Raw genomic sequence first — 72,089 nt, 5'->3', positions numbered from 1 at the left:
TACAAATAGGAAAAAGCGTTTCGATATCGACACAAATGATAATTGGAGCATCGCGTAAGGAGGTAGATGAGTCTCAACTAAATAATCACTTGGATACCATTGGCGGGCATTCCGGATTCGACTCACGAGGAGACACGAAAGTTTAACCCATACGTGAGACTTTATTACTACGCTATGATTTAGCTCTAGGTTGTTTCCACATTGAGCTTAAAACTTAACATAAGATATCTCTTTGACCTTTATAAAAGGTCATAAATTGCATTGACACCATATAACATTTTACTAATAATTTTTCTTGTCCTTTATCTTGGGGAAAAGACATCGGTACTCGCCTTGGACTCGCCTTAGTATTTAGGTACGATCAGCTACACTAACATACTTTTTCCTTACTTCTTAATCTTCTATAAAAAAAATTATTTCGCTTCATCGGTTTTGTTTATCATTGATAAAATATTTTGTAACTACTTCATTCAACTTAATAGACATTTCCTAACAATTTAAGCCATATTCTCGCTAAAACTCTTTTGACAACTTGCTTTAACTTAACGCTTTTATTCAAAACTCAATTTAACCAATATTGTTTTTAATCATGCTATTACAATCTCATTTCAAATCAATTTCAATGGATAGATGTGCTTTTGAGGTCACATAAACCATTTTAAACATTGCTTACCATTTTGACTCGTTTTCGAAAATCTAGAAACATTTTCTTTTATAATCATGTTTAAAATCTTTGCTACAAAACATAGACCTATGACATTGAAGTTCATTTTATGTGTAAAAGCTTCATTGAATCTTCAAAACACTTTTGTTTGACATTTTTAACAGTTTTCTCATTTCGACATTGTAATTTACTTTAATGTGTTTCTCGAAACCCAACGTGATGTTTATGCAAATTTCTACTTCAAACATATTTATAAGACATCTCTAATGCTTGTATTTCAAAACACACATTATTTGTGTACTTTGCTTCAATATAGTTTTATAATCTATGAAGTTTTTAAAAATTATAGCATTTGAAAACTTAGTGTTCACTTTTAAATTCCCAGTAATGCACTTTCGACAACGTGAAATTATTGTTTTAAATATACCGAGTTTTACCTCATCTATTTTAACCATTGTTGGACTCAAGCCTAAAAGGGTCAAGACTGTCAGATATTCAATTACCAGTTGTAGTGCTTCTTCTTTTTACAATTGGAGTTTAACTTAATAGATAACTTGTGAATTTTTAGCAATCCTTAGCAAACACTTTAAAACTCGCATATGTTCATTTAACCATCAGTATACATCAAATATTGAAGTTTGAAATATATCTCAACCTGGTTTTAAATCTACCTATAGGTATTGTTCTTTGAATTTTAACAATAGCAATAATTGCTGTAATCTTCCTTTTCTTTCCCCCGAACTTTATTTCTCGCTCTCCTTCTGATTTTAGATCTCGCACGCCATAATGTTAACATAATACATTGTCTAACTTTGTTTTTGTCTATTTTGCTTCTTCTGGTATCATATTCATATATATAAAGACTAGAAGTCTACCCTTTCGTTTTGAGCGATTAATACGTGTATATTCATGAGGCATACCTTTGATTTAGTCAGCTTTGACATATTCAAATACGTCATTTATCATATACTTTTTATTTATATTTTGAAATCTACTCTTAAACAAGTAATCCTTATTTACATTTGCTCTTTCTTTTTAAAGTCGGAAACTTGATTTAAAATGCAATTTTCATTGAATTTTTCATTATAATTAATGCACAAGATGAATACTCTTATGCTTATCATTTTTCTATATTCGGAAATTATGTGTGAAGGATATGTTTCCTTATGATTTTCTTTTCTTTCAATATATCAAAAGTTTTGAATTTTATGATTATCTATTCTCTAAATGATTGTTTTCGTAGAACCACTAAACTAAGAATGCACTATTTCCAAAGATCAACATTTTTACATATTTCTTAAAATAGCATTCTACTTTGTACTTTTCAGTGAGTTCCTAAACTCTCAAACTTGTTTTCATAAGTATTCGGACTCCTCGTAAACTTGAATTTGTCCTGACTTAGACAATTGGATAATTTCTCAAAAGTTTAATATGAATATTTCTATATAAATTCCCTTAATGACGACTTAAACATTTAACTTTAATTAAACTTTATATTACTTTACTACTTCGTTTGATCGCCACACATGTATTTTCATTATCTTAGAATTATTACATATTTTGATAATAGTGAGATTAATTATCATTTCTAAACATACATTTTGATATCAGTGAGATTTTTATCACTTCTAAGCACTTAAAATGCTATCTACACAATGTGATTTAAAATATAATAAACTTTCACCGCCTTCATTAGAAACAATGACTCTCTAATTATATATATTCTTCGAATATAGTTTTATTATTGTAATAGTAAACGTGGTAGTAATTACAGCCTCGGAGATCCTCAATCATTTCGTAATTTATTTTGTAGACGACACTTAAATAGCCTTTACATTTGAGATGTACTAAAACTTCGTTGCCTACCCTTAGAACGTATTTTTAGGAACTTAACCTCGATCGCTTCCCTTTCAATCGTGATACCCCTTCTTATTTCGGAATATATCTTTTCCAGATATAATAGCCAACCCGAAAGTGACCAAATTGTTCCTAATCCTTTCTTTATTAGATGGCGAATTTACACTTAGTGCTAATTTAGAATGCAACTTAAAGATCAATGCGGATTTAACGCTCAGTGCAGTTGGTGCATCATCGGAACTTATACCACTCTCTTAATTCAGATAATATCTAACTAGATGATGTTTTTCAACTAGGTCACCATGGTTGGATCATGATTTCCATGATCCTAATTTCTCGCAATCTAGACTGTAGAACTCGAATTAGGGAAACATTAATTTGATTATAGCTAAAATGTTGGGCTCTTCCCTTGAGAAATTAACCGAAAATAATCAAAGAGCTCTTCAAGTCACCACCTCTCCAATTATACAATTGTATTTGGCTGAGTTCTAATAGAATGCGTCACGAATTGAATTTCGGGACGAAATTCTTTCAACCGGGGGAGACTATGACAACCGTCAAAATTCGAGTCGGTTCTAGATTTGACTAGACTTAGTTGCAAATATAGGCACTACACACACTAGACTTAGTAACCGGAAGCTAAGTGATAACCTACTAGAAACCTGGAAGCAATTAGAATCAATGGATAGTGTACTTAGATTTCACATTGATATGTGAATTCTACATCTATTGAACTGTAGTGACTATACATATTTGGGTCACTCTTTGACTCGAACAACCATTCATGCACAACATGCCATGGCCTGGTAGTATAGATTAGGTCAAAATCTTGCATAAACTAGGATCCAACTAAGATCTAGGATTAATATACTTGACACTTACGATTCTAGTAAGTTGCTTAACTACAATAGGAAATGCCAATGCGATAATTTGAATGAAACTTTGAAGCTTTGTTATAATTGAAAAAGGGTATAAAACCCTCAAAATAAATTAAAATATTCTAATTATACTTCATTATGATGATGAATATCAAACAATATTCGAAAAACCCTAAAAGAGCTAAAAATCCAAATTTATAAATCATAAAGCTTAAAAACTTTATAAAATTTGGCTATAAACTTTCTAATATCAAATCTTTATTAATAAAATTATGGATTATAATCAATGAAATAGAAATTAAATTATCATGCAATAATCATAATTTATTAGTTAAAAACAAGATTTTAAAATAAATCAAGAATTGCTTAATAAATACTTTTATAAAAATTAGGGTTTTTATAAAAATATTGGAGGGAATTTTATAAAATTTGAAATTAGGAGAGAGGAGGCCTAATACATGATAGAGCCAGCCATTCTCCCCTCCCCATGCACTCTCTCTTCCCAAAACTCAATCATTAAGTCTTATCTTTCACACTACCTCTTCTTTCTTCACTCTCTCACACTCCACCCTCCTAACACATGAACTCTCTTCCTCTCTCTCTCTCTCTCTCTTTAACTCACGAAATTTCCCCCATTCCTCTTCCAAATTTCGAAATTTAGAAGACCTTGAAGTCTTCTTACTTCCCTCAAGAACAAAACCAAGGTAAACAACAACATCTTGTCTCATAGTTCATGATTTTTACTTCCTCTTCTTCTTAGTTTTCTCTTCTTTTTGGATTCTATGCCTTTCCATGGCTAGAAATCCTTATTTTTCCCTTGTGGTTTGTAGATTCTCACCATAACACAATGCATGTGTTTGAAATGGTGAAAATCCGGGATCAAACCCATGCAAGGAGTGAAAATGATGCACATATGTTCATGTGACTTCAAAACCAAGTATTACATCTTCTTCTCCATTTCTTTTGTGTTCTTACATGATCAAAAGCATTTAAACCATTTCTAGTACATCTTGGATGCTCATTCACTCCATGCAAGTGCTAGAAATCGGACCTTAACAAAGGCATGCATGATGTTCTTGTCAAAATATCCTAAGAATGCACTCAAAGCAAACATGCAATCTGCCAGATTACTTTGTTCAACTTTGAACGACCATAACTCGGTCATTAATTAACCAAATCATGAAATTATTTTTGTATTCGATAGTTCCATGAGTTAACTTTCAAACCCAACTGGACTCAATGTAAAATATAAAATATCCGATTTTTGGAAATTTTTACAAAATGGTTGCACAAACAGTTCTTTTCTATGAGCACCATTTTTGCCTTGCATGATCAATGGCCTTAAACCCAACCATAAATCTGAGGAAAAATAATTTAGAAACTTAACATATCCAGTGAATGATGGCTGAAATTTCGTGGCTTAAACCCCACTGAATGGACTACACAAATTCATGAACTTCAGCCACATTTACATCTCATGCACCATTGCATGCAACATTTCTTAACTTGTTTGGGTTCAATACCCCTATTTCCCTTCTAAATAAATTTTTAAATATTTTCCTTTTGAAAGCCCTCACATGCATGTGATAATCTGTAAAATACCAAAAGCTTTTATTATTTCTTTGATTTATTAAAATTATTGCTAGAAACCAAGGGCATAAATCACATAAAATACTTCCTTAGGTCAATAAATCCGGAACAACTTCATGGATGACCCTTATGATAGAGAATGACCCCTCACTAAACTTCATCAATTTTTGTTGCTGTTTGGTATGATTTCCGATTTTCTTTTTGTTAGGATATAATAAACCACAAAACCACTTTAGAGAGTATGAAAATTTTATCTAACAATTTTCGCATACCTTACCTGTGATGGGTGACTCAGAAAATAATTTCAACATTTCTCATCATGCCTTGCCATGTTTCCCGATTTTTGGTAATTATAATGGTTTTAAAATGGGAAAAATAGTTCTATTTATCTAAAATTCATGGAAATTTACCAGAACATAATGTGGTATAGTAGGAGGTTACATAAATATTTTGAGGATTTCTCTCTACTGTAAACTAGTTTTCCCTTAATTTCTAAAGTTAATTACACTTAAATACACATAAATACCCAAAACCGGATTATACAATATGAAAACCACTTTTGATATTTTTTTCAGGTTATTTATACTGTAAATGATGTTAAAAAATTTATGGTAATTTATTTTAACAGTTTAATATTATTCCTTCTATTAATGATTATTTAAAGGAATAAAAAAAGGAAAAATAGAAATACCCACTGAAAAATATCTTTTATATTTTTCCCAGTCTAGTTATGTATAATATCAGTTAAATAAAAATTTTTGGGTAATTTTTGAAACTGTTTTCTATTTATTTCATTTTTTATTGGAATAAATGCTCAAAAATCATAAAATGTAATTAAAGAGCTTGGAAATCCATTTTTATATCTTTCCCAGCTTAGTACTGTGTAATATCAGATAAATAAAAAGTTTGAGAACTTTTATCCTTTGAATGCTATTTTTTGTGAATTTATGTTGTTATAAAGACTTAAAAATTTGGAAAATTTATATTCCAGAGTTGTAATTAATCGCACGACTTGTAGAATTTCGTTATTTTCAGAAAAAGTGTAACCAATTAATATAAAATCATATACTAGTACATAAATTGGCATTTCACTATATGTAGAATTTAGTATATTAGCATTAGATTTCGACATGGAAACTCACTAGTGTGTGTTTGATGTCGTAGGATCCCTGTTGTAAGACGTTGGTGCATTCCGAAGTACTAGTTGTATCTACTCGAAACATTGTGAGTATTCACGTACTCCCCTATTTTCGGTTTTTATGTTTTGGGGTGGAAAAGCATGTCCTAAACTACTTATGTTCGTTATATTTAATTGATTCATATAAACTTGATTACTATATTTTGCATATTGTGAGTATTCACCACTCCCCTATTTTTGGTTTTTATGTTTTGGGGTGGAAAAGCATGTCCTAAACTATTTATATCCGTTGTATTTATTTAATTGACTCGTATAAACTTGGTTGCTATATTTTGCATATTGTGAGTATTCATGTACTCCCCTATTTTCGGTTTTTATGTTTTGGGGTGGAAAAGCATGTCCTAAACTACTTATGTTCGTTATATTTAATTGATTCGTATAAACTTGATTACTATATTTTGCATATTGTGAGTATTCACCACTCCCCTATTTTCGGTTTTTAAATGTTTTGGGGTGGAAAAGCATGTCCTAAACTATTTTTATGTTCGTTGTATTTATTTTGACTTGTATGAAACTTGGTTGCTGTATTTCGTATGTATGTGTATGTTACTTTAATTCATGAGGACTGTATCGCGGTTAAGTCCCTCGAATCTCTAGACACAACTCATTAACTCTTTTGAGCCTATGGTTATTATGGACAATGCTATCAGGAGGTAGACAACTCCTCACTCGCACGATTCGCTTGAGTGCATTTTACCATTTTCTACACTATGTTTGCGATACACATAGTAGTCAATAGGGCACGATTCGGTCATTAGGCTTGGGTTGTGAACTCATGAATGGAAACTTGATGCACGTATGAATCTTTATGCACATACGAAACTTGTATTCCCATGTTAGCAACGACACTTCTATACTTATTTTAGCAATGAAACTTGAATACTTATTTTAGCAACGAAACTCGTTACTCATTATAGCAATAAACTTGTTTATTAATTATAGCAATGAACTTTGTTTCTCATTACAACAACGAACTTTTATTACTGAAAACTTATATACATGCTTTAGCAATGAAATTGTTTGCTCATTATAGCAACGAAACTGATTGCTCATTTTAGCAATGAAACTTGTATACTCGTTTGAGTAATGAACTTTATCTTCCATGAGAATATGAATGTTGTATCTTATTCGGGCAACATACTTTATCTCTCATGATGACAAAGAACTTTGTGTTTACAAACTTATTTACTCATTTTAACAATATACTTTTGTTATTGGAAACTCTTATCAAAACTTTGATTTCGATTCATGAAACCTATATTATTTTCAAACTTGTGAGTACTCACCAACTATTTTCATAGTTGACGCTCGTTTTACATGCTTTTTCAGGAATCATCAAGTAAGTGGCACTTAGGGACACTTCACTTTTAGGAGCATTCACATGTGTTGTATTTCTATTTTCATTGTAATTTCTTGTAAAAGTTGTTCAAACCCATTGTAAATTTGTAATGATTTTTAATACTATGGTTGGTGTTGTCTTTTAACTTTTGCTATGAAACCCTTTATACTGCCACGCCCCGTGTTTCCGCTTTAGCGGGGTGTGACATTTTATATTTCACAAATGTAATTCCACATCATTACTGTTAAAAGTATGAACTTTAGATCCATAAGACGTCCTTGATAACACTCCCCGTAGATACGAGAGTGAAGGACTAATAACATTAAACTTAGAACTTTACCACTTCCCCTAGTTACGAGAGTGGTGGAATAGTAACATTAAACTTAGAACTTTAGACAAGTCCCTGATAACACTCCCCCTAGTTACGAGAGTGAAGGACTAAACAAACAGAATTTCCCGTTTTTATTATCTTTTAATTCATTAATCTTAAGATTGGAGACACGTCCTTGTAACACTCTCTCTAGTTACGAGAGTGTAGGACTACCCCCGTAACCAGAATCTCCTGGAGGGAGAACGTGACTTGAGTGTATAGATCTATACGGGATTGACAACCCCGCACCTGGCTGCTAGCTACAGTCAAACCGAAAGGTTCAAGGGTGACAAAAGTCATAAAAAGATACTGGCCCATGTTTCGAGCCTTATCTACTCTGTAGTATGGTTATGGAACTCGCAATTTAGATTATGAATACTTTTCTACTTACCTATTAGTTTTATATATGTGTTAAACTAATGTACTTTTCAAGGATAAACAAGTTTTCAGGAAACATCACACGAACACATAAAGTATGGTAGACATTTGTATATTACTTTCAGAAACCGATAACCAACTACAAACTTTTAGGAAAATAAGGGTTTTTCCTGGGATAACTGAACTGATCTTAACTAAATCGTGTAACTAATGGATAACTAAACTTTACTTTTAGGAAAATAAGGGTTTTTCCTGGGATAACAAACTGTACATAACCGGATCGTATAACAAACGGATAACTAAACTATATTTATATGAAAATATGGTATTTTCGTGGATAACAAACTTTTTCGGAAAACCAAAGGAAACTTGTACATTTTCAGAAAACAAACCTCTTATGAACTCACCAGCTTTATGCTGATTTTCAAACTGCTTGTATTCTCAGGTCCACATTAGACAGGTACCCGAGATCTTTTGGAGAAGACGGAGCGCTTATCAAAGTCGTCTTAACTTTTGTTCATATTATATATATGTATAACACATGTAACTCTTTGTTTTCAGACAATGTAAATGAATCTATGTAATGTAAAGTTTTGTGTTTACTATGTACATAGGTTGTGATATTCATGACGTCCTCTGCCCCAGAATGTTTCCGCCTTTGGTTTCGGGGTGTGACAAATTGGTATCAGAGCCCTTGTTTATAGTGAACTAGTATACCAAACCTTACATGGTATAAGACTATAAACACTAAGGGGCCTAAGTGCTCTGAACTAAAAGTATACCTTAAAATATAAGTATTTTCAAAAGTATACAAGTATACCTAACCGTCGTAATCCATAACTACAAGTAAAACAAAACATAAGTAAAGGGGTGTTGTACGTTGCGGTTAAACCTGGGCAGTTATGTAGTCGTGTCTAGGATCAAGATAGCCTGGCCAACTATGTTCATTCGAGACACGGCCAGCATGTGCCTGGGAGTGACTGCGGTATGCGGCATGCCTAACACTTACCCAACACCCAAACAACGAGTCGTCGTCGCAGCGAATCATGAAATACTATGGGAGTATTTCTCGAGTCAAATCCGTTATAGAAATTCTCATTCCAGCGTTGCTCCTCAATCATTCCTTAGCGATATTTTATCTGCTTTGATAACTCTTTCCTGCTTTATCGCTTAATATAATTCTATATCTGTCTTAATGAGATATCCTCTGTTCCATATCTCTTGATTCACTTCAGAGGACTTATGATGCTCTCTTTCCTGATCTTTTTAGATCAAGATGCCTCCAAGGAAGAGACCCAGTTCAAAGAACAACAACAACCATCCGCCACCACCTCCTCCCCAATTTGATCCCGTAATGTTCCAGGCAGCTGTTGCTTCCGCAGTGGCAGCCGCCATGTCTCAAATGAGCCCCAGTGGTTTAAGAGGTGGTCCCCAGCCCCAAAACCAAGAAGGTAGCCAGGGACACCGGAAGGAGTGTTCCTATAAGGACTTTATTAACGCGAAACCCACATCTTTCGATGGCACTGGAGGTGTCATTGCCCTAACCCGATGGTTCGAGAAATCGAATCTATTTTCGAAATCTGTGCCTGCTCTGAATCGGATAAGGTGAAGTTCGCTGACTGCACGTTCACCGATAAAGCCCTGACTTGGTGGAACGGCCGAGTCAAATCCCTAACCCTACCTGTAGCCAATGCCATGGGTTGGGAGGCCATGAAGGACCTTCTGCTTGCAGAGTACTGCCCTTAGGGCGAAATGCAGAAGCTAGAACACGAACTCTGGAACCTGAAGATGAAGGGTTCCGATATCGCCGCTTACACTTCAAGATTCGATGACTTGGCACTACTTTGTCGGGGAATGGTCACCCCGGAGAGTAAAAAGATTGAGAGGTTCATCTGGGGGTTGACCGAGCCAACTAAGGGAAATGTCTTGGCTGCGAGGCCAGATACCTATGAGAGCGCCAAATGCCTAGCGTAAAACCTGATCGTCCATAGCGATGATCTAGAGGAAGCAGCCACCACTCCTGAGCCGATAGAGAGGAGTGGTGAGAAAAGAAAATATTGGAATAAGAAGCAGAGTCAGTTTTCTCAGGAGTCCTCGAAGAAGCAGTAACCGGTGGCAATTCGCGCTGCTACTGTCCCTGTTGCAACTATCATCACCTCACTTCCAACCCATGTCGAGAGGTATTTTGTAACAGCTGTGGCAAAAAGGGTCACACTGCGAAAAATTGTAAGACACCAACCCAATCAACCCATCAAGCTTCCGGAGCGGGAATCAGTCCGGCCTGCTACGGTTGCGGCGAAGTCGGGCATTTCAAGCGAAACTGCCCCAAGACAACAACAACTGGCAACACTGGAAGAGTCCTAGCTATAGGACATGATGAGACAGCCGTCGATCCCACCGTTGCCACATGTATATTCTTCCTCGAAAACCCTTATACTTGCAATCCTTTTCGATTATATTGTTGAAAGAGAATCTGTTATCTATTCAATCAAACATCATCTTAACCTTAGTCCTCCATTAGTAACCGAAATGTCTACTGTCGAGATGTCTATGTAACAGTCCGGATTTCCAGGTATCTTTATGCTTTCAATTTTGATGTTTTGTGAGGGGACTCGGTGAGTTGGAGCTAAGACTCACCGAGTAGGATCACGATTCTGGACGCGGGTTCGCGCCTGGACTTGGTGAGTCCAAGGTATGGACTCGGTGAGTCCGCGCTGTTTAATGAAACCCTAATTTCTCGGGTTTGGGACCTATTTAAAGGGCCTTATGGCCGTCATTTGTGCTCACCAGTCCCTTGAGTGAAACCCTAGCGAGTGTGAGCATTTGGAGCAAAGTAGGAAGCCATTATTGATCTTGGAGGTGTCATCTTGCAAGGGAAAGGGAGAATCAGCTAAGGGGAAGCAAGAGGAGCCACTTCCTGAGGGTTTGGGGTCCAGAACATCACATTTGAGGTACTATCTTCGAGCTATTCTCTGCTATGTTGATGTTATATTGATTTAGGGCTTATTGAGCCCTTTTGTGGCTAGATCTAGTGCTTCCTTGGTCCCTTAAGCGATTTAGATTATAGATCTGGACCCTTGGAGGTCCAGAGTGTCCCTTTGCCCAAGCTTTTTGTGAATCAATGGGGGTTTTGGATTGGAATCCCTATACCTAAGGTCAAAATACCATTTATGAGCCATGGGGTGTGTTATGAACACCAAGATAAGGATTTTACATGATGAATCAGTTTAGGAAGGCCAGATCTATGAATTGTTGGAGCGGATCTGACCTTAGAAGAAAGTTTGAGTGGTTGCATGGCATGGACTCGCCGAGTCCGACGAACAGACTCGGCGAGTAGCTTGAAGATTTCCCTTAGATCGCTCAGTGAGTGGTCCTGCCGAGTTATAGGTTGACTCAGTGAGTCAGGGCGAGTTAGAGAGGGTTGACAGGTGGATTGAGTCGAAATGGGACTCGCCGAGTTGTTCTTGAGACTCGGCGAGTTGAGTCGGGGTGGCCCCGCGATTCTTCCAGGTGGAACTCGTCGAGTCAGGGGAGTACTCAACGTGTCAAAAAGGGAATCCTAGAGAGTTGGTGAAAACGTCTAGACTCGCCGAGTCACCCTAGTGCACTCGCCGAGTCCGGTCAAAGTTGACCGTTGACCGTTGACCGTTGACTAGTGTGGACTTGAAAAGGGTAGTCAACCTTAGTGGTAAAAGTGTTAATAAGAGACGTATGATGTTATAGGGGGATTGTAGCTCGGAGGATTGAGCACGAGTGATTCCGGGATTTGCTAGCTATCGATATCTACGAGGTGAGTCTTCTCACTATACTGTACCCGGAAGGGTTTTGACTGTGTGACCGGATGGTCGGATATGGTATGAGACATATGTGCTATATGTGATAAGTTAATTGTTATATGTGCTATGTATGATATGCTTGATATGGGCCGGAAGGCGTTGTAATGTGGACCGTAAGGTTGGCGTGGGTAGGACCGGAAGGTTTACCCAACAGGGACGGAAGTCCCCTAAGACACATGGACCGGAAGGTCAGGGCCTGGAAAGGCGTATGTGCGTAGGTTGTAATTTGGGGAACTCACTAAGCATTTATGCTTATAGTTGTTGTGTATGTGTTTCAAGTACTAGCGAGGACCGTGGGAAGGCGCCGGCGTGATCTGTACACACTGATGGAGGATTTATGATCTTGGGATTTTATATGATTTGTATTATGACATGATGCATTGGATCTTTATGCCTTATTTTGGATGGAAATACTTTTTAAGAAATGAAAAAATTGTTTTAAAATTTCCGTTGTTACTAGTTGGTATCAGAGCCTTGGTTTGAGGGATTCGGGTACACCTTCGGGCGTAACTGAACTCAAACCGAGGATTTGAGGAAAACTTTTAAAAACAAAGGCATAAAACTTTTATAAAGGATTTTGTGGTAAACAAGAATGAAGCAGTGTGTACGATCAGCCAGCGCCCGAACGGTAAAGATCCCTAAAATACCCTTACAATGTTGTGTTATGAGATATGATATGATATGATATGATATGCATGCTAGAAGACTAGGTATTCATAATAGGACTAGAGTGGCCTGATTTGTGATGCCTTAGTCTAGGGAAATCTGTTGCTATGAGATGCTTTGAGAGTGAGCGGGTAGTTAGTGCATGACAAGAGTAGAGTACTCAGGATCCGGGGTTTGGGGAGGAGGACTTGGGATGAATGCTGATGCGGTGTAGTCAGTAGTATTGGGCCCGTACTACCGAAGACACCGGGTCAGTGGGCGACCCAAGTAAGAATCCCTGGGTATCGGAGACCGAGTAGGGTTGCGTTATCGAGTGCGATTATGCTCGATAGAGTCTCTGATAGTTCTATGTTGTATTTCAGAGGCATCATGGTTGGACCACGCCACAGACCTAGTACGAGCAGTGTGAGTGACGAGGAGATTCGTCAGATGATTCATGAGGAGGTGGCTGCAGCGATCCCGACTGAGATTCTGGAGATGTTTGGGTCTATTAAGACCACTTTGATGGAGACCTTTGATGAGCGGTACACCGCGTTGACTGAGGCTGCAGCCGCTGCAGCTACCGCAGCTGTGGCCGCTGCTAGACCACAGGGAGGTGACTCGTTGCTATTTCGGGAGTTCAGCAACACGAAGCCACCTGAGTTTGATGGGACGCAGGATCCGATCACTGCGATGAGATGGATTGCTGATATCGAGGGATGCTTCTACACTTGTTCATGTCCGGAGCATCTGAGGGTACGATTCGCCTTGAACCAGCTCCGCCTGGGAGCAAAGGATTGGTGGAAGTTTGTGACAACGAACTTCACTCTGGCAGAGGTTTCAGCTGTGACATGGGAGAGGTTTACCTCTTTGTTCAGAGACGAGTACGTTCCCCCGGTGGAGAGGGAACGGTTGGTTCAGGAGTTCTTGACCCTCAAGCAGGGTAATGATTCTGTCACAGTGATCATGCAGAAGTTTCATGAGAAGGCGATGTTCTGCCTCGAGCTTCAGGTATTTGGGTGTGTTGAGGAGGGATATCCGGGAGTTCGTATCGAACTTGTCATATCATACCTTTGCTGAGCTTCAGGCGAATGCCAGGAAGCGCGAGATTGAGTTGGAGACCCAGGCCAGGGAGGAGGCCGAGTCTCAACGAGTGGATCGGCGGCTGGCTCAGTCTTAGCCGGCAGCCAAGCGGACTAAGTCCGCCGATTCGAGGAAGGGAGGTCCGAAGGGCCGCACTTGCGGAAAGTGCGGCAAGGGTCACGAGGGGACATGTCGATCAGGTGCTTGCTACAAGTGTGGCAAGGAGGCACACATTGCTAGGGATAGCCCCAAGGGGTTTATGGTTTGCTTCCATTGCAACCAGACCGGCCATCGGAAGGCTGAGTGCCCTCAGTTTCACCAGGGATCTGCACCTGCTTCCAGGGCTACTGAGACTCGACCAGTGAAGGCCGAGGCCCCGAGGGCTCGTTGGAGAGCTTTCCAGTTAACTGCGGAGGAGGTCCGCACGGCGCCTGATGTTGTGGCTGGTATGTATTCTTTCGTGTAATTATTACTCTTTATGGGATGTTATGCTTATTTCATGTTTATGCGTAGGTACTTTTCTTGTGAATTATGTACCTGCTTTAGTATTATTTGACTCGGGTGCGAGTCGGTCTTTCGTATCTTTGGCCTTTAGTTAGCATATTAGTGTTAGTCGTGAGGCGTTGAGTCGGCCTCTGAGAGTTTCTATAGCTGACGAGAGAGTGATTTGTGCCACGGAGGTTCTCCGGGGATGTGTGTTAGAGATTTTCGGGGTTGAGTTTCCGATTGATCTGGTTCCTATTGCGATGGGTGATGTCTATGTCATTGTGGGCATGGACTGGTTGAGCAGATTCGGCGCAGTTATCGACTACGAGCGTCAACTGGTGACTATACGAGACCCTAGTGGGGGAGTTCTTTCGGTGTACGGCGAGGGTACACGTTCGGGATCAGCCTTTTGTTCGGCCGCTAGGGCGAGGCAGTGTCTATAGCAGGGCTGTAAGGGTTTTGTGGCGTATGTGATGGATACGCGGGTGGCTCCTGAGAGGCCGAGTTCAGTCGAGGAGGTTCCGATGGTGCGTGAGTTTCCAAATGTTTTTCCCGAGGAGTTGCCGGGTGTGCCTCCAATGAGGCAAGTGGAGTTCAGTATTGACTTGGTTCCAGGGGCCACGCCTATCGCTAAGGTGCCTTATCGTCTTGCACCTCCAGAGATGCAAGAGTTATCCTCGCAGCTTCAGGAGCTGCTGGGGAAGGGGTTTATTCGGCTGAGCAGCTCGCCGTGGGGAGCGCCTATCCTGTTCGTCAAGAAGAAGGATGGTTCACACCGGATGTGCATTGATTACCGGGAATTGAACAAGCTGACGGTCAAAAACCGTTACCCATTACCGAGGATCGACGATTTGTTCGATCAGTTGCAGGGAGCATCTTGGTTCTCCAAGATCGATTTGAGGTCTGGATACCATCAGGTGAGAGTGCAGGATGAGGACGTCCAGAAGACAGCGTTCAGGACGCGTTATGGGCATTATGTAACAACCCGAAATTCATATCCCTAAATGTAACCCTTCTCGCGACCCGTTCCGATCATCCAATCGTCGTTTCCGATTTCGTTTCCGTTTCCGACCTTTTATTAAGTCGTTAATGTGAATTTTATTTTATGACTTAATAAGTGTATTAATACCCTTAGAACTCATTCTAACATCTCATATTAATGATCGGAACATTTCTAGAATCAGCCATATCGGGTTACGGCAAATTGGCCGGGTGCGACCAAAAGCCCCGTCTAACGCTGGTATCGGGTAGAATTCTACCGTGTCCCGAACTTGGACACTATTTAAAGTGATCCAAGTCTCCATTTTGAAGCTTTTGCTCCATTTTACAACTTTCACTCCAACCTCTCTCCTCAAACTAGATTTAAGGGTCAAAATCTCAAGTTTATGGCTTCAAATCACCAAGGTACCTTCCCTAATTTGTTATGCAACATCTTTATCCTTCAAATTTGAGTTCAAACCATGGAATAGAACCATTACCATGAGTTTACGGCCCTAGAACAGTTCTAGGCCGTAAACTCATATAAAGGGGGTTTTTGGAGCAACAAAACCCTTCCAAACCTCAATTGGACCTTGAATATGGCTAAAGGACTTTAGGAAATGGAATTAGAATGCCTCAAACCAAGAATTAAAGCTTTGTATATGAGTTTACGGCCGTGGAAGGTGCCTAGGCCGTAAACACATATTTAAGGGGGTTTTAAGCCAATTAACCCTTCCATGACACAAACAAGACTTAGATATGATTTTTGTAATATTGGAAATGGACCTAGATCACTTCAAACATAAATTTTGTGAGGTTTGTATGAGTTTACGGCCAAGGCATATGCTTGGGCCGTAAACTCCTCAAACATGGGTATAAATTCACTTCTAAGGTGTTAGAAAGCCATCCAACACCACCAAAAGCCTTGGAATAAATCATAGAACCAACCAAAAATAGTTTAAGGGCTTTAAACACATGAAAACCCCAAATTTGAGAGTTTACGGCCAAAGAACATGCCCCATGGCTGTAAACTCCTAAAAGGATGTCAAATGGTGCCCAAAATTCATTTCTAGGCTTGTAGGATTTTTTTAGAATCACATGTGATTAATTTTGGGACCTTAAAAATACTTATTCAAGAGGATTTGAGAGTTTACAGCCATAGAACCCATGCTTAGGCCGTAAACTCCCTTAAGTGTTGCAATTGGTGATTTTAATCCATTCCAAGCATTAGGTAAAATTATTCCAAGCATTTCCAAGTGTTAATATCCATTTGTGACCCCCTTAAACACCATAAACCACCCCACCATGCGTTTACAGCCGTAAACTCATGGGGAATGGGTGTTTAGGCCGTAAACATCATTAGGGAGTTTACTCTTGGGGAGTAAACTCAAATCCCAAGTCCCTCGCCTCAATTTCCTTCCGTAGATGTCACCCGGGTCACTCCAAACACCCGTTTTGAGGTGTTTTCGTTCGTTGGAGTGTATCTTCATATCTAATTAGAGATTGTAAATCTAATTAGATATATTTGTATGCCATTTCATTTTACATAGGAACCTCACGTGTTATCAGGCCTCGATTCGACGTTTAGCATCCGAAATCGACACATATCCGCGTCCGGTGAGTTCATACCCCTACCCTTTTTCAATGGTTTTTCAATGTTTTCAGGGGGGAATACAAGTAAAAGTACAAGAATATCTTGTACTCAATCACATGATTTCAGTTAAATGGTTTCATAATTGTACATTTTAAGAATTGAAAACCTTTTTAACAAACTGTTTTAACTTACAGAGTTGTTTGTTTTTAACCCGATTTTCAATTCTTATTATACACTATTATATTGTGTACTTTGCATTTGATTGTTCACACTTAAACTGATAGAATACATAAACCATTGTAATGTCTGTAATAAAACACTAAGGTTCGAGTGTAAAATACAGACTCCATTAGAAAACATAAAACATCTATACGTCCTTAACAATACACCTAGGCTCGAGTGTGATAGATAAATACCATCATAATACACAAATTACGGTAATGTCCTTAATAATACACCTAGGATCGAGTGTAAAGGATCGTAATCATTAAATAACACATAGGTTCGAGTGTAATGTCCTTAATAATACACCTAGGATCGAGTGTAAAAGGACAGTCATCATTAAATAACACCTAGGCTCGAGTGTAATGTCCTTAATATAACACCTAGGCTCGAGTGTAAAGGACAGGTACGTAGAACATAGCCAGTCGTAAATACTACTTTCCTAGTCGAAAAGTAAAGAGTAATCTTAATGATTGGAGACATGTCCTTGTAACACTTCCATGGCACGAGATAGTGGAGGACTAACCCTGTAACCAGAATCTCCGTTCGTAGGAGAGCGTGGCTTGAGTGTATAGATCTATACGGGACTGACAATCCCACACCTGGCTGCTTGCTAGAGCCGAAACGAATGGTTCAAGGGTGAAAAAAGTCATAAAAAGGATAATGGCCATGGTCCGAGTCATATCCAGTCTAAGTATGGTTAAGGACTCGCAATCTAGATTATTAACGTTTTAGACTCAATTGCTAGCTTTATGTGCGTAGTAAAGCTAATGTATATTCAAGAATGACAGGCACACACACACAGTCAGGGAAACATGGGGTTTTCCTGGGGAGAACATTGAACATAATCAGAACCGGTAAAGATACACACACATAGTCAGGGAAACATGGGGTTTTGCTGGGAAAGACACCGAACATGATCAGAATTGGTAATAATTCACACAAACACACACACGGTTAGGAGAACATGGGGTTCTTCCTGAGTAAAAGTAGTAAGTAACTAGAAAAGTGTAACAAGTCAAACAACTGAACTACATTTCACAAGAACAATCATGTTTTCATTGTACATCGTTTACTTTTCCTTCGGATTTGGAAACTAACTTTACATAAGAAAATATGGGATTTACTTGGATAACTACTTTTTCAGGAAACCAAAGGAACTCGTACACTTTCTGAAAAAGTAACCGCTTATGAACTCACCAGCTTTATGCTGATTTTCAAACCGCTTGTATTCTCAGGTCCGTGTTAGACAGGTACCCGAAGATCCTTTTGTGCAAAGACGGAGTTCTCAGAAGACTCGTTCGTGCTGTTCATATATACTATGTATCACTTGTATAACTTATGCTTTTGAAACAAATGTAAAACTTTCATATATGTAATGTAATGGTTGATTTACTTTACTTCCTATGTACATTGGATTTGATACTCAACGTGGAGTCAACCCCGGAAATATTTCCGCCTTCGGTTTTCGGGGTGTGACACATTATGAGTTTGTGGTGATGCCTTTTGGGCTCACCAATGCCCCGACTGGGTTCATGGATCTCATGAACCGAGTATGTAGGCCAATGTTGGATCGGTCGGTGATTGTATTTATCGATGACATTCTGATATATTCGAGATCTAGGGAGCAGCATGAGGAGCATTTGAGGGAGGTTCTTGGGGTCCTGAAATCGGAGAAGCTTTATGCAAAGTTCTCCAAGTGTGATTTCTAGTTGCGGGAGGTCCAGTTCTTAGGACATCTTGTTAACCAAGAAGGGATACTGGTTGATCCGGCCAAGGTTGAGGTGGTGATGAGTTGGGAGGCGCCGAAGTCACCCTCTGAGATAAGGAGTTTCCTTGGGTTGGCAGGGTATTATCGGAGATTTATCAAGGATTTCTCCAAGATCGCAGTGCAACTCACCAGGTTGACCCGGAAGGGTGTTGCTTTTTCATGGGGTCCCGAGCAGCAGGCCTCCTTTGAGACACTTTGCCAAAGGTTGTGCGAAGCCCCGGTATTAGCTCTCCCAGAAGGGATGGAGGATTTTGTAGTATATTGTGATGCATCGATTTTGGGGTTGGGAGCGGTGCTGATGCAGAGGGGGCATGTGATAGCATATGCATCGAGGCAGCTGAAGCCTCATGAGATGAGATATCCCACTCATGATCTAGAGTTGGGGGCAGTAGTGTTCGCCCTCAAGATTTGGCGTCACTACTTGTATGGGGTTTGGTGTACGATATACACGGACCATAAGAGTTTGAGGTACTTGATGGATCAGCCCAACCTAAGTATGCGGCAGAGAAGGTGGTTGGATGTGGTCAAGGATTATGATTGTGAGATCCTGTACCACCCAGGCAAGGCTAATGTGGTAGCCGATGCGTTGAGCCGCAGGGCGGAGAGCACTCCGCTGCGGGATGTATGTTTGAGATTGACCGTGATGACTCCGGTATTGGATGCCATTCGTGGGGCACAGGCCGAGGCTGTGCAACCTGAGATGCAGAAGAGGGAACGGGTTGTTGGTTCGGTATCAGGATTCGTTACGGATGGTAGAGGGCTGATGACTTTTCAGGGTAAGATTTGGGTACCGTTTGTGGGCGGTACGCGTACTATTTTGATGGAGGAAGCGCATCGATCGAAGTTCCCGATTCATCCCGGGGCTACGAAGATGTATTTGGATTTGAGAAAGGAGTATTGGTGGCCCTGTATGAAGAGGGACGTCGCATGGTTTGTTGAGAGGTGCTTGACCTGCCGTAGGGTTAAGGCCGAGCACCAGAGGCCGCATGGCAAGTTGCAGCCATTAGAGGTTCCCGAGTGGAAATGGGAACAGATCACTATGGATTTCATCACCAAATTGCCGAGGACTGCCAGAGGAGTTGATGGAATTTGGGTGATTGTGGACAGGTTGACGAAGAGCGCTCACTTCCTTGCCATCAGTGAGAGTTCTTCAACGGAGAAATTGGCGGAGGTGTATATGAGGGAAGTGGTATCTCGGCATGGGGTGCCGATCTTGATTGTTTCAGACCGTGATGTGCGTTTCACTTCCTGATTCTGGAAGAAGTTTCATGAGGAGTTGGGTACTAGACTGCATTTTAGTACCGCATATCACCCCCAGACAGACGGTCAGAGTGAGCGGACGATTCAGACGCTTGAGGACATGCTCCGAGCATGTGTGTAGGATTTTGGGGGTAGCTGGGATACGTATTTACCCTTGGCAGAGTTTTCCTACAACAACAGCCATCATTCGAGCATTGGTATGCCACCCTTTGAGCTGTTGTATGGGAGGAGGTGTCGGACCCCCATTTGCTGGGGAGAGGTTGGGCAGAGAGTGATGGGCAGTACAGAGATCGTGCTTCAGATGACAGAGCAGATTCAGCAGGTCAGACAGAGGTTGTTGACCGCCCAGAGCCGACAGAAGAGTTATGCGGACAGACGCCGATCCGAGCTTGAGTTTCAGGTCGGCGATCTCGTTCTCCTGAAGGTCTCTCCTTGGAAAGGAGTGATTCGGTTCAGGTAGAGGGGCAAGTTAGGGCCCCGATATATTGGTCCATTCCGTGTGATCGCGAGGGTAGGCTGGGTAGCCTATCGTTTGGATTTGCCAGCAGAGTTGGGGCAGATTCACGACACTTTTCATGTGTCGCAGCTGAGGAAGTGTATAGCCGATGAGTCGGCAGTGGTTCCATTAGAGGATATTCAGGTAGATGCGAGCCTAAATTATGCCGAGAGGCCGGTGGCCATCAGAGATCGGAAGATCAAGGTTCTGAGGAACAAGGCGGTACCCTTGGTGTTGGTTCATGGCAACATCGGAAGGGATCAGAGATGACCTGGGAGCCGGAGCGTGAGATGCGTGAGCAGCATCCGGAGCTATTTTTAGAGCGAGACTTCACAGGCGAAGTCTAGTTCTAGTGGGGAAGAGTTGTAACAGCCCGGATTTCCAGGTATCTTTTATGCTTTCAATTTTGATGTTTTGTGAGGGGACTCGGCGAGTTGGAGCTCAGACTCGCCGAGTAGGATCGCGATTCTGGACACGGGTTCGCGCCTGGACTCGGCGAGTCCAAGGTATGGACTCGGCGAGTCCGCGCTGTTTAATGAAACCCTAATTTCTCAGGTTTGGGACCTATTTAAAGGGCCTTATGGCCGTCATTTGTGCTCACCAGTCCCTTGAGTGAAACCCTAGCGAGTGTGAGCATTTGGAGCAAAGTAGGAAGCCATTATTGATCTTGGAGGTGTCATCTTGCAAGGGAAAGGGAGAATCAGCTAAGGGGAAGCAAGAGGAGCCACTTCCTGAGGGTTTGGGGTCCAGAACATCACATTTGAGGTACTATCTTCGAGCTATTCTCTGCTATGTTGATGTTATATTGATTTAGGGCTTATTGAGCCCTTTTGTGGCTAGATCTAGTGCTTCCTTGGTCCCTTAAGCGATTTAGATTATAGATCTGGACCCTTGGAGGTCCAGAGTGTCCCTTTGCCCAAGCTTTTTGTGAATCCATGGGGGTTTTTGGATTGGAATCCTTATGCCTAAGGTCAAAATACCATTTATGAGCCATGGGGTGTGTTATGAACACCAAGATAAGGACTTTACGTGATGAATCAGTTTAGGAAGGCCAGATCTATGAATTGTTGGAGCGGATCTGACCTTAGAAGCAAGTTTGAGTGGTTGCATGGCATGGACTCGCCGAGTCCGACGAACAGACTCAACGACTAGCTAGAAGATTTCCCTTAGATCGCTCAGTGAGTGGTCCTGTCGAGTTATAGGTTGACTCAGTGAGTCAGGGCGAGTTAGAGAGGGTTGACAGGTGGATTGAGTCAAACTGGGACTCGCTGAGTTGTTCTTGAGACTCGGCGAGTTGAGTCGGGGGTGGCCCCACGATTCTTCCAGGTGGAACTCGCCGAGTCAGGGGAGTACTTGACGTGTCAAAAAGGGAATCCTAGAGAGTTGGTGAAAACGTCTAGACTCGCCGAGTCGCCCTAGTGCACTCGCCGAGTCCGGTCAAAGTTGACCGTTGACCGTTGACCAGAGTTGACTAGTGTGGACTTGAAAAGGGTAGTCAACCTTAGTGGTAAAAGTATTAATAAGAGACGTATGATGCTATAGGGGGGTTGTAGCTCGGAGGATCGAGCACGAGTGATTTTGGGATTTGCTAGCTATCGATATCTACGAGGTGAGTCTTCTCACTATATTGTACCCGGAATGGTTTTGACTGTGTGACCGGAAGGTCGGATATGGTATGAGACATATGTGCTATATGTGATAAGTTAATTGTTATATGTGCTATGTATGATATGCTTGATATGGGCCGGAAGGCATGATGTTATGGGCCGGAAGGCGTTGTAATGTGGACCGTAAGGTTGGCTTGGGTAGGACCAGAAGGTTTACCCAGCAGGGACGGAAGTCCCCTGAGACACATGGACCGGAAGGTCAGGGCCTAGAACGGCGTATGTGCGTAGGCTGTATTTTGGGGAACTCACTAAGCATTTATGCTTACAGTTGTTGTGTATGTGTTTCAGGTACTAGCGAGGACCGTGGGAAGGCGCCGGCGTGATCTGTACACACTAATGGAGGATTTATGATCTTGGGATTTTATATGATTTGTATTATGACATGATACATTGGATCTTTATGCCTTATTTTGGATGGAAATACATTTTAAGAAATGAAAATTTTGTTTTAAAATTTTCGTTGTTACAGTCTAACATCGAGAAAGAGGACGTTAGCGATATATTCATAGATTGAACCCTTACCCTCGGTGATCATCCTTTTCCCATCGATCTTATGCCGGTTTTTCAATTAAGAGCTTTGAAGTATTCATTGGCATGGATTGATTGAGTCTCAATCGTGCTGATATCCTTTGTTCCGAAAAATCTATCCATCTCAACCTTTCCCCTTGTCAAACTCTTATAATCTACGACGATAAACTTAGTTTCAGCCGTTGCATCATTTTGTACATCAAAGCTCAAAAGGCTTCTCCGAAAGGAGTGCCATAAATTCCTAGTCTATGTGACCATCGAGAATCAGGAAGTTGCATCCCCGAAGTCTACAATTTTCCTGATGTCTTTCTGAAGAGCTCCAGGAAATTTCTCCCGAACGCCAAGTAGAGTTTCGCATCGATCTAATTCTTGTAGCAAACCCTGTAACCAAATCTCCGTATCGATAGGCTACAGCAGAAATGCAGGAGTTACCCAATCAACATTGAGTTCACGAGAATGATGTTTTCAAAACAGCATTCAGGACTCGATATGGTCACCATGAAGATGGAGTGATGCCCTTCGGCCTAACCATTTTCCTTGGTCACGTAGTAAGCAAAGAAGGTATGTTACGTTCTGAAAAGCGTAACTTGAAGTACATAGAAGTTTTCAAAATCCTCATTAGGATCGATTTTGTAGCCTACAAACTCCGACTACCCTCAGAACTTAGCGGCATCCATCCGGTAATCCACGTCTTTGTCTTTAAGAAGTGCCTATTCGACGACACCCTAGTAACCCACTTGATGAGACCGAAATTAACGAAAGTCTGAACCCCATAGAAGAACCAATCGAAATCATAGATCAAGAGATTAAAACATACGAAACAACGCCGTATCCCGATAAGTGAAGGATCTGAATTCACATGAAAGTGCGAAAATCCGATGAATCAGAAGTATCCATATCTCTTTCCAAATCCTCGATATATATCTAAAGTTTGAATTTCGGGACGAAATTCCCTCTAACGGTGGGATAATGTGACAACCCGAAGTTTGCTCCATCGCCGTAACCCGTTTCTGCCCATAAAATTCATCTTTTTCGAATTGTTTCCGTTGAAGTTTTTAAATTAAGTCATTATTTTTGAGACTTCCATTTTAACTTAATTGGTATTCAAAAACGTTAGAAACTCATGAAAACGTCCCAAACTATTATTTAGAAAATTTTTAGTTTCGACCATATCGGGTTACGGCAACTTAATCGGGTGTGGCCAAAAGCCTCGCTTAACATCAGTATCGGGTAGATTTCCTCCAGGCCACAAACTCAAGCCTTATATAAAGGATGATTGGACCTTCATTTAAATTTTTTGCCCATCTCATAACTTTCTCTCACTACTCTCTCTCTCTCAAATCCGTTTTTGATCCAAAATCATCCAATTCAAGCCTCAAATCATTAAGGTAACTATCCTAACTCATAGATTAGCATCTTTAGCCTTCAAATTCGTGTTTAAACCCCCAAATGCACCAAATACATGTGTTTACGGTTGGTAACACCTCCCAAAACCGTGAATACCTCTAAAGAGGGTTTTGAAGCCCCAAAACTCCTCCAAATCACTTTCAGTGCTTAGTTAAGACCTTTGGACTTGCAGGAATGGACTTAGAGCACCAAAATCTTACCATTTATGGGGAAAACTTGAGTTTACGGCCCAAGAGCATGCTTGGACCATAAACCCTCATTCATGGACCATAAACATCATTTAAGGTGTTACTTTGCCCCTAAACACTTCTAACAAGCTTCCATGAAAGTATAGAGCCTTATAATCCTTCAAGAAATGCACCAAAACATACACAAATGGAACAAACTTGAGTTTATGGCCCAAGAACATTGTTGGACCGTAAACACACCTCCTTAGACCATAAACTCCTCCAATGGGTGTTAAAGTGCCTGTAACACCTTGTATGGCTTGGAATTGGACCTATAACTTTGTATGCTTAACCTACAACCACTAAAACCCATGAATCATGGACAAACATGAGTTTACGGTTGTAAACTCATTTGTTTTAGGTAGTAAACTCCCAAGAACATCTTCATAGACCGTAAACTACTTTTCCAAGGTCGATTCAAGTCCCAATCACTTCCTAAGCCATGGAATCAACCCTAGAACTTTCCTATGTGCATTGTAATTTACCTAGGACCACCAAAACACCTTAAGACATGGTACATAAGAGTTTATGGCCATAAACTCATAGTATACTACCGTAAACTCCTCAAATGGTCCTTAGGATGTTCAAATCTCATTCAAATTCATTGAAACCAAGCCTAGCATCATCCCTGACCCCTCAAGAGTTATAACGCTATTTAGCAACCAAGAACACCCCCACCATGAGTTTACGGTCGTAAACTCATGGGGAGTGGGTATTTTGGACCATCAACTCCTAAAGGAGTTTACTCTTGAAGAGTAAACTCCATATCCAAGCCATATATGTCCGTAGATGCCACCCGAGTCACTCCAAACACTTATTTTGAAGTGTTTTCGCGTCTAGAAGTGTATATCCTCAACTAATTAGTAGTTCAAAGCCTAATTATATACAAATGTGTAACTTTTCATATTACACAGGAACCTCGCACGCATTCAAGCCCCGAACTGACGTTTAATATCCTAGCCGACACATTCCTCGTCCGGTGAGTTCATACCCCTACGTTTTTCCATGTTTTCAATGTTTTTAGGGGCGAATACAAGCAAAAGTACAAGGAAATCTTGTACTCAAACTTATGATTTCATTTGATCTATTTCATATTTCGTATGTTTTTAACACGGAAAACTGTATTAAGCAATCGTTCAACTTGCAGAGTAAGCCGTCATGTCATTTGTGAAACTCGTTTTAAAATGTTATATTTTATATTTCACAAATGTAATTCCACATCATTATTGTTAAAAGTATGAACCTTAGAACCATAAGACGTCCTTGATAACACTCCCCATAGATACGAGAGTGAAGGACTAATAACATTAAACTTAGAACTTTACCACTTCCCCTAGTTACGAGAATGGTGGAATAGTAACATTAAACTTAGAACTTTAGACAAGTCCTTGATAACACTCCCCTAGTTACAAGAGTGAAGGACTAAACAGATAGAATTTCCCGTTTTTATTATCTTTTAATTCATTCATCTTAAGATTGGAGACACGTCCTTGTAACACTCCCCCTAGTTACGAGAGTGTAGGACTACCCCCATAACCAGAATCTCCTGGAGGGAGAACCTGACTTGAGTGTATAGATCTATACGGGATTGACAACCCCGCACCTGGCTGCTAGCTACAGTCGAACCGAATGGTTCAAGGGTGACAAAAGTCATAAAGAGATATTGGACCCTGTTTTGAGCCTTGTCCAGTCTATAGTATGGTTACGGAACTCGCAATTTAGATTATGAATACTTTTGTACTTACTTATTAGTTTTATATACGTGTTAAAACTAATGTACTTTTCAAGGATATACAGGTTTTCAGGAAACATCACACGAACACATAAAGTATGGTAGACATTTGTATATTACTTTAAGAAACCGATAACCAACTACAAACTTTTAGGAAAATAAGGGTTTTTCCTGGGATAACTGAACTGTTCTTAAGTAGACCGTGTAACTAGTGGATAACTAAACTTTACTTTTAGGAAAATAAGGGTTTTTCCTGGGATAAATAACTATACATAACCAGATCGTATAACAAACGGATGACTAAACTATACTTATAAGAAAATATGGGATTTTCTTGGATAACAAACTTTTTCGGAAAACCAAAGGAAACTTGTTACTTTTTCAGAAAACAAACCTCTTATGAACTCACCAACTTTATGTTGATTTTCAAGCTGCTTGTATTCTCAAGTCCACATTAGACAGGTACCCTCGATCTTTTGGAGAAGACGGAGCGCTTATCAGACTCGTCTTAACTTTTGTTCGTATGATATATATGTATAACACATGTAACTCTTTGTTTTCAGACAATGTAAATGAATCTACGTAATGTAAAGTTTTGTGTTTACTATGCTTACGATGTACATTGGTTGTTATATTCACGACGTCCCCCGCCTCGGAACATTTCCGCCTTTGGTTTTGGGGTGTGACAGATTGGTATCAGAGCCCTTATTTATAGTGAACTAGTATACCAAACCTTAAATGGTATAAGACTATAAACACTAAGGGGCCTAAGTGCTCTGAACTAAAAGTATACCTTAAAATATAAGTATTTTCAAAAGTATACAAGTATACCTAACCGTCGAAATCCGTAACTACAAGTAAAACAAAACATAAGTAAATGGGTGTTGTACGCTGCTGTTAAACCTGGGCAGTTATGTAGTCGTGTCTAGGATCAATATAGCCTGGCCAACTATATTCATTCGAGACACGGCCAGCGTGTGCCTGGGAGTGACTGCGGTATGCGACATGCCTAACACGTACCCAATACCCAAACAACAAGCTGTCATCGCAACGAATCATGAAATAGTATGGGAGTATTTCTCGAGTCAAATCTGTTATAGAAATTCTCATTCTAGCGTTGCTCCTCAATCATTCCTTAGCGATATTTTATCTGCTTTGATAACTCTTTCCTGCTTTATTGCTTAATAGAATTCTATATCTGTCTTAATAGATATCCTCTGTTCCATATCTCTTGATTCACTTCAGAGGACTTATGATCCTCTCTTTCCTGATCTTTTTAGATCAAGATGCCTCTAAGGAAGAGACCCAGTTCAAAAACCAACAACATCCCTCCGCTACCACCTCCTCCTCAATTTGATCCCTTAATGTTCCAGCTAGCTGTTGCTTCCGCAGTGGTAGCCGCCATGTCTCAAATGAACCCAGGTGGTTCAGGAGGTGGTCCCCAGCCCCAAAACCAAGAAGGTAGCCAGGGACACCAGAAGGAATGTTCCTATAAGGACTTTATGAATGCGAAACACACATCTTTCGATGGCACTGGAGGTTTCATTGCCCTAACCCGATGGTTCGAGAAAATCGAATCTATTTTCGAAATCTGTGCCGGCTCTGAATCGGATAAGGTGAAGTTCGCTGCCTGCACGTTCACCGATAAAGCCCTGACTTGGTGGAACGGCCGAGTCAAATCCCTAACCCTACCTGTAGCCAATGCCATGGGTTGGGAGGACATGAAGGAACTTCTGCTTGCAGAGTACTGCCCTCGAGGCAAAATGCAGAATCTAGAACACGAACTCTGGAACCTGAAGATGAAGGGTTCCGATATCGTCGCTTACACTTCAAGATTCGATGACTTGGTGCTACTTTGTCCGGGAATGGTTACCCCGGAGAGTAAAAAGATTGAGAGGTTCATTTGGGGGTTGACCTAGCCAACTAAGGGAAATGTCTTGGCTGTGAGGCCAGACACCTATGAGAGCGCCAAATGCCTAGCGTAAACCCTGATCGACCATAGCGATGATCTAGAGGAAGCAGCCACCACTCCTGAGCCGACAGAGAGGAGTGGTGAGAAAAGAAAATATTGGAATAAGAAGCAGAGTCAGTTTTCTCAGGAGTCCTCGAAGAAGCAGCAAATGGTGGCAATTCGCGCTGCTACTGTCCCTGCTGTTGTATCTGCCATCGGATCCACAGCTCAAACTCCTACCAGTATGTATCCTGGTACCCTCCCTCCGTGTAACAAATGCAACTATCATCACCTCACTTCCAGCCCATGTCGAGAGGTATTTTGTAACAGCTGTGGCCTAAAGGGTCACACTGCGAAAAATTGTAAGACACCAACCCAATCAACCCATCAAGCTTCTGGAGCGGGAATCAGTCCGGCCTGCTACGGTTGCGGCGAAGTCGGGCATTTCAAGCGAAACTGCCCCAAGATAGCAACAACTAGCAACACTGGAAGAGTCCTAGCTATAGGACATGATGAGACAGCCGCCAATCCCACCGTTGCCACAGGTATATTCTTCCTCGACAGCCCTTATACTTGCAATCCTTTTCGATTATATTATTGAAAGAGAATCTGTTATCTATTCAATCAAACATCATCTTAACCTTAGTCCTCCATTAGTAACCGAAATGCCTACTGTCGAGATGTCTAACATCGAGAAAGAGGACGTTAGCGATATATTCATAGATTGAACCCTTACCCTTGGTGATCATCCTTTTCCCATCGATCTTATGCCGGTTTTTCAATTAAGAGCTTTGAAGTATTCATTGGCATGGATTGATTGAGTCTCAATCGTGCTGATATCCTTTGTTCCGAAAAATCTATCCATTTCAACCTTTCCCCTTGTCAAACTCTTATAATCTACGACGATAAACTTAGTTTCAACCATTGCATCATTTCGTACATCAAAGCTCAAAAGGCTTCTCCGAAAGGAGTGCCATAAATTCCTAGTCTATGTGACCATCGAGAATCAGGAAGTTGCATCCCCGAACGCTAAGTATAGTTTCGCATCGATCTAATTCCAGGAGCAAACCCTGTAGCCAAATCTCCGTATCGATAGGCTCCAGCAGAAATGCAGGAGTTACCCAGTCAACATTGAGTTCACGAGAATGATGTTTTCAAAACAGCATTCAGGACTCGATATGGTCACTACGAAGATGTAGTTCGGCCTAACCATTTTCCTTGGTCATGTAGTAAGCGAAGAAGGTATGTTACATTTTGAAAAGCGTAACCCGAAGTACATAGAACTTTTCGAAATCCTCATTAGGATCGATTCTGTAGCCTACAAACTCCGACTACCCTCAGAACTTAGCGGCATCCATCCGGTAATCCACGTCTCTGTCTTTAAGAAGTGCCTATTCGATGAAACCCAAGTAACCCACTTGATGAGACCGAAATTAACGAAAGTCTGAACCCCATAGAAGAACCAATCGAAATCATAGATCAAGAGATTAAAACATACGAAACAAAGCCGTATCCCGATAAGTGAAGGATCCGAATTCACATGAAAACGCGAAAATCCGATGAATCAGAAGTATCCATATCTCTTTCCAAATCCTCGATTTATATCTAAAGTTTGAATTTCGGGACTAAATTCCCTCTAACGGTGGGATAATGTGACAACCCAAAGTTTGCTCCATCGTCGTAACCCGTTTCCGCCCATAAAATTCATCTTTTTCGAATTGTTTCCGTTTAAGTTTTTAAATTAATTAATTATTTTTGAGACTTCCATTTTGACTTATTTGGTATTCAAACACGTTAGAAACAAATGAAAACGTCCCAAAATATTATTTAGAAAATTTTTAGTTTCGACCATATCGGGTTACTACAACTTAATCGGGTGCGGCCAAAAGCCTCGCTTAACGTCAGTATCGGGTAGATTTCCTCCAGGCCACAAACTCAAGCCTTATATAAAGGATGAGTGGACCTTCATTTGAATCCTTTTGCCCATCTCATAACTTTCTCTCACTACTCTCTCTCTCTCTCTAAAATCCGATTTTGATCCAAAATCATCCAATTCAAGCCTCAAATCATTAAGGTAACTATCCTAACTCATAGATTAGCATGTTTACCCTTAAAATTCGTGTTTAAACCCCCCAAATGCACCAAATACACGTGTTTACGGTTGGTAACACCTCCCAAAACCATGAATACCTCTAAAGAGGGTTTTGAAGCCCCAAAACTCCTCCAAAGCACTTCTAGTGCTTACTTAAGACCTTTGGACTTGCAGGAATGGACTTAGAGCACCAAAATCTTACCATTTAGGGGGTAAACTTGAGATTACGGCCCAAGAACATGCTTGGACCGTAAACCCTCATTCATGGACCATAAGCATCATTTAAGGTGGTAGTTTGCCCTAAACACCTCCAACAAGCTTCCATGAAAGTATAGAACCTTATAATCCTTCAAGAAATGCACCAAAAAATACACAAATGGAACAAACTTGAGTTTATGGCCCAAGAACATTGTTGGACCGTAAACACACCTCCTTAGACCATAAACTCCTCCAATGGGTGTTAAAGTGCCTTTAACACCTTGTATGGCTTGGAATTGGACCTAGAACTTTGTATGCTTAACCTACAACCACTAAAACCCATGAATCATGGACAAACATGAGTTTACGGTTGTAAACTCCTGTGTTTAAGGTAGTAAACTCCCAAGAATATCTTCATAGACCGTAAACTACTTTTCCAAGGTCAATTTAAGTCCCAATCACTTCCTAAGCCATGGAATCAACCCTAGAACCTTCCTATGTGCATTGTAATTTACCTAGGACCACCAGAACACCTTAAGACTTGGTACATAAGAGTTTATGGCCATAAACTCATAGTTTACTACCGTAAACTCCTCAAATGGTCCTTAGGATGTTCAAATCTCATTCAAATGCATTGAAACCAAGCCTAGCATCATCCCTGACCCCTCAAGAGTTATAAGGCTATTTAGCAACCAAGAACACCCCCACCATGAGTTTACGGCCATAAACTCATGGGGAGTGGGTCTTTTGGACCATAAACTCCTAAAGGAGTATACTCTTGAAGAGTAAACTCCATATCCAAGCCATATACATCCGTAGATGCCACCCGGGTCACTCCAAACACTTATTTTGAAGTGTTTTCGCGTCTAGAAGTGTATATCCTCAACTAATTAGTAGTTCAAAGCCTAATTATATACAAATTTGTATCTTTTCATATTACATAGGAACCTCACACGTGTTCAAGCCCCGAACTGACGTTTAGCATCCTAGCCGACACATTCCACGTCCGGTGAGTTCATACCCCTACATTTTTCCATGTTTTCAAAGTTTTCATGGGGGAATACAAGCAAAAGTACAAGGAAATCTTGTACTCAAACTTATGATTTCATTTGATCTATTTCATATTTCGTATGTTTTTAACACAGAAAACAGTATTAACCAATCGTTCAACTTGCAGAGTAAACCGTCATATTATTTGTGAAACTCGTTTTAAAATGTTATATTTTATATTTCACAAATCTAATTCCACATCATTACTGTTAAAAGTATGGACCTTAGTACCATAAGACGTCCTTGATAACACTCTCCGTAGATACAAGAGTGAAGGACTAATAACATTAAACTTAGAACTTTACCACTTCCGCTAGTTACGAGAGTGGTGGAATAGTAACATTAAACTTAGAACTTTAGACAAGTCCTTGATGACACTCCCCCTAGTTACGAGAGTGAAGGACTAAACAAACAGAATTTTCCGTTTTTATTATCTTTTAGTTCATTAATCTTAAGATTGGAGACACGTCCTTGTAACACTCCCCCTAGTTACGAGAGTGTTGGACTACCCCCGTAACCAGAATCTCCTGGAGGGAGAACGTGACTTGAGTGTATAGATCTATACGGGATTGACAACCCTGCACCTAGCTGCTAGCTACAGTCGAACCGAAAGGTTCAAGGGTGACAAAAGTCATAAAAAGTTATTGGCCCCTGTTTCGAGCCTTATCCAGTCTATAGTATGGTTATGGAACTCGCAATTTGGATTGTGAATACTTTTGTACTTATTTATTAGTTTTATATACATGTTAAAACTAATGTACTTTTCAAGGATATACAGGTTTTCAGGAAATATCACACGAACACATAAAGTATGGTAGACATTTGTATATTACTTTAAGAAACCGATAACCAACTACAAACTTTTAGGAAAATAAGGGTTTTTCCTGGGATAACTGAACTGTTCTTAACTAGACCGTGTAACTAATGGATAACTAAACTTTACTTTTAGGAAAATAAGGGTTTTTCCTGGGATAACAAACTGTACATAACCGGATCGTATAACAAAAGGGTAACTAAACTATACTTATAAGAAAATTTGGGATTTTCTTGGATAACAAACTTTTTCGGAAAACCAAAGGAAACTTGTACATTTTCAGAATACAAACCTCTTATGAACTAACCAGCTTTATGCTGATTTTCAAACTGCTTGTATTCTTAGGTCCACATTAGACAACTACCCGCGATCTTTTGGAGAAGACGAAGCACTTATCAAACTCGTCTTAACTTTTGTTCATATGATATATATGTATAACACATGTAACTCTTTGTTTTCAGACAATGTAGATGAATCTATGTAATGTAAAGTTTTGTGCTTACTATGCTTACTATGTACATTGGTTGTGATATTCATGACGTCCTCCACCCCAGAACGTTTCCGCCTTTGGTTTCGGGGTGTGACAATATTGCTCTTCGCTCCATCAAGGAGGCGTTAGGCCTTGAAAAGTAGGAAGAAGGTTAGGATTTAGAAATGGAGCTACCAGGGTAGGTTCTCAACCTCGGGTTCGGAGTTATCACCATCCGAAAGGTCTTCATCATGGTGATCATTCAAAGGGATTGGATGATCATTCTCGAATTCTTGTCCAAACTATCCAGCATTGCCTTTGTTCGGAAGGTATGGGTTGCTGTGGGGATGGAGTCCAACCATGTTACCTTTGCGAGAATCGGGGTAAGGAAATATTTATTAGACGAAATAACTAGATAATTATTAAAGGATCTTCATTAGTTACATCACTATTTGTAAAGTGCATACCATTTATATGTAATCAAAACAGGTTAGGCTTTCAAATAAGTGACCTTAACTCTAAATTCACAAGGAACAAAGGTAAAGCAAAATTTCACATATTCTAAGACTATGACATCCTAGTTACATATAACCTTAGTGCATCCACTTAGCAACTATTGACCTAGTAATGAAGATATTTTTAGTTGTCAAGTAAGTAATTATAGTAACATGAAATACTCCTATAGTACTTTAGACTTATGTTATGTTCTAGTGTTCTCATTGTGGTAGTGTTGGTAAGTTTTTAGACTTGTTGCCAGATCACGACCATTCTTGGGCATGTGCTAATCACTCCTCGGACCAGCATAGTTGATCAGGCTATGCCACTCCCAAGACTGACCATACATCCCCGAGCTTACCTATGATATTCAACAATCATAATACTTTTGTTCTTATCATTATGACACAGATTTTAGTATGAATGTAGGCACGTATACTTAGTTAAATATTTTATTATTTAAAAGTATAAACTCTTGGTTAGAGTATTTTAATCCCATTGTATTTATAGTTAGTATATCTTTTATGGGTTGATACACTCAATTCACTATAAACAATGGTCTGATACCAATCTGTCACACCCCAAAACCGAGAACGGCGGAAACATTCTGGTGCGGAGGACGTCATGTAATGTATCACAACAATGTAAAGTAGTAAACAAGCAAAAACATCATCCATTGCATTAATAGTATAATTTTAATTACAAGTGTGTTTTTTCTAGTATAAGACAACATAATAACTAATCAAAATAAAAGAGGAGTCTTGATTTCTCCGTCTTCACAAAACCTGGTCGTCGTACCTGTCTATTTGTGACCTGAGAATACAAGTTATTTTGAAAGCGAGTATCAGCAATAAAGCTGGTGAATTCATAAGTATTAATGTGTCTTTGATTTGTAAATACTGTAAAGTAAAGACTTGTAAACATTTGGAGAAAAGTATGAAAATGTTTGTAAGTAATTCTACACGTTTGAAAACCCTAGGAAATCCTATATTTCCTACTAGTATAAAAGTAGTCTTCTACCAAGACTCGACTGTTTTGAAAGTAGTCTTCTACCAAGACCCGACTGTTTTGTAAGTAATTGTAAACATTTGAAAACCCTAGGAAATCATATATTTCCTACTAGTATAAAAGTAGTCTTCTACCAAGACTCGACTGTTTTGAAAGTAGTCTTCTACCAAGACCCGACTGTTTTGTAAGTAATTGTAAACGTTTGAAAACCATTGAAAACCCCATGTTTCCTACTAGTATAAAAAGTAGTCTTCTACCAAGACCCGACTGTTTTGTAAGTAAGCATCACTGTAAATGTGACGATTTTTCTCTGTTTAACTATTATTATAAAATTATAGTCCACCTCGTCGTTTATGCGTATGAGTCGCAATATAAAGATAATGAGGAAAATAGTCTATCTATATCAAATATGTCCTACCTCATCGTTCATGTGAATGTGTCACAAAATAAAGGAAGGAGAATAATATAATAACTAAAGATGTATCCTTTTGCTTTCGGATATTCACGGTGTGGAAACTCGCCGAACAGTACAACCGTGGATACCTGTCGACGCTCCTTTTCCCTACTGTAGCTAACAGCTTTGGGTGTGGAATGGTAAATCCCGAAAAATTTATTACAAATCCTACGAAATAGTATCTATTAAACGTATTAATGTAGATGTATTCATGTAAGCGTATCTCTGTAAACGTATTCATGTAAGCGTATCTATGTACATGTACTCATGTAAGCGTATCTATGTAAACGTATTCATGTAACATGTAATGTATTAGTATAGACTCATGAATGAACTGACTCTTGTGTGATTCCTTGTACTTGGAATTGTTAAGTAGTATCGCCTAACTATACCTGTTATAGTTACAAGTAATGTACGAGTATAACCGGAAGTATACCTTTGCTACCCAAAGGTACTAAACTGACAAATGGAACCTTTATACCTATATATGTATACATGATATATAAATAATATTTAGACGACAATCGGACGAGCAACCGATGCCCTAAGGCCACATCCCAACGAGGAAAAGGAAATAAAGCGAGCTAACCGTCTTAAGTCCTTTAAACATTATTTATATAACTATACATATGTAGGCATGCATTTGACAATATAAAAGCGTAAAAGAAGTTTTGTAAAACCTTTGAAAAGTTTAATACTAAGAAACGATGACCTGATGTCAGTTTATAAAACGATTGAAAGTATTTTGTTTGATAAGACAGTTTAAGGATAAGGAAAACCTTTGTTTGAAAACACCTTTGTAACAGAGTTTGAATGGAAACTTACAGTGTGCAAGACAGTTTAATAAAGAGTTTTAAACATGTAAAAACGTTTAAGGAAGTCATTTGAAGAAATCTGTTTGGTAAAACAGTTAACGTATAGTAAATTCATTTGCATGCTAGTTATTAATCACATGTGATTGATATAATAACTAAAAATGATTCAACTTGTATCCCCCCATAAAGCATTTATAAACATTTAAAAGCATTTAAAAGGTTAATTAAGGGGTATGAACTCACTTGATTGATTGGGAGAAAGCGAGATGATAGTCGAGCAGAACTTCGACTTGGAAAAGTTGATTTTCTCGGGAATCTCGGAAATCTTGGGAACCTCGGGAATCTCGGTAACACAAAACCTTCCTTTGGAACTTGAAGGTGAAAATCGGGGCTTTGGGAGGGCTTCGGGGGTTTAAACGCAGAGTTTTGGTGCGAGAAAGAAGGGAACTGAGCAATGAAACCTGGAGCCCTTGAAATCTATTTATAGGGCCATATTTTGGGTTCCACGTCGTGGAAAAGGGTGTGCCATGTCGTGGTGAGTCATCTTATCCCCTTCCATTGATTGGACACCCTCAGTCACTGGCCGGGTCGTGGCCAACTATGCCTTGTCGTGGCAGACCTGACAGCCTCGGATTTTGGACCCCGAACTTGTAAAATCCGTAACTTTTGCGTACGAGCTCCGTTTTCAACGTTCTTTATATGCACGCATAGCTGAAAATATGCTCTACAACTCTCGTTTAGACTTTATCTGCAGATATTGACTTTATTTTTAATTATTTATTTTTAACGGGCTGGGACACGAAAAATCCGTTAAAAATCCATAACTTCTTCATCCGATGTCCGTTTTCGTCAGACCTTTTACCGTTGCGCTAATATTGTTGAGACCTTCAATTCTCATTTAGGTTGTTTCGGCCAAAAGTCTCTCGATCTCTATTTCGAGTTTTTAGTTGTCTACTGCTATATTCGGATCTTGGAAAAAATCATAACTTCCTCATACGAAGTCAGATTTGGACGTTCTTTTTATGTACGTTTAAGGTTTTATGATATCTACAAATTCCATTTAGATACCTAATGCTAAAATTTATTGTATTGAAACTTCGCGTTTTACGTCTATCAGTGTTGCCGATTTTGCCGAGAATCTTCAGTTGGTCAAACTTCTTCGTTATAACTCGGATTTTAGGGTTCTTTATATGTACAAAAACCTTGATACGATTCCTACTACTATATTTAACCCAAATAAGATTTTAGGAAAGTTAAATTTTGACCTAAATTTGACTAGTGTTACATTTTATTGTCTCGAAATATCGGGTTGTCACAATAGGTTATAAACCTCAATTCGTGGGCCAGTGATTAATAATACTCTTCATTAGTTCATGAAACTATCTTAAGATCTTTTAAGACTCCCACTGACCTCTTGACACATAAGATTCTCTTGTCAAGAACCATTCCTTGACAAAACAAAGTATTCAAGAGTTAGTGTGGATTCTTATCAAGATAAACACTTCTTCCAATTGGTCTTAGTTGGTTTTTGTCTTATCCAAAAAATCACAACTTACCAATCGCAAATGTACTAGAGTAAGAAACATGTTACTCTAAATTTGATAAGTGTTATAAACCTTTCTTAAAATGATGTCACTCAAGTTACAATCTTAGAGTATGACTTTAAGACTTGTTTTGGAACAAAGTATGATTTGGCTTTTGATTTAACCATTTCCACACTTCACGACTCCTCTCCTTAGACAAACAAATGTACTAAGGATTTCTTAGAGGATCAATTGTGATATGGTTCAATAGTCACTAAGATAATCATAAAACAAGATACTCAAGTACTCTCCCATCTCTTCAGATTGGAGAAACTTTTATCTTTCTACTTAATTTGATTCTTCTTATTCATTCTGCCAATCGTTGAAACATTTCCAATGTTTCAGAATTACACTTAAACTTGTAAGCATAACCATATTTACTAAACTTTAGTAAATCATAATGAATAACTTTATTAATCTTTGTGGTAGACCTGACCAACACACAACCGAGTGTACCTGATCCCTTAGTCCTTCACTTGACTCACACATACATGTGAATAAGGACTTAGTGTTAATTACCCAAAGATTAAAATTCTCATTCATCACATAATACCTGTTGCATGATTCCAAGTTTCTATACAACTGAAACTTGGGTGATGAGAATCTGTCCTTATTTGGTAAATTATAACACTACCACAAATGAAAGAATCAAATCCATTTTCCAATATTGCTATCAATAAAATTATATAAACGTAAATTTTTCACAAATGCCATTGTAAGGATATTTAAAATAAGTAAAACCGAAACTTTTCTCTTATTTTAAAACTTGCGGAAAAACTTATCCTTACAATGCAAATCCATATGAAAAAACATGTTTTTATCTAATCCTAAGCAATATATTATAACTCTTAAACAACAACTCAAAATTCTGATCATCAAACCGTGCGATCGAAATCCATCTATTTGCGATCAGAATTAGCTGACTCTTTCTTTAAGCTTCCTTACTTTTATTTGATTCTAAAAAACATCAAAATGTAATTACATTACATCATGTATTAAGAATCTCCAAATAAGAACTTAATAGAGTTAGATAGTGGACTTTACCTGAAGTAGAGTCAAACCTTTTTATTGACTTTACCATCCTCATGATCTTTCAGGTAAAATGGGTAGCTTCGCAACCAATGTCCCTTCTCTTGGCAATAGTAACATATGGACTCTTTGGAAATGGTGCACGAGACTATCTCAAGATTAGCCTTTCTCTTTACCATTTGGTCAAATGACTTGACCATGGCCGATCCCTTTCCATTGGGAAGAGAAAGCTTTTCTGGACTTCCAATGTCACCATTGTCAATGTCCAAATAGGTTTGGGAAGTAGATCTTCCAATCAGATTTGCTTTACAAGTGCTCCAAATCATTGTTGATTTTAGCAGCAAAAAGCAAACAGGTAAGATCATTAAGGGTCAAGTCATGGTCTTTCACATAGTAGTTTAGAGGGATTGAGGATCACAAACAAGGTGTGAATAACCATGCAAACAAGGTGTGAATAACCATGCAAATTGAGTTGATACCCTTAATTTTATCACCAAATCAATGTGCCGGTTAACGACACGCGCTCCACCGATCTATGATAAAACTTACGTCACCCTTTGCCACACATTGTCATTCCCATGTTAGTATGCCGGTTAACGACATACGCTCTACTAACGACTTAATAAGGGTGTAAAGTATAATTTCATGGGTAAGCACCATTTCACATTTTCCTAAGTAACTAAGTTTGGGAATTTATAAGAGTTTAGGTACTTAGTATTTATCATTATACTTTTCATGAAAAGAGAATTAGAGTCCTATCCTACCCGTTCGGCTAACGACCCTCCACCAGTCAAGGAAGCGGTGGTGAGAGTGGACACCCATTAAATTGCCATTTTATAGGCAGTAACCTTATACCCTCCTTATAGACTGGCTTCGTGAATGAGGCCTACTAACGGTAAGATTGACTTTACTCTTACACACACACACACACACACACACATATATATATATATATATATATATATATAATGATTAACTTTTAATATTATAATAGTATAAGGTTGAATTTTGAACTTTTAAAATTCTAAGGTTTTATTTGGAATTAAAGTATACATGGGGAGTTAACTTTTCAAATTCCAAAGCTTGAGGGCAAGTTTTGAACGTTTTCAAAACTCTTAAATTTTCGTAACTTATGAGTTTAATTAAGGTTTAAAAAATCTTTAATTAAGAGACTCTTGAACATCCATAACTTGATGACAAGTTATTGAGTTCACAAAACCATTTATGACAAAAAGACTCTTCATGTTTCTTAGCCTATGCTATTAATAACTTTTTAATGAGACTTTTCATATAACTTGAGGACAAGTTACAAAAACATATATTATGAATAACTTTTAGATCAATTTGGATCAAAAACAACTATCACAAACATATATAGCAATATTCATAATCTTGATTTAAACTCATATGAACAAGACAATTCAAATCAAACAATTTTCATGTAATTAGCCTAACCATTAAAATAATACAAAACATGAAACTTTTGATAATTATCTTTTGAATTGGATTAGAATGATCATTACCACATCAAAAACCGGTTTATAAGTTCAAAAATAGCTAATGGTAACGTTCCTAGTCCAATTCCAACCAAAAAACTCAAAGGTAAGCTGTCAGGGACTTCAACTCGTCGAGTTCTATAGAGAACTCGTCAAGTTCATGCTACAAACCATTAACTCATCGATTTTATAGAAAAAACTTGTCAAGTTTTTACTCTGAACAGATTCGAGGCTTTGAAAAACAAGTTGCATCAAGTATAATCAAAAACAGCCCTAGGCTCTGATACCACTGTTGGGTTTTGAGCATTCTAACACTCCTAAGGTGTTCATGCAACCTTAAATACCTTGGATCTATGTTTTCACTAGTTATACGTGCAATGGTGTTTCCAAGGTATTAAACCTATAACTAGCATACAATTGTCATACACTACACAAGAATCTAGCTAGGAGAACATACCTTATCTTGGAGCTTGAAGTCTTGATGTATCTAGCTTTACGAGCTTAGCCCTAATAGCGTGGAAGCCTCAAGTGGAATCACAAAACATCATGAATAAAGGATGAACTTGAGAGAGACCCAAAATCACCATGAACTCCAAGAATACACATGTATCTTACAAGTCTATCACAAGTGGCGATTTTGGCTATGAATGGATGTATTTATATGTGGGATTTCTAAGGTCATTGATATAACCCAAATCCATACCCATGGGGCTTATGATCCATAGTTCATGTAGCCCAACTCTTTATGTATCCATACATAAACTTATTCCAACATAGATCATAAGCCCAACACATATAAATATAACTAATTAACATAATTAGTCCCCTAGATTTAATTAGTCTCTTTTGATCACCAAATTAATTCTTGATCAATACTAATTAACTCATATGATTTCATATTAATATATTATAACTTATAATATATTAACAAATCATATATAACATCTTCTCTCAAAAGTCTATTCTAACAAATTGTCCTGATGATATTCAACCCAAATGGACCATGCTACTCTCGGGTCAAGTACATACCAATAATAGTTATGGGTTTAGACATCTAATCCAACAATATCCCACTTGGATAAGTCTAAAACTATTATTCCAAGTACGAATTCATAACCTGACTAGCAATCATAGCTCTTAAAGCTGATGTTGAACTCTGAACAAATCAAAAGACGCGTAAATTAGATAAGTGATAATATATTCCCCCATTCTAGATATCATATGGACTGAGACATGGATTATAATCATTCTCTCTGTTCGTTTGTTGTTTCCCGATTTTTGATTTATGACAACTGACTAATTGAACGAATCAAATTAGTTGTGGATTGGCAAAGCACTTAGGAGTGTCATCACTAAATCATCAAGGGGCCCACATATATCGCTTTTATCCTTATGAGATAAAAGGAATGTATAAACTTCGACTCATATTCTTGTACTAACTACTTGTTGAATCATACACAAAGGCACGTTTTATAACATCAAGTTACCAATGTGTTTTCGTACAATTAATGTATAACCAACTCATAGTCAACAACTCATATCTCTAGGTTTGAAGAATATAAGATATTATCGTCTCATGATTCACTCATGATAAAATCCATGAAGTGATTCAAATGAGTGTGGGTTTAATCCAATACTCGTAACTTATGAGCACTCATGAATGTTGTAGCAACCATTGCTATATCTAATGCACCTTAGACAAATCTTACAAGCCAGATTCATGACAGTCTTAATTCAATACCTACTTCCAACGTATGACCAACTGTGGAGAGTTTGAATGACTTGGTTATTCGGGAAGTCAAAACATGCAAAGTGAAACACAAGAATAATACTAATCCTATATGGCCCCAACACTTTGAGAGTAAATAAAAACACCTTTTATCGAAGCACCATATTGATTACTCATTATTCAATGTTTCGATTTTATCAACTTAATACTTGAATAAAAACACTAGTCATGCTATGCACCAAGCATGCACAATATGTTTACCTATGGTTCTTTCTTTTATGAAATAGATCAATTGAACACGACTCCAATGATGCTCATTTTACAATCCCAATCCCATTTGTAAATGTAAGAATACCAAACTCTTTCCATTTACTATAATATGTTAGATTCTAAACTTATATGCAATGATTCTCTTGTAATTACTATGCACAAAAGTCACAAAGACTTGGCATCATACATTACAAAATATTCTAATGGAGATCAATTCCATGGAACCGAAGTCTCAAATTCAAAGTTCATTCCTTTGAACATCCTTCTTGTATTAAGCTTTATAATCTTACACATATTCAAAGAATAACTTCCACCTATGGAAACAATTCCATATTACCATTTTGACTATCACTTCTGAACAAGAGTTACCTTTTTCAAAATATGTCAATATGGTCTTTTCCAAAGTTTACATTATACTTCCAATTGTCCATGAGTAACCAATCTTTGGTAAACCTTAAATTGTCCTCGACAATTGTTTAATCATTTTAGTCATATCCGGTTCTATTCCTTTTCCCCTCTTAATTCCCTAAGCATTTGGAAAATTTGGAATGGATGTAATCGATCCTATACCTGAAGCATATGGGACACGATTCATGCTATAAAGTTTTTTATTTGCCATGTTCTCACAATTCGAACTATGAAGAGAGATGTCGTAATCATAATCGAATTTTGAGAACGCAACATATATAGAATTTCCTTATGTTGAACCATTCCAACATAACATTGATATATATCTTTGACTAAAGTTGATTAAAATCTCAATCTAAGCTTGTAGAATTGGAATGAAGTATAAAATCCTCTCCCTTAATTATAGCAAAACAACTTTTCAAAGCGAATTGAAACTTTTTTTTCTAGAATTATATAAAATCCTCTCCCTTATTTATCGCAAAACAACTTTTCAAAGCGAATTGAAACTTTTGTTTTCTAGAATTAACATTGCTTACTTGCAACATGTAACATAATAATCATGCTCCCACTAACATGATAATTATAATTTAACTAGCATAACACTTTATGCTCCCACTAGCTTTGACATGTATCCAAAAATCAGCTGGACTTATAGAAATCAATACTTTATTGTCTTTCTTACCAAAGTTCAGTTTTCTGATATGAGATGCTTTGATAAGACTTTATCAAAATCATACACCTTTCCTTAGATAGCTCACATGTGTGTCTAAACAACTGTAGAACTATGAAAAGGGATGCCGTAATCATAGTCTAAATTGTTTAGACCTTTGCCATTTCTCACAAGTCTATGTTAGTGTGCCGATTAACCACACACACTCCATTAATGACTTTGAGAATGCAAATATCATAATTGCTATCTACTGAAAATCTACTTAGTGAAAGAGTTTCCTCACCATCATTTTAATGAATCGGAGAGAAACCTTGTGACACTTAGATTTTCTATGGAGTGAGTGTTCCTATCCATGCGAATTTGTCATAACCATAATCATAAGACAAGGTTAGTGACAACACCAAAATCATATGGATTGAACTTGTTTAATCTTAATTTCTTGCCACCTGGCAGCACATGGCCTACCATTTCTTCCAGGTTGTTATGCAAACAATTGAGAACTCATTGAACTCACAAGCATAGTCAACTTTTAACTAGAATAGACACAAGAATATGAATATGTCAACACGATAGGTTACAAACCTCAAGTCGTGGGCTAGTGATTAATAATACTCTTGATTAGTTCATGAAACTATCTCAAGATCTTTAAGACTCCCAATGACCTCTTGACATATAAGATTCTCTTGTCAATAACCATTCCTTGAGAAAACAAATTATTCAAGTGTTAGTGCGGATTCTTATCAAGATAAACACTTCTTCCAATTGGTATTAGTTTTTTTGTCTTATCCAAAACATCACAACTTACCGATCTCAAATGTACAAGAGTAAGAAACATGTTACTCTACATTAGATAAGTGTTATAAACCTTTCTTAAAATGATGTCACTCAAGTTACAATCTTAGAGTATGACTCTAAGACTTGTTTTGGAACGAAATATGATTTGGCTTTTGATTTAACTATTTCCACACTTCACGAATCCTCTCCTTAGCCAAACAAATGTACTAAGGATTTCTTAGAGGATAAATTGTGATATGGTTCCATAATCACTAAGATAATCAAAAAACAAGATACTCAAGTACTCTCCCATCTCTTCATATTGGAGAAACTTTTATCTTTCAGCCTAATTTGATTCTTCTTATTGATTCTGCCAATCATTGAAACCTTTCCAATGTTTCAGAATTACACTTAAACTTGTAAGCATAACCATATTTACTAAACTTTAGTAAATTATAATGAATAACTTTATTAATCTTTGTAGTAGACCTGACCAGCACACAAACCGAGTGTACCTATGTCACACCCCAAAACCAAGAACCGCGGAAACGTTCGGGGGTGGAGGACGTCATGTGAAGTATCGTAACAATGTAAAGTAGTAAACAAGAAACAACATCATCCATTGTATTAACAGTAAAGTTTTGATACATGTGTGTTCTTTCTTAATGTACAACAATAACATAAATAATCAAAATAAGATGAGTCCTGACTGTGCTCCGTCTTCTCAAGGCCTGGACATTGTACCTGTCTAACTGGTGACCTGAGAATACAAGTTATTTTGAAAGCGAGTAACAACCTAAAACTGGTGAATTCATAAGTATTTAAGTGTCATTGTCTTGTTTGGAAAACTGTCATGATTGTCTGGCAAATCTTTAAATGTAACAATTGATATAAGTTTGAAAATCCTAGAAAATCCCTTATTTCCTACAAGTATGAAATGTAGTCTTCTACCGAGACTCGAATGTTCTGTAAGTAAAATGATAGTTTTTCCTTTATATTGACTAGTACTAAAGTACTTAGTCGAAATCCTCGTTTATGTGAAAGTATCACAAAATAAAATAAACAGGAAAAAGTATATGATAGTCACCTACCAAGACCCGAATGTTCTGTAAGTAAAATGATAGTTTTTCCTTTCTCTTGACTAGTACTAAAGTACTTAGTCTAACTCCTTGTTTATGTGAAAGTATCACAAAATAAAGTAAACAGGAAAATGTATAACCATGTAAGTGTTATCCCTAGGTACTAGGGCTAACACGCCATCGCATAAAGTGAAATGTGTAACCTAATGAACATCCGAAGATTGTCCACTCATCCTATGTAGCGGCAGCAGGGTGGAGGGAGGGTTAGTCCCGAAATCGATCTACTTAGTATAAGTATTAACCTTAGACCTCCGTAGATGGTCATCAACCACTGATGCTAATCAGTTGGGATTCGGAATGGTTAGTCCCACCTAGATATCCCATTGAACTGGGATAGGAAAGACAATTTACACAGAAAGTTCTAATAAATCTTCCTCGTAACCCTAGGTACAAGTATCCAGGTAAGTGAATACAAGATAAAGAATCTATGTAACGGTACTCGTGTATGCTATTCATGTAAGCGTATTCAGATAAATGTATCTATGTAAACGTACTCATGTATCATGTAAGCCTAGGTAAATGTACACATGTATCATGTAAGCATATGTAAGTGTACTCGTGTATCATGTAATGTACTGGTATAGACTCATTAATGAACTGACTCTTGTGTGATTCCTTGTAATAGGAATAATGTTTGATATCTTCTAACTATCCCTATGATAGTTAACTGAAAGGTAATTGGTTGTTCAAGTGGGTTTATACACCCTTGCTACCTAAGAGTGTGGGAAACTAAATGAAGGATGAAAACTATAATCTCAAACATATTGATGGGATTAAAATAACTTTTAATCTATGAAGATCGATTAGATCTTGAACAAGTATAAGTATAAGAAACAGCAAGAACGCAATAATAATAACAAACCAGAAAACAAAATTAAGAACTCAACAGCTTGAATCAATCGTGTTGAATGAATAAATAAAATCCTTAGAAGAGCTCGATTAAGAACATCAACTGTAAAGGATTGGAAGATTACAAGAGAGCAATATCGTAGAACTCTGGAATGTAAAAACTGAAATCTTGAATCTTAACCTAATATGCATGTAAGCGATAACTTATATACTATACATAAAAGGCTCTCGGTTGGACAGGCCCAAACCGGAGAATACAAGGCTAATCTACGAGCCCAAAAGACGCAACATAAAACAGAACTTCAGCCCAACAATCTCCCCCTTTGCGTCAATTTGGAGCGAGACCTTCACTTCTTACTTGGGCCGGCGGCTGAAGCTGGTACCTTCTTCTTCACGGTACTAAACAGACACTTGGTTATGGAAAGGATGGTCTGTCTAAACCGGATGTACCAATTGATCATATCTTCAAAGTACTTGATGTCATCAGCCGAATTGTCCTTACACCACTTGACGATTGATAGGACGTGTTCCAAGCAGGTAGTGGTGTAGAGGTGCTTGTCAGCTAACGCGAACAGACATTTCTGTCCTTCGGCTCTGGTGAACATCACAGAGTTTCGCCTCGAATCTATCTTACCCATTTTCATCGTGTTTAGATCACTGGCCGATCCCACAGGCTTGACTTTCGGTTTCTTCTTAAACACTGTGGCAACCTCCTGATCCATTAGGGCCACCTCCATGATATAGCATGCCAGCATCCTTTTGACATGGTCTAAGATGGGACCATATTCGGCTTCGTTTGTCAGCAAGATGTTGTACAAGACTATCCAATCATGAGGGTTCAGATTGGGCAGATCCGTTAGAGAGATCATGTGATCAGTTCTTGCAGATCCTCGGATAAGCTTGAACTTGACGTTTGTGAATCTCCCCACGGCAAACGGCTTCATCACCCGAACATTGACAATCTTCTGGATGCTCCATGTAAGGTATTGAGGACGAGCGGCCTCCAGGTAGAAGTCAATGAGCTCCCTGTCAAGCTCATCGTTCGAATGCGGGACTTCGAAAATGTTGGAGAAGGCGTGGAAGATGAACGCCTTTCGAGTCAGCGGCATATCAAATTGCGAATCGACCGAGTTGTTGTAGTCGAACGATATCACCGGCTCGAGCCATAGTATGCTTGGTGTCTCTATGGCCTCCTTTATCAAACGATCCCTGGTCCAGGCAGGGAAGAGCAGCTTTCGGCTCTCAAGGAGATCGTTGGCTTCTTTTTGTTTACGTTCGGCTTCTTTAGCTTCACGTGCCACACGACTGACATCGTCAACAGTATTGCGACTGTTCTTTCTCTTTAACATGTCCGCAATAGTCTCCTTGTCTTCATCTTCATCTTCATCGTCATCTCCTCCCTCTGCTATGTTTTTGCCTTTGTTCTTCACACCCGAACCCGAGGCATGACCAGTTGGGGGTAGTTCGGTTGTGTGAGTAGCTTTGGAGGAAGGAGGGGGTTTCGATCCTTTCTTCTCATCTCCCCCTTGTTTCGGAATGGACACGAAACTGGGTAGACCTTCAATTTTGCTTAAGAGGTCCATGGCCGGAGAGAGTTTCTCAGCGAGGGTACGCCTCACTGAGTGATTGAGGATGGGGTCGTGTGCTTCCAGGATGTTGGATAGAGCTGCGTGGACATCTGAAACACACGTCTTGATGACTTCCCTCTCAGATCGAAGAGCCTCCAGTTGTTGTTCGGAGTTGGAAAGTTGGGTGCTCTTGACCTTGAGGGCAGTAGTCTTACTCGACAGGACGTCCATCAGTGAATTTTCAGCCGCAAGATCCTCTTGTAGCTTTGCCAAGCGGGCATCGATGGAGGCACGGAGTGCCGAGTTGTCGTCGCTAAGGTTTTGTCTGAGGGTAGCGAACGAGGATAACTCCGTCTTTACAAACTGGGCCAATTGATTAACAAGTGGTTCCAGAGTTGTTTTGGTGGCTTCGGCGCTTTCCTGCATAGACTGCAGCAGGATTGTAGCGTCATGGAATAGTTTATCAACTTTTTCGGTCGCTGCCTCACAAGCTCGGGTGGAGGCGTCTATCGCAGCAGTTGCTGAGGCCATTGAATCATGTTGAGCCTTGGAGAAGGCATCAACTATCTTCTGAAGTGCGGCTTCAGATAAAGAGGACTGCTGGTTGGAAGAGGAGGCGAGAAGTTGATCAACCTTCTCGTTAAGCTCGCGAAGATGCTTCTTTGTCACTGGAGCATCATCCTCCTCATCACTTTGAACTTGAAAGGGACTATAATAGACCGAGTCATAGTTCATGTGATCACCACCAAGGTATTGATCATCGCCGTCGGAGGCGTCTTCTGGAGATTGAGGTATTGGTGAAGCTGGGGGTGTTATTGGTTTAGTTGGTTCAGGTTGAGTGGGTGGGGGATTAGTTTCGGGTGGTGGTGGTGTATGGGTTTCGGTTTGTGGAGGTTCGGTTACGGGTGGGGTTTCAGTAACAGGTGGTGTTTCGGTTGATGTGGTGAATATGGGTGGTGGTATAGGGAATGAGGTTGGGGGTATAGTAGGGTTTATGGTGGGAATGGAAATAGGAATTGTGGGTGGAGGGGAAGGAACTGGGGATTGGTGAAGTTCCATCTCCGGGGTTAGGGACCGAGGGGGTGTGTTGCCTCTTTGTGGAGATTCGTCTCCTTGTGATCCCTCAGAGTCCGAACTCCCACCTTCGGATTCACTTGATGAGGAGGGAAGGACTAGCTTTCGCTTTTGTTGGGTCTTCCTCCTTTTCGGTTGTGGTGACGAAGCAGCCTTCGGTTGTTTGCGCTTCTTGGGAGAAGGTTTTGGGGCTTTGGATGGTTTCTTCCCCTTGTCTGCCTTCTTACCCCTGGCCACCGGTTTGTCGGCATCATGAATTGATCGCAGCATGTCCGGTGTCAGTTCCCTCGGACCAGATGGCCCTAATTCCTTGATTGCCTTGATCATACTGCTGTCTGATGGCACACTTCCATACATCGACTCCGGGATAGAGCCAATGAAGGAGAATTTCGATGCATCGGAGACGATGATCTTATTGGTATGGAACGTACCAACAGAAGACATCGGTGCACCGTCAGCAGTTGGGACCTCAAACCTGTCCATGGCCCATCGTGTGATCAAGATCCAGAACCGGGCCAGCGACACTTCAGAGTGTCGAGAAGTGGAAGAAAGGCTCTGAATCAGCTGTTGCCAAAGGACAAACCCATAATCGAGGTTGATCCCGTTGTACACCCCATACATGATTGACAGGAAAAGATGACTGGCCCCGTCCGATCCTGAGCTCCTCTCAGACAGTCCCTTGAAGAGAATTGTAAATAACCCATTCCACAGGGGCGGTAGGCATGACTTCTTGAACCTTGCGACGGAGGTAAGAACTTCCGTGTAGCCCATGTTGTAGAACATGCTGTATAACATTCCAACCGGAATCGTCTCCGGGTTAACACGCGATGGGTCTGCAGCAAACCCAAGCATGGTGCAGAAGCGGGGACGAGAAATCGACGTTTTGTGATCCGCTACTTCGAAAAATATCCTGTCGACGCCCTTGTCGTAGTAGGCCGTCGCATAGACCTGAGATAGAGCCACCATTGGCACCGTTTCAATTCTGGACAATGCCGGAGCAAGCTGGGAGTACTTGAGGCATTCGATAACCGGCGACATGTAGGGATCATAGGCTAGTGGGTTCAGATCAATGACAAGGCATTGTTGAGGTCTGATGGGAAGAATTTGAGAGGTGGCATGGACGGAAGAGGATTCAGCCATTGTTGCAGGTGTGGAGAAGAAGATGACCGGGAGAGAGTTTTGGGAGTAATTTTGCTTTGGGAATTATGGGGGCAGTAAAGAGGTAAAAGGTGGTGTTGATGGCTTTTTATAGTAGGTGATAGGAGAGAGAAAGATCGTTTCAAATCTCTTATTGAAATACGGAAGGGTTTTTGAGTGACTGATTGGTGACAGTTGGGATGTGCGATGATCACGTAGGAGAGAGAGTGTCAGTTTCCTAGGATCACGCCGCCCAATAAGCGCCGGTTCAGAGAAAGGAACCGTTTCCATTTCCACACGCGCCATTAATGCCAGATGGATGACGCTTCAATACTGCACACGCGTCCAATAAGTGTCAGAAAAAGCGCGGCCTCTTCAAATTCCCGCGCCCTCCTTTTTACCGTCGTTTGAATATCTATCCTTTGAACTCCCGCCGCATCAGCAACCTTTTGAACTTATCCCTTTTCTTTTAAACGCCACCTTTTGAATAAAATGCCCACGTGGATTATCGGTAACCACAACTTCATTATGAACCATCCATTAATTATCCAGTCTGTAAAATAATTAGTAACGGAATTTTTGAAAATCTAGGATTTTCGTGCAAAGAGTGTAAAAAAAAATTAAAGAAATAAAGCAACTCTGTTTAGGATAATCTGTGATGTCAATGATGACACGAAACTGATGATCCCGGGCACGAATCTCTTCCTTCAAGGTCAAGAGAGACCTCAAAGTGTTAGTGTGGAATCCCGTTGAATTACGATCAAACATTTATCAATAAATGTTGAAAGGCTTCTTTAAATAAGGCAAATTAAGGGTGGTTTCGCTTTGATTCAACAATTCAATTCCTGATATAAGAGCGAACGTGAACAAAGTACTTGTGAGACTAGTGTAGTCTGTTGAACAAGTAGGTTTGAGTTAATTTTGCAGTGGCTTGGATTAATATGAAATCTCAGATAAAAATTTAAAACTGGATCCCATGGGAAGAAATGTCATGGTGTGTAACAATTTCATTGGAACCACGCAAAAAGAAAAAAATGAGATTTCATGAAGGTACATTCGTTAATTCATTGGTGAAAACTTGATCAAGTTAATTGGTCACCGTCAATTCGTTGGTGTTGAATTTTGGGTTTCACTCAGCTCGTAGTGGCACGAAGCTAAGATCATAAACACAGATGTTGTGTAACCATAAACCTCAGTGGTAGTTGCTGAGAGTCTCAAGGGTTACAGTGATGATACGAATGTGATGGAGAAGTATAATGGGGATGGTGAAAGAAGACATAGTACCTCTGCTGCCAACATAAGGACCAAGCAGGAGACTCTGAACTCGTGAGAAAAGAGTGAGGTAGCTCACGATTAGAATAAATGAGTTAGCCTTATTGGGAAGACAAGGTTTGTGTATACCAGGTCATGAAGGCTATTATTCAAAATCTTATGAGGCTTGGGACACATACAGCAGCATGCTTCTAGGGACACTTAAGTAAGTCATCAAATATATCCCCATAAACGAATGAGCACACGAAAAAAATAAAATATTTTTGGAGTTTTTGAAATTGAGAGAAAAAAAAAATTATAAAAGAGTTAAAAGAAAAAAAATACGATTAAAAAAACTTTGGAAAAATTGAAAAACCGAACCCGAACGTTCGGTTGGTTTCGGTTGAGGAAAATTTTGAAAAACCGAACCCGAACCTTCGGCTGGTTTCGGTTCAGAAAAATTTTGAAAAACCGAACCCGAACCTTCGGTTGGTTTCGGTTGAGGAAAACTTTGAAAAACCGAACCCGAACCTTCGGTTGGTTTCGGTTGAGGAAAACTTTGAAAAACCGAACCCGAACCTTCGGTTGGTTTCGGTTCAGAAAAATTTTGAAAAACCGAACCCGAACCTTCGGTTGGTTTCGGTTGAGAAAAATTTTTAAGAAACCAAGGAGTTTAGATATGCGATAAAAAAAAACTTTTTACATAAAGAAAAACAAATTTTGCACTAGAAATATACAACAAGGAGAAACTACCTTTGAAGTAATGAGCGAGTGAAATGGTTGAACCGAACCCGAACGTTCGGTTGGATTCGCTTCTTACGTTTGAGATCGAGAGGTAGTGTGAGGTACTGACTCTGATTCCATCATACCTAGCCCTTGCAAAATTTTATTGAATGATGCTTCTGGAAGAGCTTTGGTGAAGACGTCAGCCAGTTGATCAGTGGTTCTTACGAAGTGAACTTCGACATTTCCATCTTCCACATGATCTTTGATGAAGTGATACCTCAGTGCTATGTGTTTGGTTTTAGAGTGTTGCATCGGGTTATGACAGATCCTAATTGCACTTTCAGAGTCACAATATAGAGGGATCTTCTTCATATTGAGTCCATAGTCTCGAAGTTGACTCTGGATCCAAATCACTTGTGATGTGCAGGATGCAGCGGCAATGTATTCCGCTTCAGCAGTAGACAGCGACACACATGTTTGTTTCTTGGATTGCCAGCTGACCAACTTCCCATCAAGAAATTGACAGCCACCAGTTGTGCTTTTGCGGTCAAGTCCACATCCTCCAAGGTCAGCATCAGAATAGGCTTGAACGAAGAAGCCAGAGTTGGATGGATACCATAGACCTAAGGAGGCGGTTCGCTTGAGGTAGCGTAGGATGTTCTTCACTGCCAGCATGTGAGGTTCGCGTGGGTTAGCCTGAAATTGAGCACAATAACATACAGAAAACATGATATCAGGCCTGCTAGCAGTTAGATACATCAGTGAGCCAATCATTTGACGATAGAGCGTGATGTCGACAGCCGGTTTATCCAGTGAAGGGGTAAGTTTGGTGCCGAATGCCATTGGGACTTTGACTTTTGAGTCTCCCATCATGCCAAACTTTGCTAGGAGAGTCTTTGTGTAAGCTTCCTGATTGATAAAGATGCCTTCGGGTCCCTGTCTTATATTTAAACCAAGGAAAAAATTAATAGGACCCATTGAGCTCATTTCAAACTTAGTCTCCATCAACTTTCTGAATTCAGCTGTTAAGCTGGGATTCGTAGAGCCAAAGATGATGTCATCGACATAAATTTGAACTATCATAAGGTGGTTACCTTCCTTTTTGCGAAAGAAGGTTGGGTCAACCGAACCTTGTTTGAATTTGGACATCTTTAAAAATTTTGTAAGCGTTTCATACCAGGCTCTCGGAGCTTGTTTGAGGCCGTACACAGCTTTATCCAAAATGTAGCAATGATTTGGATACTTTTCGTTCACGAACCCAGGAGGTTGCTCCACATACACCGTTTCTTCAAGTTCTCCATTGAGAAATGCGCACTTGACGTCCATTTGGAAGACCTCAAAGTTTTTGTGAGCAGCATAGGCCAGAAATATTCTAACCGATTCTAGCCTAGCTACTGGAGCGAACGTCTCTTCGTAATCTATCCCTTCCTCCTGACAGTATCCTTTGACAACCAGTCGAGCCTTGTTCCTTATGACATTACCTTCCTTGTCCATTTTGTTTCTAAAAACCCATTTGAGACCAACAACTGAAGCATCCGGAGGAGTTGGAATGAGGCGCCAGACTTTGTTCCTTTCAAACTCGTTTAGTTCGTCTTGCATTGCTTGAACCCAATCAGAGTGATCGAGGGCAGTGTTCACTGTCTTCGGTTCAACTTTTGATACAAATGAGTTAAACATACAAAACTCAACCTTTGAGAATAAGGATGTCTGTTTTGCCTTCAGTTGAGATCGGGTCAGAACCTTTTCAGATACATCACCAACTACTTGAGAGATAGGATGATCTCTGGTCCATTTTGTAAGAGGAGGGTAATTCGGATCGAAGGTTGGATCTAGTTCAGCGTTGATCATCTCTTCAGGCTCAGATTGGCTATCAAAATCAAGCGTCATATCATCATGCTCCCCCTCAATTGATGAGTCTTGAGAAACATGAGGTTCAGAGGTTTCTTGTGGTGCTGGATTTTCAGGTGTTGAAGCACCTTCGCTTGGAGAGGGATCTTCGGTTGAAGAGGTACCTTCGGTTGTAAAAGGACCTTCGGTTGAAGTAGTCGAGCTTGGCTCCCCCTGGACTTGTGAGCTTGGCTCCCCCTCGACTTGAGTACTTGGCTCCCCCTCGACTGAAGCATTGTTGGTTGGAGATTCATCAGTGGGCGATTCTCCTTCATGCATTCTTCTTGCAGCATCTTCGACAATCTGCTTCATATGATCTATTTTGTTGTCGGCTGCACCTGCTTCTGAGAGAGAAGCTTTTTCTGGCTCGTCAAAGAGATCCAGAATATTCTCGTACATATTGGCGATTGAGACTGTGATTTGACCAGTTTGAGGAAAGATCTCCCTGGCAGTGTCATCTATGGCCTGTAGCTTCTTGACATAGCTATCGTCGAAGGTCACATAGTATGTCTCTTCAATCCTTCTTGATCGTTTGTTTAGGACCCTGTACGCCTTTGAAGTGAGTGAGTAACCCAGAAAGATTCCCTCGTCGGCTTTGACATCAAACTTTTTGCGGTGTTCTTTAGAGTTAAAGATGAAACACCTTGAGCCAAAAACGTGGAAAAATTTCACATTGAGCTTCCTGTTGTTTAATATCTCATATGGTGTGAGCGTGAATCGCTTGTTGAGATAGGACCTGTTTTGTGTATAACAAGCAGCAGAAATAGCGTCAGCCCAAAAATAAAGAGGTAAGGAAGCGAAACTTAACATAGTTCGGGCAGCTTCACACAGAGATCGATTTCGTCTTTCGACTATTCCGTTCTGCTGTGGTGTGTAGGGAGCTGAGAAATTATGGCTAATTCCCTTTTTTGCAAGAAACTCTTCAAACTCCCTGTTTTTGAATTCGAGACCATTGTCGCTCCTGATGTTGCGAACGACCTTCTTGAGCTGGACTTCAATTTGCTTGACAAACACTTTCAGCTTTTGAGTCGCTTCAGATTTGAGCTTTAGAAAGAACACCCATGTAAATCGAGAGAAGTCATCAACAATAACAAGAATGTACTTGCTACCACCGATGCTTTCAATAGATGAAGGACCACACAAGTCGATATGAAGTAATTCGAGTGGTTCAACAACTTTTGTGTTGATTATGGATGGGTGACTTTGACAACTCTGCTTTCCCATTTCGCATGCAGCACACAAATGCTCTCTGTCAAACTTGAGCAATGGAAGACCCCTAACATGACCTCCAGTGACAAGTCGGTTGATATCTTTGAAATTGAGATGAGAGAGTCTTCTGTGCCACAACCAGCTTTCGTCGGATTGAGCTTTTGATAGCAGACATATTGCTGGGTTTCCTTTGATGGGTTTCATGTTCAGAGGAAACATTTCGCCCTTTCGCTCTGACTTCAGAATCACTTTCTTTGTCTTTTTCTCTATGATTTCAGAACCTTCATCATCGAATGAGACTTTGAGACCTGTACCTCCAACAAGCTGAGATACACTGATGAGGTTGTGTTGAAGTCCTTCCACATAGGCCACCTTCCTAATGGTAAAATCACCATTCGTTATCATCCCATATCCCTTTATGGTGCCGAAAGAGTTATTTCCAAACTTAACGTTGCCACCATTTGCAAGAGATCTGTATTCCCTGAGTTCCTCTTTCCTCCCTGTCATGTGACGTGAGCAGCCACTGTCGATGTACCATTCTTCGTCAAACTGCTTGTCACTTATAACCTGCAAAAATTAAGCAGATTTAGGAACCCAAAGTTTCTTGGGTCCATGTGAGGTTTTCATGGGAACAGGAATAGTTAGAGAGATGTCAACAAGATATGTTCTTTTAATTAAAGTTGTTTCATCTTTCCTTTTAATGGTGAATACTTTTATTTTGTTAGGATTGGGTTTGTTCGCTTTGGACTCAGGTTTGGATTCATCGACCTTCTGCTTTCCCTTCTGTTCAGCAGATGAACGAGGTTTTTGAGAACCAACGTAATTAGCGTTAGAGCAAGATGGAGATAAACGAGAAGAATTAGAAAGAGAGGATTTGGATTTGGATGGTGATGTCTTCCTTGCTGATGACTCTAGGTGACCCTTTTGCTTTTGATCGTTGGTGGGGTTAACCTTTGAGTCTTGTTCTCGTCTGACTTCAGAGCCGAATCTCTGAGTTCGGTTGGAGTTGTTCTTGGAACCGAACCTTTGGTTTCGGTTGAAATCCTTTTCAGAACCGAACCTTTGCTTTCGATTGGTATTTTCATGCGAACCGAACCTTTGGTTTCGGTTGTTGGAATTATCAGGCTTTCTTACGGGATTGTTTTCATACTTCAGATTCTTGTCTTTGTGTGAATAGTATGCATTCTGGGAGTGCCAGAATTGTTTCCTTTCAGAAAGGTTTTTCCTGTATCTTAGGTTCCTTTCTATCTTTTTATCCCTCATCTGTTTAGGTTGATGATGAACGTTCGCTTTCGCTTTTGATGTCACCTTGGCTGGTTCCTTTTGAACTTGAGGAGTTTTTCTTTGAGCCGAGGGAGCAGAGGGAATATCTGAAGAAGATTCAGGTTGCCCTGAGGAAGTGGAAGGAGTATCTGATGAAGTTTCACTTCGAGCTGTTGGCGTTGAAGGAATGTCTTCTTTTGCTGAACGATCAACCTCTTGAGGAGTATCTTTTGTACCACTTGTGCTTGGTTCACTGAAATTATCAGGCTTGTTCAAGGGTTCAGGTATGTATCTCCCTTTCTTCATCCAAGAGGTTCTTTCAGATAGGCCAACGGTTTCGTTTCCATTGTCAATAGGAGCTTCCCAGAAGAAGTCATCACAGCCATCAGCATTGTCTTCGTTAACAATAGCCATGAGTCCAGCTGTTTGATGTTCGGTTACTCCAGTCACTTTGTATACCTGATTCAGAGTGGTTCTGACCTTTTGATACACAACAGCCTTTTCTACTAATTTCGGGGACTTTTGTTGGGACAATCTAGCGAATTCCACAGAATTTTCAGAAATAAGATTTTTGTGGTTTTTAGATTCGCTTTTAACAAATTCTGAGTAGTCAACCGTATCCTCTACAGAAATTTCACTCATGTTTTCGTCCTCGTTAAGCTCAGATGCATTTTCAACATCGATTTTATTTTCTGAGCTTACTTTGGCATTTAGAGAGTCAAACTTTTGTATGGTTTCGGTTCTCAGTTTAAGTCTGTCATTTTCGTCCAAAAGATTTTTGAGCATGTCCTTATGGTCTTTGGATTTGATGAAGGACTCAATTTTGTCCAGTCCAATCTGATAAGTTGGGTTGACATCATCAGACGAAATCACACTCTCACAATTGTAAGCTTCGGCATCGATTTCATCCTCCTTAAATTCTAGGAATGGTAAAATCATACGGTGGATCTTTTTGCCTATCTCACAGTCCAAGTGAAGCTGAGTAATATTGGAATATAAACGTTTAGCTATTAAACAAAAAACATTTCGTTGTTTTAACAATTTCAAATTGTCTCTCTGCAAATAAATGTTTTCGTCTTTGACGTTAATTAATTCCGACTCTTTTAACTCAATCCACATACGCCGCTCCTCACTCTTCGACGCCACCCTGCTTAATTGATCAGTCAGGTTAGAATTGGTGACTCGAGTTTGAGTTAAGCTACTATCTAAATGAGAAATTCTTGTGTTAACGTTTTTTAGTTCTTTCTCATATGAGGATGATGGTACTCTAGATGAAATAAAAGCAGATTGTACCTTCTTTATCAGTTCATCAAGCTCATTGAACTGTTGGCTGAGTTGTTTGGCCGTGAAGCACATATCTTCCTGCACCTTCGGTCCATTGCTTCCTCCATCGGTATTGTATCCCCTCATGTGAGATGCGCTTGACACCATGAAGCATTTTCCACCACTGCTTTCCTCCTTAGCCATATAAGCCTTTCCATGAGTAGGCTTCCTTGCTTCTTCGTCTTCTGAGTCAGTAGACCAAACTTCGGTGCTACCGAACTTATCGTCATTAACCGAACCCTACACAATAAGAGCATTAATAGAAGGGTTAGCGGTAGACTTTTTCTTTCTCAACTCATCCAATCTCTTCTGCAGCACGGCTTCCTCATCCTTTCCGTCATCCTTTTCAGCCATCTTTTTAAGAACACAGTCCTTAGCATAGTGGTTCTTGCCACCACAGTAAAAACAGCTTACTCCCGAATCGCCATCTGCCTTCGGTTCCTTCTTGGACTCCTCAGCCTTCGGTTCATTGTTTGTCTTTTCAGAGCTGTAACTCCCCTGCCAGTTTCGGTTTTTGTTGTTCGGGAATCTCTTCTTTATGAACCTCTTAGGATTGGATACCATCATGGCATAATCCTCAGTTGAGAGGTCATATTCTTCTAAGTTGAGCTCTTCATCCTCCATCACGGCTTTACTTTTAGATAGGAGGGCCAACGAACCAAGACTGGAGACAACATTTTTCTCTTGAACCACAATCTTCTCTTGGGACTTTAGAATACCCACCAGTTTTGCCAAAGAGTATGATTTAAACTGTTCATGGGCTTTGACGGTGGAAACAACTGCTCTCCATTCAGATCGCAGTCCGTTCAAGAAAGTAACCTTTTGTTCGATGAGCTTCCTTTCAATGTCGTGTTTGATCATCTTGCTGAGAAGATGATTGAAGCGATCTGGGTCACAGTTTCTTCAGCCCCTTGCCTGAATTCTCCAAACTCAGATAGAAGCAAGGTTTAGATAGAATGTTCAAGATCTTCGTCTGTGGAATACAGTTCGCGAAGTCTATCCCACACTTCCTTCGCCGTAGTGCATGAGCTGACCAATCTGAATGTGTCGGACTGAAGGGCGAATCTGATCAACCTTAGTGCCTTAATATTGCACTGGAATTTGTCTTTTTCATCTTGCGCAATATTCGTCACGTCCTTAAGCAGATCGTTGTATTCTTTTTGCGTCTTAATAACTCTGGATGTCGCGGAATGAGAAAACGGTCCATTGATAATGGCTTCCCATATGAGAAAACCATTGTCCTCCGATCCAATCACGTAATCTTCAAAATGATGTGCCCACACTTCATAGTCATGGGTGTATAAGATTGGAATCTTTGTCGTCGAACCAATGCTGTTGGAAATATTAATAGGGTTTGATTGCGTCGCGTCCATTATGATCGTAATAACCTGTTCAAAGATCAGACTTGTAATAAAGCAGATTAGGGCAAAACAATAAATACTAAGATACGTCAATTAGGATGACGGCTCAATAAATATCGATGATTGCGGAAAACCCTAATGGAAATCTTTTTCACAGAAAAGATGTGTATCGATTACACAGCCTCCCGCTCTGATACCAATTGATGGGATTAAAATAACTTTTAATCTATGAAGATCGATTAGATCTTGAACAAGTATAAGTATAAGAAACAACAAGAACGCAATAATAATAACAAACCAAAAAACAAAGTTAAGAACTCAACAGCTTGAATCAATCGTGTTGAATGAATAAATAAAATCCTTAGAAGAGCTCGATTAAGAACATCAACTGTAAAGGATTGGAAGATTACAAGAGAGCAATATCGTAGAACTCTGGAATGTAAAAACTGAAATCTTGAATCTTAACCTAATATGCATGTAAGCGATAACTTATATACTATACATAAAAGGCTCTCGGTTGGACAGGCCCAAACCGGAGAATACAAGGCTAATCTACGAGCCCAAAAGACGCAACATAAAACAGAACTTCAGCCCAACACATATATATGAACATAAGTGTATAAGTATAGTTTTGTTCAAGAAGGTAAAAGTAATGGTTTTGTAAAATATCTAATAGTTTTGAACAATAATTAAGATTGACTTGATGTCATTTTAATAAACATTTCAAAACTAACATATTTGTTATCAAGGTATTTTAAGATAGAAAACCATTTCATGTATCACATTTTGAAGTATGTGAAATCTACTGGGTGAAAACACAGTTATAAAATACATAAGATTGATTTAATAACATATTGTTTTCTACTTGTATTCCCCCCCCCCCCATTAAAGCATTTAAAATCATTTAAAACATTGATTAAGGGGTATGAACTCACCTATAGATGGTGGTTTGGATGAACTGAACAACGTAGGATTGTTAGGTGTCAAGTGAGGACTTGCACACACACTATGATCCTAATGAACATATAATCACACATATATGTAACCAATTAGTCTCAAATTACTAATTGATAATGTTAAGACATCCTAGAACACAATAAACACTTTATATAAGTGTTATAAGCCCTAAGAATTGCATCTAGGTTGCTGTGGGACAAGGCACTTGGGTTTAGGGTTCCTAAGGACCCCATACTTGAGTTTACTCTCCATATAACCCCACACAAGGAGTTTACGGTCGTAAACTCTTGATTTTACGGCCGTGAACTCCAAGGATTAATGTCCTTTGTTGTTTTGAGGTGCTAAATGATTCCTGGAAGCATTCCAACTTGGTGGGTTAATTCATGGAAGGGTTTAGGGCATAATTACACTCCTTTGAGGAGTTTACGGCCCCAAGGCCAATTCCTTTGGAGTTTACTACCGTAAACTTTCATGGAAGGGTGTTTTTGATGCTTTCAAGTCTCATACACATGTAGGATGGGTTCTAGACTTTTACCTAAAGCAAATGAAGGCCTTAGGCACACTTTGGTGCCCTTCATTCATGTTTACGGCCCAAGAACCATATTAGGGCCGTAATCTCTCTTTGAGAGGGGGTTTTGATGTTTTAAAGTCCCTCAAATAGCTAGGAGTAATTCTAGGTAATTGTCCAAGGCTTTAGGAGTGCCAAAAGCACTCTTTAGTCCATGTTTTTGGAGTTCACGGTCCAAGATCTTCTTGGGCCGTGAACACCAAAACTTTGGTGTTTCATTGATGTTTTCTTGTCCCAATTACACCTATATACAAGCCTAAGGTAGTAACATATCACGGGGGAAAGGCTAGGCATTGTTTAAGGAGTTTACCACCCAAGAACACCTTGGGGAGTAAACTCCTAAATCTAGTTATTTAGCTATTTAATCCATGTTATAAACACATTCAGATTTCTATTTATAGTCCGGAGATTTTTGGCAGAAAATATTTTATTCCCGGAATGATCTCTAATACAATAGAGTGTTGGAATAACAGTGTTGCATAAAACCCTAGTGTATCCACTCTCCTGATATCTCCTGAAGTGTAAACCCTGAATTATTCAAACTTATATGGAAAAGTCTGAAAATTTGCTATGACTGCTATAACTTCTATTGATGTGATATTGTTTGTTCATAATTGAAATTTCGGGTTGTCACAACCTGATCCCTTAGTCCTTCACTTGACTCACACATACATGTGAATAAGGACTTAGTGTTAATTTCCAAAAGATTAAAATTCTCATTCATCACACAGTACCAGTTGCATGATTCCAAGTTTCTATCCGACTGAAACTTGGGTGATGAGAATCTTTCCTTATTTGGTAAATTATGACACTACAACAAATGAAAGAATCAAATCCATTTTCCAATATTGCTATCAATGAAATTATATAAACGACAATTTTTCATAATATCCAACTGAAACTTGGGTGATGAGAATCTTTCATTATTTGGTAAATTATGACACTACAACAAATGAAAGAATCAAATCCATTTTCCAATATTGTTATTAATGAAATTATATAAACAACAATTTTTCACAAATGCCATTGTAAAGATATTTAAAATAAACAAAACGAAAAATTTTCTTTTATTTTAAAACTTGCGGAAAAAATTATCCTTACAGTGCAATTCCATATGAAAAACATGTTGTTATCTATTCCTAAGCAATATATCATAACTCTTAAGCAGCAGCTCAAAATTGTGATCATCGAACTATGCGATCGAAATCCATCTATTCGTGATCAGACTCAGCTTAATCTTTCTTTAAGCTTCCTTAATTTTCTTTGATTCTACAAAACATCAAAATGTAAGTACATTACATCATGTATTAAGAATCTACAAATAAGAACTTAATAGATTTAGATAGTGGACTTTACATGAAGTAGAGTCAAACCTTTTTTTGACTTTACCATCCTCATGATCTTTCAGGTAAAATGGGCAGCTTCGCAACCAATGTCCCTTCTCTTGGCAATAGAAACATATGGACTCTTTGGAAATGGTGCACGAGACTATCTAAGGATTAGCCTTTCTCTTTACCATTAGGTCAACTGACTTGATCATGGCCGATCCCTTTCCATTGGGAAGAGAAAGCTTTTCTGGACTTCCAATGTCACCATTGTCGATGTCCAAATAGGTTTGGGAAGTAGATCTTCCAATCAGATTTGCTTTACCAGTGCTCCAAATTATTGCTGATTTTAGCAGCAACAAGCAAATAGGTAAGATCATTAAGGGTCAAGTCATGGTCTTTCACATAGTAGTCCTTAAAGAACTCACTATATAACTTGGGAATTGATTGAAGAACCCAGTCAACAGTCAGCTTCCTAAAGACTTTGACACCCAACTCTCCCGACTTGCCAATATGTGACTTAATCTCCAAGATATAAGCACATATAGACTTTGCTTGCCAAATAGGGATTGAGTGACCTTGAACTTATGGGCCAGGGATAATTATTGGAGGAGGTGGAGGAAGTGAAGTATGATGTCTAATCCTATTAATGCACAACAAAGGGATTGATCTTTCACCTTGATTGCCATTTGGGATATCATCTTCTTTAGGAAAGCTCTATCCAAAAGAATGAGGAAGACCATAGTTGTCTTAACTTAGACATCTATGAGGGAGAAATTCAAGTTTCAGTTGATTTAAGTCCTCAACATAACACCCAATATGAAATATTAAGGCTAGGACCCAACAAACTATTTTATAACTTGGAAGAGGGATGCTGTAATCCAAGCTACAAAATATTTGACGGTAGGTAAATGACGATTTAACAATTTCCACCATGAAAAACAAAATAAATTATTAAGTATTAATTGGATTTGAAACTCCTAGATCTTTTGAGATTCATTGAGCTTTTAATGACATGTTTAAATCTCGATTGTGCCATCTCAAGTTTGTGACTGGGATGCCGAGGATCATAAACAAGGTGTGAATAACCATGAAAATTGACTTGGTACCCTTAATTTTATCACCCAATCGTTGTGTCGGTTAACCACACGCGCTCCACCGATCTATGATAAAACTTAAGTCATCCATTGCCACACATTGTCAGTCCCATGTTAGTGTGCTGGTTAACCACACACGCTCCTCTAACGACTTAACAAAGGTGCAAAGTGTAATTTCATGGGTTAGCACCATTTCACATTTTCCTAAGTAACTAAGATTATGAATTTATAAGAGTTAAGTTACTTAGTATTTATCATTATACTTTTAATGAAAGGATAATTAGAGTCCTATCCTACCCGTTCGGCTAACGATCCTCCACCAGTCAAGGAAGCGGTGGGTGAGAGTGGACACCCATTAAACTGCCATTTTATAGGCAATAACCTTATACCCCCCTTATAGGTTGGCTTCATGAATGAGGCCTATTAACTGTAAGATTGACTTTACTCTTATACATATATATATATATATATATATATATATATATATATATATATATATATATATATATAATGATTAACTTTTAATATTATAATAGTATTAGGTTGAATTTTAAACTTTTAAAAATCTTAGGTTTAATTTGGAATTAAAGTATACATGGGGAGGTAACTTTGCAAATTCCAAAACTTGAGCGCAAGTTTTGATACTTTTTAAAACTCTTAGATTTTCATAACCTGTGAGTTTAATTAAGGTTTTAAAACTCTTTAATGAAGAGACTCTTGAACATCCATAACATGAGGACAATTTATGGAGTTAATAAAACTATTTATGACAAAAACACTCTTCATGTTTCTTAACCTATGGTTTTAATAACTTTTTAATGAGACTTTTCATATAACTTGTGACAACCCGAAATTTATTCCGTCATTTTTAACCCCTTCTTCCGTTAATAAGCCTTGCTTTATTAAACTGTCCGTTAACCTTTTGGACTGGTTAATTAATTTGGGACTTTTACAATGACTTGGTAAGGGTTGGAACAAATTAGAAACACCCTCATTAATCCCTTGAAAAAATTTAGTTTCAACCAAGTTAAAATACGACCATTTAATTGGGTGCGACCAAAAGCCCCGTTTAACGGCAGTGTCGGGTAGATTTTCACTGAGCCCCAACTCAAACCCCTATATAAGGGTGAGTGGAAGTCCATTTGAGACTTTCCACTCTCTCTCTACACTCTCTCTCTACAACTTGTTTTCGAGCCAAAAACGTCCATTCCGAGCACCAAACTAGTAAGTAATATATCCTAACTTGTTGTATAGCTTAGTTATCATGCCAATTCGTTTTTAAGACATCAAATAGGGGCCAAGTTATGTGTTTACAGCCCAAGAAAACTCTTGGACCGTGAACACCCTTAAGTGGGGTTTTTAAGCCCCAAAACCCCTCTAAACTACCCCTAGGGCTTAGATATGACTTGTGGACTTACACCTTCAAGATTAGAACACCAAAACCTTAGGATATGGAGAGTAAACATGAGTTTACAGCCCATAAACACTCTTGGACCGTAAACCCCTCTTCATAGGCCGTGAACACTTTTTAATGTGTTAGAAATGCCCTCAAACACCTCCTATGGCCTTGGAAAATGTCTAGAAGCAACCCCCAGTGTAGTAAAGACATTAAACATCAATTAAACCAAGGAAATAGGAGTTTACGGCCGTAAACCCCCCTAGAATTGGTCAATGGGCCGTAAACTCCCAAAAGGTCGCCAAATGATGCCCTAACTCCCCCATTTGACTTGGAATAATGCTTAGAACTTTATACTCCATCATTTAAGGCTTAGATCTATGAAGGAAATGACCAAGTGAGAGTTTACGACCGTAAACTCCTTGTTTAGGGTCGTGAACTCCTTAAATGGTCCATTTGTTGCCTTAAACCCATTCATATGCCTTATATTTGGACCTAGCCTAATTCTATGAGTGAGATAAGACCATTTAGCATCCTAGAACACCCCCACCATGAGTTTATGGCCGTAAACTCATGGGGAGTTGGTCTTAGGGCCATGAACTCTATAAAGAGTTTACTCTTGAGGAGTAAACTCCCTATCTAGGCCATACATACCCTTAGATGTTACCCGGGACACCCCTAGCACTTAATCAAAGTGTTTTTCGCACTTAGGATGTGTATACGTGTTTAATTAGTATTTTATTTACTAATTGTATGTAAACATATGTCATCATATGTTAATAGGTCACTAAGTGTGTTCAAGTCTTTACTTGACACCGAGCACCCAACCGGCACCTTCGTTCGATCCACTTACAACAGGTGAGTTCATACCCCTGAATCAACCTTTTAAATGTTTTTACATGCTTTTATGGGGAGGGGGAATACAAGTTAAAACATGCCAGTTATCATATCAATCACATGTGATTGATAACCCGCATGCACAAGGATGTATTACACTGTTAACTATTTTACCAAGTATGATACTGTAAATGGTTTTCTAAAACGTCTTTACTTGTTCAAAGCTTTTCTCAAATTGACTCTTGCGCTGTATGTTTTATTTCAGATTTAGTTACTGCAGTCTTTTAAACAAAGGATTTATTTACCTATAATGTTTTATCAAAGTTTCATTTAAAACTTGTTTATGAAAGATTTTCAAAGGATTTCTAAAGGTTTTCAAACTTATTTTACAAAAGAATACCAAGTCGTGATTTTCTTAAGTATAAAGGTTTTCCAAAGTTTTCATCAAAGTTTTCTTCCATGTTTTTAAACTCCTACTTTGTTAGATACTACTGCTTCGTTATACTTCTACATAGTTAATGCTCCTACTTAGTTAAATACTACTACTTTGTTAACGCTTTTACTTGTGATACGCATCTACTTATTAACGCTTCTACTTTGTGATACGCTTCTACTTGTTAATGCTTCTACTTAGTGATACCCTCGTACTTGTTAACGCTTTTACTTCGTGATACACTTCTGCTTGTTAACGCTTCTACTTCGTGATAGCTTCTACTTGTTAACGCTTCTACTTCGTGAAACACTTCTACTTCAATAGACACTTCAACTTCGTTAACTGCTTCTACTTGGTTAAATGTATGCATGTACTTGTATAGTTATATAAATAATGTTTAAAGGACTTAGGAAGACCAGTTCGCCCTATTTCCTTTTCCTTGTTGGGATGTGGTCTGGTGGGATCGGATATCCGTCCGAAGGTCGTTTGATCATTAATTATATATTATGTATACAGGTATAGACATATAGGTTTACGTCGGTCAGTATATTTGTGAGTCTCTATCATTAGTCCAATATTTACATCAGAACTCACTACACGAGATGCATCTTCAGGACACGGCCTTCTCCGTTGTATAGTTAGTAACCAGACACTCCTGTAGGGAGAGCGGGCATTGTGTGTATAGATCTATACGGGATTGACACCCCCACACCCAGACTGCTAGCTACAGTCCACAACCTACCAAGCCAAGGGGTGACAAATGTTACATTCTTTCCGACGCTTGCAGGGCGTCAAGTTCTCTAGTGTCTATCAGTATGGTTACGAGTATCTTGGGGTTACCTTATAATTCATGGCCTTAAGGTAACGAGATTTAACACTGTATTCACTATTTTTAGAACTTGCTAGACGTATCATTCAATTGATATTGTATGGGGTCTGTGTTCACTGTCTTTAGACCTTGCTAGATGTATCGTTCATTTGATACTGTCTGGGGTCTGTATTCACTGTTTTTAGACCTTGCTAGACGTATCATTCATTTGATACTGTCTGGGGTCTGTGTCTCCTTTTGTTAGACTGAGCCAGGCGTGTCGTTCACTCGATACTCTCCTGGAGTCGATGATTTCTTTTTCCTTAGTCAGCAGTATTTCCTGCTGAGGCATATGCTATTTTCCCTAATGTTTTTACTTGTGATATCCTTCTACTTCCTTTAAAATCAAATACTATATTTGGGTAATGATAGTATTTCAGGGAAAATTCTCTTTAAAACATAACACTGTCGGGTCTTGGTAGAAGATTGCTTTTATTTAGAAAATATAGGATTTTCTGGAAAGGACTCTAATACACCGTTGATTCTAAACTACTACTTTTATAAAATTATTTTCAATAAAATGCTTGCTTACACAAATGACACTAAATACTTATGAACTCACCAGCATTTATAAAAATGCTGATACTTGCTTTCAAAATAACTTGTATTCTTTGGTCAGCAATAGATAGGTACATCCCAGGAGCTTTTGGTGAAGACAGTTAGTACCAATCTGCACCTATATTATTACTTGTATTACTTTGATATTTCTATGTAATGTAAACTATGTAAAACTATTACTATTAATGCAATGGTTGTTGTACTTTGATTACTATACTGCATATGTTGTGATACTTGACATGACGTCATCCACCCCAGAACGTTTCCGCCGTTCCGGTTTTGGGGTGTGACATAACTTGAGGACAAGTTACAAAAACAAATATTATGAATAACTTTTAGATCAATTTGGATCAAAAACAACTATCACAAACATATATAGCAATATTCATAATCTTGATTTGAACTCATATGAACAAGACAATTCAAATCAAACAATTTTCATGTAATTAGCCTAACCATTAAACTAATACGAAACATGAAACTTTTGATAATTATATTTTGAATTGGATTAGAATGATCATTACCACATGAAAAACAGGTTTATACGTTCAAAAACACCTTCTGGTAATGTTCCTAGTCCAATTTCAGCCAAAAAACTCGAAGGTAAGCTGTCAGGGACTTCAACTCGTCGAGTTCTATAGAGAACTCGTTCAGTTCATGCTACAAACCATGAAGCCCTCGAGTTTATAGAAAAAAGTCATCGATTTTTTAGTCTGGAGAGATTCGAGGCTTTGAAAAACAAGTTGCATCAAGTATAATCGAAAACAGCCCTAAGCTCTAATACCACTGTTGGGTTTTGAGCATTCTAACACTCCTAAGGTGTTCATGTAACCCTAACTACCTTCGATCTATGTTTTCACTAATTATACATGCAATGGTGTTTCCAAGGTATTAAACCTATAACTAGCATACAATTGTCATACACTACACAAGAATCTAGTTAGGATAACATACCTTATCTTGGAAGCTTGAAGTCTTGATGTATCTAGCATTAAGAGCTTAGCCCTAATAGTGTGGAAGCCTCAAGTGGAATCACAACACATCATGAACAAAGGATGAACTTGAGAAACAATCTCCATACACCCAAAATCACCATGAACTCCAAGAATACACATGTATCTTACAAGTCTATCACAAGTGGCGATTTTGGTTATTAATGGATGTATTTATATGTGGGATTTATAGGGTCATGGATATAACCCAAATCCATACCCATGGGTCTTATGATCCATAGTTCATGTGGCCCAACTATTTATGTATCCATACATAAACTTAGTCCAACATGGATCATAAGCCCAACACATATAAATATAACTAGTTAACATAATTAGTCCCCATAGATTTAATTAGTCTTTTTTGATCACCAAATTAATCTCCAAATTAATTTTTGATCAATACTAATTAACTCATATGATTTCATATTAATATATTATAACTTATAATATATTAACAAATCATATATAACATCTTCTCTCAAAAGTCCACCCTAACAAATTGTCCTGATGATATGCAACCCAAATGGACCATGCTACTCTCGGGTCAAGTACATACCAATAATAGTTATGGGCTTAGACATCTAATCCAACAATTTGTGTGTATGAGATCCACCAAACCTTCACCTCTTTCACAAGATACAGTGAAAGGTGATTTTGTTATCTTGCCCAAAAGACAGGATTCACATTCATCATCTGGCCTTAAGTCAAATGATTCCGACACTCCGTCCTTCTAGAGTTGGGCGATGTGTTTGTTAATGTGTTGAAGACGACAATGGCAGAAGCATGGCTTGTCTAAAACATAAGAGGAATCAATATGAAATACATTATTACCTAAGCTATCAACACATATCACAGTTTCATACACACCATTACAAGGCAAAGCTTCAAACATAAAAATACCATTTTTATAAACCAATATCAAACCATTCATATCAGTAAATGAATATCGAAAACCTTGTCTAGCTCATTTAGGGAAGATGCATAAATTGCTTTATGTGATAAATGATTTGTGATGCTTTATGATGTCATTATTTGATCGGATCTATGGTTTGTTGCCAACGGATTTGGAAATTTTATCTGTTCAGATTTCTAAACATTTAATTACGATATTAGAACTGGCATGTAACTTTTCGGAGTAATAAGGAGGAATACGCGTCTAAATCTTATCTATCCATATTCTCGTCTCGATACACTGAACGCATGCTTCCGTGAACATAACAACTTGGTGAAGACTCGTAGTGAATTGAATAAATGGAGGAAATGAGAAGGCTTACGATAGTGAATGATACCTATCAGAAGATATCATAAGAGTGGTATCTTGCTTTTAGAATATGTCTGATAAAATAATTTTACCTATCGGAAGATATCGTAAGAGGAATATGGTACGTACGAATGTACACATTTGATTGGCGGGATGATAGAACGATTGGTGTAATTCGTAAATTTGTCCTATCGTCTGGTGTTTTCATCACCAACCGAGTTAAGGCGAAATTGTTGTTGAAGATATGCATGGAAATCCTAGTAGAGTCTAGGGAAATATTTATTATTATTTAGACACATTCGTATGTGTTAAATTGTTTTGTGCTTATAAGAAATAAGAACTTGGGGACTGCGAGACAATACTTGGGATGAGTATGAGTAGGTGTGGATGGTAGTAGAGGTATATACTATAGGAAACATTTGATTCACGCTTGGATCAAGGAAAATAACAAGGTTACCAAGTCGCTAGTAATTGATTATGTTTTGTTCATGTATGTGATGGGTTTTGAGCATTCTAACACGTCCTAAGTGTACATGCAACCCTAATAAACCTTGGATCTATGGTTGTCTAAATACATGAAAATTTTGATTTCCAAGGTTCATAATCATATCTAGCATACATGGGAACTTTAATCCTAGAAGGATAACTAGAAATACATACCTTGTAGTTGATTTTGATTCCTTGAAACCTTGAGAGCCTAGCACCCCAAGTGTGATGCCTCAAATGCTTCACACAACACCAAGTGCCTTTGGAATGACCATTGAGATAATACACACACTTCTAAAATCAGCCTAGCCCTTACTTCTCCTTGTGTAGCCGATTTTGGTGGATAGTATGCTCCTTATATAGAGTGACACATCTAGGGTTATACCATGTAAACCCTAATGTGTCATGACTCTTCATTTCCATGACCCATGGGTTTGTAACTCCCATGGAGCATCCATGGAGCATCCTATAGCTTTAACCCAACTTGATAATCCATGGAGCTTCTTAGCCCACTATACAAGTTATGGATGATTTACATAATCAACCCATATATTTAATTAGTTATCTTTTGATCACTTAATTAATTCCAAATTAATTCTTGATCAATACTAATTAAATAATACTATTAATATATTAGAACTTATAATATATTAATAAACCACAAGTGTTATTTCTCTCATTTAGTCTATCCAAATGCATGATGCCATGCAACCCAAAATGGACCATGCCGGTCGGGTCAAGTACATACCATAAGTAGTTATGGACTTAGACACCTTATCCAACAATCTCCCACTTGGATAAGTCTAATAACTATAACTGCAACTATGACTTCAGGAACCGATCAGCAATCGTAGCTCTTTCAAGGTCTCTCGGAACTGAGAAGATGATGATACGCCATTTAAGATAAGTGATCATATAATCCTCTGTTCTAGATATCAGCCGGACAAATACATGGAACAATGTATTACTTATTGTCCAGCAGTTTGTTTCCCGATTTCCGATTTGTTTGACAAAGAACTTAATTGAACATGTCAACTTAGTTCTGATCGGGCCCGGCACATAGGTCAAAAAAAATCATCGAAGGGCCCAGATATCAGCTTCTAATCCAAGAAGGAACAGATAAACTTCGACTCATATGTTTGTTCTACCACTCATTGAATTTTACACAAGAGCACGTTTTATAACATCGAGTTACCAATGCGTTTTCGTACAATCAATGCATAACCAACTCATAAGTAACAAATCACATCTCTAGGTTTAAAGACTTATATGATATTACCATCTCACGATCACTTGTGATAAATTCCATGAAGTGATTCCAGTGAGCGTGGGTTGAGTCCAATGCTCAGAACATGTGAGCACTCATGATTGTTGTAGCCATGTCCAACATCTTAGACCTCTGCAACCAATCTTGACAGTCTTGATTCATACCTACTTCCGACATATGATCGACTGTGGAGGTTCGAATAATATGATATACCAAACATAATTATTTTGGAAGTCAAAACATGCAAAAGAAATATAGTAAACGATTAATAAGAGATAGCAACACTTTACTCATAAATAAAATACCTTTTATTCATCATCTAATGTTAATTACACTTTACAAATTTCGAGGTTATCTAACTACTAAATCTAATATCATCCTTCAGCCCTATGCTCTGAGCATGTTGGAGATGCTTAACCCAAGTCAGTCCCTTCATGAGGGGATCTGCTGGATTCTCATCCGATGATACCCTCTTTGCTACGAGGAGTCCTTCTATTCAATGTCTGATGAAATGGTATTTTCTGTTGATGTGTCTGGATCTCATGTGATCCCCTGGTTCCTTGGCTAAGGCAACATCACTTTCATTATCACATAAAATTTCCATTGGCTACTTAATATGTGGTACAACTCCAAGGTCTCCAATGAAGCTCTTTAGCCATATCGCCTCCTTTGCTGCCTCGCTCGTTGCTATATACTCTGATTCGTAAGTTGAATCAGCCACTGTTTCTTGCTTGGAACTCTTCCAAGAAATTGCTCCCCCGTTTAAGGTTAAGACCCAGCCTGACTGAGAGTGGAAATTATCCCTATCATTCTGAAAGCTAGCATCACTATACCCTACAACTCTCAAGTCATCACTCCCATCGAGGGTAAGGACCCAATCCTTAGTCCTCCGTAGGTACTTGAGGATATTCTGTGACAACCCGAAATTCTTTCTGTCATTGTAACCCGTTCCGTTAATACATTCGTCGTTTTCAATTTCGTTTCCGTTTACGTCATTAAATTAAGTCATAAATGTGGGACTTCTATTATGACTTAATGGGTGTCCTAACGTGTTTAGAACTCATATTACCATCCCATTCTAGTAATCGGAATATTTTTAGAATCGACTATATCGGATTACGGTAACTTAATCGAGTGCGACCAAAAGCCTCGTCTAACGTCAGTATCGGGTAGAATTCCACCGTGTCCAAAACTTGAACCATATATAAAGTTCAAAAGGCTTCCATTTGAAGCTTTTTCACCCTCTCTCTGCTCTCTCTCTCTCTCTAACCTCTCTCCTCAAGTCCAAGTTCTTGATTCAAAATCACTCATCTCAAGCCCCAAATCATCAAGGTAACTATCCTAGCTCCTAGTATAACACCTTTGGCCTTCAAATTCGTGAATTATATGAGAAATAGGACCATAAACATGTGTTTATGGCCCTGGAACATCCTTAGTCCGTGAACACATGTAATCGGGGTTTTTGAACCATAAAACCCTTCCAAACCTCATTTGGAACTTAGATATGACTTAGGGGCTTACCAAATTGGACTTAGAATACCTTTAACTCATCATTTAGGGTATAACCATGAGTTTACGGCCCAAGCACATGCTTGGACCGTAAACACCTATTCATAGGGAGTAAACTCAATTTTAAGTGTTAAGATGCCACTTAAACACACCATAAGCCTTGGAATAAAGTCTAGAAGCAACCACAATCAAGTTAAGGACATTAAGCATGCTAAAACTACCCGCATAGGAGCT

Source organism: Lactuca sativa, chromosome 5 (genome assembly GCF_002870075.4).
Source record: "Lactuca sativa cultivar Salinas chromosome 5, Lsat_Salinas_v11, whole genome shotgun sequence".
NCBI classification, from domain to species: Eukaryota; Viridiplantae; Streptophyta; class Magnoliopsida; order Asterales; family Asteraceae; genus Lactuca; species Lactuca sativa.
The sequence above is the reverse complement of the archived record's forward strand: the minus strand, read 5'-3'. Positions refer to the sequence as shown.